The 72,089-nt window shown below is 31.6% G+C and overlaps 1 long non-coding RNA gene across 1 annotated transcript; it reads right to left on the reverse strand.

Moving 5' to 3' along the window:
• Positions 1-7,993: 7,993 nt before the first annotated feature.
• Positions 7,994-49,873, reverse strand: LOC147071517 (uncharacterized). The gene is made up of 4 exons (XR_015070802.1): positions 49,552-49,873; positions 10,316-10,576; positions 9,684-9,972; positions 7,994-8,693 (listed from the first exon to the last, which is right to left on the reverse strand). It is a non-coding gene; the product is annotated as an uncharacterized LOC147071517 (long non-coding RNA).
• Between the last annotated feature and the right edge of the window lie 22,216 nt (positions 49,874-72,089).

Raw genomic sequence — 72,089 nt, forward strand, 5'->3', positions numbered from 1 at the left:
TAATATCATCCATATGAACGATTTTAAAATTAAAATGCGTTTTTGACAAACTATCCTTAATCGGATCGACAGATACACATATTTTATTTATTAATGTTCCCGAGAGTTTTCAAACGCAAATTTATTCATAAGGTCGTCTCAAAAATTGTACCCCTATAACCTAAAAATATCCGTATCGACCAAATATTGAAATCATTAAAATTCTAATGGATTAAAGCTCTGTACTTTTCCATTTTAGTATTAATATTGAAATCATTATTTACGTTAATAACTTAATAATCATTATATTATTTATGTCTCTATAAACGAGTATGACAAATAATCGTCATTTTTAACACTGTTTTTTTATATTAAAAGGAAATGATACGACAATGATGATGACAAATGCTTTTGTATTACTTTTTCTAGGTCAAGAACTCCGATTAAATACAATTATATTATGTCAAAAAAATCTTTAAAACGTCAATCTGAGGCGAAAGATCTTGGGATAATTTTTGATTCTTCATTATCCTTTCACTCGCATATAACTTCCACGGCTCTACGTGCGAGTAAGCTTCTAGGATTCATCATGCGACAATCCAAACCATTCAAGAATCCTAATGTATTACGTACTCTCTACGTCTCATTAGTGCGTAGCATTCTTGAATATGGGTCGATTATCTGGTGTACTTATGAGGTTTCCTTTAAGCTTATTTTAGAACGCGTCCAAAAGAAATTTCTTCGATGTCTTTATTTTAAAACATTTAACTATTTTCCTTTCGATAATTCGTCAGATGATTATTTTCCGACTGCCTTTCTACAAAGCATGCTTACTTTTCACTCTCTTGAATCTCGTCGGTCTCTGAAACACTTTTGCCTGTTATCGCGAGGGATGGTTTCCAATCCTGGTGTCCTAATGAATTTGAATTTCCATGCGCCTGTCAATTCCCTACGTGGTCGCATTCATGATTTATTCTGGATTGGAACCGTTTCCTCGTGTCAAGTCTATCAGGCACCATTAGCGAGGGGTGCAAGACTAGTAAATGCGCTCCCTAAGGACATAGACATTTTCAATGATGTACTTTGCATTTTATTTTTGAAACTGTATTTTTCTGTATAAAATTGTATATTTTTCGTTCTCAAAAATTATATTTTTCTGTATTAAATTGTACTTAAGTATGTTTTGATTATTTATTTTTTTTGTTAATATTATTATTATTATATATATATATATCTTTTTCTATATTTTCTTCTCTCTTGTGAGGGTAATGTTTGACTTATAATGTAAATCTCATGTTGTGTACGTCTTGAATTTAGATTTGTTATGTCCACAATGTTTTGTATTCTTAAATAAATAAATAAATTACATATTATTGGGTAGGATGTCATAATAATAATAATCTATCTACACTTTTATCCGGACCGATACATAACCGGACCGGACCGGACCGAATACATAAATATGATAAACTATCCTTGATTGCCACCGATAGCAGTCTTGTGTATAGAATATATGCGCAGAATATAGAAATATACTGTAATTTGGTGACGGACCTTCGTTAAAAAAATCGCTAAAACAAAAGGAGTAAAAGATGTTCTGGTACAAATTAATTATTTATAGTGTTCGTTTGTTCAGAATGTAACTTTTAGTATCATATAAGTATTTAAGGAAGATGTATTTCGTCCAATGAGTGTCCATTTAAATACTTATAATACTCAAATGAAGCATGAATGAATTAATAATTCAAAAAAATACTTACTATGGGTATTTACGAGAAACTACATTAAAATCGTTATTGATTATAAATTATTCTATAGAGTGTTGATTTCAGTCGCTTGCTTAGACGGAGATGGTAACGTTGGCATTTCTTGAAGCTTTTCTTGTTCATCAACTCGGGAATAAGACATATACGGTTTTGCTTCGTCTAATACTGGAGAATCTTTAACTCTCCCGCCTTGTGCCTCATCAAGAAAATCTAACTTATATATTAAATCGGTATCCTGTCGCTGGTCCATTTTATTTATATAATAATTATGTAAGTGCCTATTACCACTGCTGTCAATACATAAAAAATAATACTTTATTATTTAACTATTTCTTTTATTCAACGAATAATTCACAAGATTTAAGAATATTATATTATTCTAATTATTGAACATACATAATTCGAAGAGCGCTTATTAGCAGGTATTAAAAAGGCCAATAGTTAAAATTTATCGCAATTAAGCATGGCATCCGTAACATAGTGGTTATGCACAGGGAGCGAAATCCAAGAGACGCAGGTTCGATCCTGCCGGGTGTCTTTCTTTCTTCGAAAAATATTTTTTTCTATTGGCCATATTTTCTCATGCGTGTTTTCAGAATTATGTATGTTTAATACTATATTATCAATAAGTATATCATAAGTAAGTCATTGCAAATATTTTACAGAAATTAATAACTTAAATGACTTATCAGAGTTGTTCCGCAGTTGATAAAGCGATGCGCTGTTTTGTATTTTATTCAGTATTGCCAAGAAAATCTATCTGGGTTACTAAAATTTTATCCAAAATTGCACCATTTTCTATGACATGCATACGTGGGCAACCTACACATAATAGGTTGATCAAAAGTTGACATATAGAATTATTTTTTATCCATTTGAGAAAATGAGCTTTAAATTAACTCCCCAAGGACTTAAGTCGTTAGTACATGTTATAATCCAAAGTAATAAACTCGGTGCAGACAAATGGAAATATAATCATTCGGATTGTCTCGGTCGAGAAAACCGATCAATTCTCATACCTGTAGTTCATTATAACCGCTAATAACGATATGGAATCAGAAATCAGAAGAAAAACTAGTATTATTTTGATATCCGTGAAATACGAAATAGAACTAAATATTTTGATATTGACACTATGATATAGGTACATTATTATGTCAACAGATAATATTTTATGATAGATAAATTTTCATCACCATGTCAATAAAAAAAATATCAAACGATGAAGACATAATATAAACACAGTAAAAATTAACATAATTTTTCAGAGACGAGTTAACCTTTTTTAGGTTGGGAACGGCTTTTAATTTGAATTTTCATGTCAATCGACTTCTATTAGGATAAAAGTAGGGAGGTGTTTAGTAATATTTATTTTATGAGATTAAATATAGATAGGTATCTGCAAAAATTATGTTATATTAAAATTAATGATAAGTAACAAATATTGTAGGACGGAAAACGGTATAGACTGCAGGTTTTTATAAAACTTGAGATAACGAAAAAAAACATCTATAAATAGATAAATTCATTGATATTGATATCATAATCGATGTATTGCGAAATAATCACCAGATTAATCAATCTTTCTGTCGGTGGCAGAAATAACTCAACTAAATTTTATTAACAATTATGGTGTCGTGAGATTTTCTTGATTATGTAAAGGCAGACAACTTTTAGACCCGAAATACCCAGTCAGCAAAAATATGAATGTTGTACGCACATAGTCAAAATATCATAACAGTGAAACTACTGAGGGAAGCATTTACAACCTCGACAAAAATAGAGACATTTTCATGAAGTGATTTTTTACGCATGGAATCGGCAACACAATAAACTTCGTCAAAAAGTCCTGATAACTCACGAGCCTCGAATACCGTCGGAAAGTTGGTTACATGTAAGCTGTACGTATGCAGTTTATCGTGGGACACTTCTTCGCACGCCGCAGTACGGGAAAAATTAGTTCGTATAACATTTTATCAAATGAAGAGTTCTTCGTAGAACATTTCACCGTGAAATACATTTGTACGTATCTTACTAAATGCGGCAGTAGTTTGCGAATAGTACTGCTCCAATTAGAATAACCCTAACCTAACCTAGTAAAGACATCTCATAAAATTCGCCACATGTTGTAGCATTCGTATAAATATACTCCACGGTAAAATATTCAACGAAGAACTCGTCATCTGATTAAATGTTACACGAACTCATGGCTCACGTACTGCGGCGTACGAATAAGTGTCCTGCGGTGAACTGTTTACGTACAAATTTCCGGATACGCGGAAATTCTTGACGAGACTCGCATCACTATCCGTGTGTAACGCGTTCATTTACCAGCATAACTACAATTTTAGGTTAAAATGATTTCGTCATAAGTTTGCTAGTTCAATTATGACAAAATCAGCCGCACAACGATTAAAAGTGTATCAAGAACGAAAAGAAAGAATATAATTGTTAAGATTGCTCACCACAAATAATATTTTGTTCTCTTATTTCTTGGTGGAAGGCCATAGAAAACTACAATACAATTATTGTATTATTATCATTAAATTTGTATCAATTGTATTATAAACAATTGCCAGTTTTGTCTGATGACATTTTTAATTGGCAATGTGGTCCATTGAAAGTATCTTAATAAGAAACTGCTCTTAGTTTGAAAATATGCTAAAGTAATATAAATAATGTAATAAAACAAAACATAATAATTGAAGCATATTAAAACATTATAATAAAATTATAATAACATTTTGATAGTGGGGTTCTAAGCTATGATCCTAACGCTTGAATCTCTGCTCTGAAACCCTTCATTTACATTTCGATCTGGAAACCGTCCACGAGAAGCCAAAAACAATGACGGTTTTAGATCGAAATTATGATTATTAACTTACTATTTTTATTTTATATTTTAGAATGTGGTACATACGGAAACCGCATGTTTTGAATACTGCGCCGCTCCTAAATTTTATTAGAATGTATTCTAACCGTATTAGTACGTCATGTGTATCGAATTTTATGTTTCTGTAGGTAGGTATGTAATAATAAAAACGGTGCAGATTTTCACAAATCATTTTTATATTATTATAGGTGTGAAAGTTGACACCATTATTACGACGGCTAAATCTTACAAACGAAATAGCCATCAACTAAAGACAAAAACTGTTGAATATAATGTTATTAATATTATTACGAATGTAAATTAGAATACAAATAAAAACCGTCTCAATTAAAATGCTTTTAACTAGGTTTTGTCTATACATCTAAAATACAAAATATTTGAATTTATTTAAAACAAGCAACACTGGGGTGTCAGATCCCTTCCGCATCAACCTGTGTATTTACCCTTTTATTAAATTCTACATAATTTAATATAAAGAATATTACATTCTCAAATCTTGTGAATTATTCGTTAAATAAAGTTTGAAAATTTAATTGAAAGTTTAAAAATAGTTTGTTTAATAATAAAGAAAAACTTTTACAATTTTGTCATTATTTAGGACAGTTATTTTAAATTTTGATATATGTACATAATATAGTATGCAAAGCAAATAATACGAGTGATTTAAAAGTACTTCTGAAACAAACCAATCATTGTGTTATCAAATTCACAAGTAGATGTCATATAGGATAAATAAACAATCTAATTGACAGAAAAACTACATTTTCTCAAATATAAAAAATGTTTAGAAATCAGTGTTTCAAAATATTGTTTTGAATTGTATATTTTTATAAGAACTATTAAGTTGTTTGCGGTATGAAAATACGTTAGATTTTAACGCCATATGCCAGATACGTATTGAAAAAAAAAATACTAGATCAGGCAAGAAATGCGCAACGTGACTACAATGCCAGATAACAAAAAAAGACAGACATGAAATTTTTATGCTGCGTGAAGAAGAATTAGAAGCCGCATCAGGAGGGTGGGGAATAATACACACAACAAATACTTACAAGTCTCCTTGTACTTTTGTACTACTTGGTACCAAGATTTTTTCTCTTTTTTCCAAGTTTTTCTTTGAGATGTGCTGATATTTTGTTGATCTAAATTAATTATTGTCTGAGGGAATTAGGACTTAAATGTATGTAACAGGTATGTCGCCTACGGCCTTTCACTAGATTCTGATAGGGAACTGACAAAAGCATATCTCAGACAAGCGATATCAGTTGTGATTCGTAGAATTTTTTTCGATTATCTGCGTTTTACATAGCTATGATGGATTTTATGAAAGTTAATATCAGATACCTACTTATTAAATACTGATAACGCATTATTTCGCCCGCGTGAAATATGCAAAAGCAAACAGATACCTAAGCACCTACAAGTTATGACGATTTTTTTTAAATCCATGAGATATAATTAGCATATAAGCACGGTAAGCATATAATGCGGAAGTCAATACCACCTGACCGAAGCATATCTGTTACCCCCACGGTGAAGCTATGCAACCTGGAATACGCCTATGACGCTGTCCTATTCGATAACTCAATCGATGGCATTCAAGGGGCAATCGACAGGTTGCATGACCTTAATTGGTTTGAAAATCAACGCGAAGAAAATCAACGTTTTATGCAACAGCAACTGTCCCGATCCAGATTTCCCTCTGATTAGCGAGGGACAAAGCATCGAGACCATTGACAGCTTCAAATACCTGAGGGTCTACATCACAAGAGATGGCATTTTGAAGAGAGAGCTCACTGTCCGAATGGATATGGCTAGAGCAACATTCAACTCAATGCGGAGTGTCTGGGAATCACGATTGTACTCGGTCAAAACTAAATTCCACCTATTCGACGCTTGAATTCTGACGGTGCTGCTTTACGTTAGCGAATAATGGCACATTACGAAGGCTCAGAGTAACCGTATACTGGGAGATACGAGGAGATAAGAGAGCATACCAAGCAGCCTCTCATCACGCTGAGAGTGAAGAGGCGACGTTGGATCTGTCTCGGTCACGTACTGCGGATGCCAGGAGAGAATTTCAACCTGACTTGCCTGTTCTTCAAGCCAATCGGATTCCGGCGTCCTGGAATGCCGCTAAATACTATCTATAGAGTGTATAAAGCGGAGCTACGGGATGCTGGTTTGATATGGAACGATGCAAGAAGACTGGCAAGCGAGGCGCCTCGTGGTGTCCATATGCTCAAAGTAAGGGGCGGATATGGCCGAAGAAGAAGAAAATAATGCGGAGAGCCTTAAATCATTGGAAAGGTAGAAATACAACAATTGGTGGCCAGAAAATAAATAATTTAAGATTCGCCTAATATGATACTCGTACCTACTACGATAATCGTTTTTAATAAAGTAAAATTAACAGAACCGGTACATCGGGTACGTAGAGGAAGAGAATCGCAAATATGGCCTCCTTATTAATAGCAATAAGATAAAATAATGTTTGGCGATTGGGGTAATCTTTTACCAGCAGCAAGTATACTCTAAAATCTAGAAACAGTGGACGATTTTGTATATCTGGGATCGACCATTAGTGGAAAAGGCTGAAGTGACGCAGAAATAAAAAGACGCACACAGATCGCGAAAAATACGCCACTGTATGAAAAGAATTTAAATTACCACGAAAATAATTTTTGTGCGAACATTAGTGTTTTCCATACTTTTGTACGGTGTCGAATCTGAGGGCAATGGAGTGGAGAGGAAGGCAATTGATAACTTCAAAATGTTGTATTGGCTCTGAATGCTTTTTATTTGTAACATTTTTTTTTTAAATATATGAGTAAGTATATATTGATCAGATAGAGAACGTCGACTTTCCAAAGATGGTACCTACTACCTACCATAAAACTTGCAGTGGTCGAAATAGAAAAAGCTATGTCGTTTCTATCATTATGTAAATCATAACAGTAAGCTTTAAAATTTACGTGCTTACGAAATCGGTTTTGTACTGCTTCGAGACGTTTTATGTATGTAAGATCTTAGAAACTTACGCCCCTAAGTATGGTTGCAATTAAAAATAACATTATTAAATTTATTAAAGGATCCCACCTTTTTATAACATAATATTATTATTTTATGTTTATATTTAACATTACAATTTAATTTTCGTCTGTGGTATAGTAAATATTTTTGATATTTTTTTCATAGTTTCAATGTACTTTTCTATTTACTTAATATTTTTTTTTGTAATGAATAAGTACTGGTTAAAAAGAATTTCACCTATCCTTATACTATAAAATAATAGAAACGTTGTGTAAGAGAACTATACCAACAGAAAGTACATACTGAAATAAAACAATTATTTATCCATTTAATAATATTTTATTTATATAAAATCTACAAAATTGGACATGACAATACAGTGCGATTAAAGTTTATTAAAATAAAATAGCCTTAATATGTACTTTTTCCTTTAAAATATACAAATATGCATTCTGCTAATGTTAAAAATAAATACATGATGTATTTTTGGCTTATATTATAGAAACATAGATATTAAATTATGTTCTGAGGTTCGCTGTTTTGAATTGATAATAATTACAGATTTATTAAAAACTATATCCGTTGTAATTAAAACATAAAGAGCGGTTTTTATTATTCGACTGAACCAGCGAAAACGGAACACGAGTTCGAAAACAGGGCATCCTGCGGTCTAGTGTTGCCAGTCACAACTCGACCGCAGACGACTTTAAATGAACAGCAACGATTTTATCGTTGATTGCATTTCAAATGCGCTGGCTCTAAGGAGTCTAAGGGGTAGCATTTTGGATCCAGACGTTACTACATTTTAGCACAATAATATAATGACTATTATAGCAGAAGAGGTGTTCTTATAAATGCTGATCCTTTGGTGGATTTTAGCTATTTCCATTACTTTGTTAAGTAAATTGCTGTTCCTTTTGTGGTAAAGTTGATCTTCAATATGTGTTGGGTCTTCGTAATTTTGTCCATTCATCACTCTAGGTTTTGTATAATTTATCCAGAGTAAGTAGGTAGCATCTTATCTGAAAGCACACATTAATTTTTCATTTATATAACACAAAACATAATATGTGAAAAATCTATCTAAGGATTTACGAAAAAATAAATGTAAACTATAAGGAACTTTATACCGTCATAATATAATTATTTAAGTTTGGAACGTACTATAACAGATAAAAGTTACAGTCCTTTCCTCCTATAATGTTGATAGATAACAATGTTTTACCACTGCCAAAAATGATAATTAATGGAGTTATCCAAATTAGGGATTGCAATATCGAATGAAAATATCAATACCGGTTTTTCGGTATTTATTATTGAATACCGGTATTTCATAAACATTGAAAACTGAAGTAGGTGCTTATCAATAAATATAGCTATTAAAATCTTTTTAAAATATTATTTTATACCAAAAACCTACATTTATTATGTTGACATTTAAAAATATGTATTGATCATAATTGTAGAACTAGTCATTTTTTACTAATAATTTGAATATATTGATAATTTTAACTAAAGCCCTCAAAAATTGATCAAGTTCAAATAAGTCCGGCTGCAGGAAAAGCTTCTTAAAGTAAACGCTAGTATAGTCATCAATAATAGAATAATTATTGAACATTTTTGTTACCGATGTTTTCTATTTCGAAATAATATTATGATAATTGTTAAAATATATTTGATGAAATTTGTTTTATTATTTTTTCACCTCTGTTGGATTCACTCAGTATATTTACATTTTAGCAGCAAATAACTTATAATTTATTTTCAAAAACATTACGAGTGTGCTTTCTTAATACCGAAAATTCAGGTATTTTAGAATTTAAAAACCGGTATTGCAATCCCTAATCCAAATGGCCAGAATGTCTTTTAAAACCTACCAATAAATCTTTTTTAGGTAACTACAATAATTTGGGAAAAAAACTTACATAATATGGCTATTCATCGTATGAAATTAGTATTATGTGCTACAAAACATAAATATTGTGAATTAATAGATACACAACTTGACTTACATACGAATAATGTTTTTTTTAAAGGGCCTAGCACGCGTTGTTCAAATTAGGTCTTTCTTCTTGGGGATTGCTGGTTATAGGAACTGTTGACGTCGAACCTTCTTCCTTTGGGGTGAGCTGAGACGTTTGAATAGTCGCTGGTTTCATAGGAGGTTCTTCTACATAGACTGGAGCTTTAAAGACATTGGCTTCAACGCGTTCCTGATTCACATTGGGGAAGCGACAATTTCTTCCGTCCCAATCCAGGCTCATTATGATCTGATTGTTTTATGCGCAATATATATTTTTCCTGCAATAAATACGAATATTGTCAGATAAAGCACTACAATGTATATATATATTATAACTAAATATTTTTCACTTGTTGTTGATTTACTAAATAAGTTGTGTTGTTTTTATTAATTTATTAAGTTTATATACAATTATACGAGAGCATTTTAATTAATAAAATGAGTTCGGCATCACTTGTTATTCACCACATGTAAATAGTGTTTCGCTCACATGGTGAGTTTTTTAACTACAATAATTTGGAAAAAAAAACATACATAATATGGCTATTCATCGTATGAATTTAGTATTATGTGCTACAAAACATAAATATTGTGAATTAATAGATACACAACTTGACTTACATATGAATAATGTTTTTTTAAAGGGCCTAGCACGCGATGTTCAAATTAGGTCTTTCTTCTTGGGGATTGCTGGTTATAGGAACTGTTGACGTCGAACCTTCTTCCTTTGGGGTGAGCTGCGACGTTTGAATAGTCGCTGGTTTAGTGGGTGGTTCTTCTACATAGGCTGGAGCTTTGAAGACATTGGCTTCAAAGTGAAAACTTCTGTCCCAATCCGGGTTCATTCTGATCTGATGGTTTTATGCGCAATATTTATTTTTCCTGCAATAAATACGAATATTGTCAGATAAAGCACTACAATTTTATATATATATAATATATTGTGTATATTTTATAACTAAATATTTTTCACTTGTTGATTTAATAAATAAGTTGTGCTGTTTTTATGAATTTATTTAGTTTATATAGAATTATACGAGAGCATTTTAATTTATAAAATGAGTTCGGCATCACTTGTTATTGTAAATGTAAATTGTGTTTAGCTCACATGGTGAGTTTCTTTAAAGGTAGGTAAAGATAAGTTTGAGTACCGAAAATTATATTTGAGTTTAGAGTTATATTAATTGTTAATGCGATTTGGTGAGGATGGAAACAAGAAAATATGGGAAAGGTATTGTTTGTATAACTTCCATTTACAACACAATAGATGGGATAGGGTAGGGGTGGCGAATCTATAGCACGCGAGATGATTTTGCATGGCACGTGTTTGAAGAGAGAAAAAAATACCTATAATATTAATAAACAAACAGATCGCATTGTATAAAAAATTGCAGGCAAATACTCTTCAAGAATAAACATTACGTTTAATGTAAATATATAATTGCATAGGTCTGATCTTTAGAATTAATGCGTCACAAATAATATTATCACGCTAACCTCATCAGGCGGCGGAGGATGCCGCGCCGCGAAACTCTAATTTTGATCGATTTACGATACTTGAGACTGTAGCGAAAAAATGCCTCATCTGATCGGAGTAATTCTCGTGTCAGTTGTGAGATTAGAACCAAACTGAATAATACATTGACAAACGATTTCATTTCTACCCACAAAAAATGATTGCACCAAATAAGAAACAAAAACTTGGTGAAGCTAGTAGTAGTAATTGTTTCAAAATTGGTGTACCGAAATGTATGGCGTAATTGAAAAAAGTTATATATTGGAAAATTTTCCCTGCAATAGGGTATTTAATTAGAAAATCGTTAGAAGTTAGAAGAAATTAGTAGTATATTTTTGGGTTTCCACCGTGTGTCCTTCTTTACTCGACATTTCGGGCTCGTTGCAGACGCTATTATTAAGAGATAATATGTTTTATGATGAAAATGTAGTGTAGGTATGTGAATGTAAACGTTGCTCTAAGAATTTCAAAAGGAATCCGATTAGCTAAGAGCAAACGTTGCTCAGAGTAATCTGTCAATCATTACGACCAGGGATACCGGCTCGAATATTGGATTTTGCTGATAGTCCGGAAGCCATGACGTTTTTAACCGTAATCCATCATCACTATTAATATTTTCAGGGTTTCTATGGATTTCAATGAGCCCGAAACGTCGAGTAAAGAAGGAAGAAAGACACATGGTGGAAACCCAAAAATCTACTACGATAAAAAACAACCGTGAAAGCCTCAAACATTATATAGAAGAAATTAGGATTTAAATTTAAAATGTTATATTTTATCGATGAGTTATTGTTTTAATATTTTGAATAATTTATAAAACTGATCTAAGTATGTATTTATTTTGAAATTTATTTTAGCCGATTTGTAAGCACAAAACACACATGTAATTAAGTGTACCGTCGCACACCACGTAATTGCAATTTTTTTTAGTAGTCAAATACGCTTTTTTTAATCAATGTAGGTATTAATTACCTAAATTACACACGGATCAAAAATCTTGAAGTGACCGTGACGTCGTTTGTAATTAAATTAATTAATACCTACCTTGATTTTTAAATACAAAAGCTGATTGCCAATAGTAACTCAATTTAGAAAGCGATTTAGAGAGTTTTGTAAGAACCATTAGTTAAAATTCGGCGCAATTAGATAAGATTCATATAGCAATGCAGTCAATGCACGTGGGCGCGAATTACGATAATCCGGGTGTCGTATTTTTTTTTAAAAAGGTTTTCTATTTGCTTTATATATTCATCAGAAGTGTTTTGAAATTAAGTATGTTTAATAAAAAGAATGTTACATTCTCAATTATTGTGAATTATATGTTGAATAAATAAATAAGTTCAAGTAGGTACCTAAGTTAAAACAAAAAAATTGGAGTGATCCGTGACGTCGGTTATTAATTAAGGTAATTAATACCTACTTTGATTTAAAAATACAAAAGACGATTGCCGATAGTTACTCAATTAAGAAAGCGCTTTAGAGAGTATTATTGTAAGAACCATTAGTAAAAATTCGGCGCAAATAGATAAGAGCTAATATGATAGATAAGCCTACAGCGCATGGACACGAATCCTGGTAGACACAAGTTCTATTCCTGCTGGGTGTCAAAAATTTTCCAAAAATGATTTTTTCTATTGGTTATATGTATATTTCTCAAAAGTGTTTTCAAATTTGAACGCGAATCCCGAGAGACGCAGGTTTGAATCCTGCTGGGTGTCGTATTTTTTACAAATAAGATTTTTTCTATTGGTTATATATTTCTTAGAAGTGGCTTCAAATTATGTAATTCGATATTATTAATATATTCAATAAATATTATTGTTAGCGTACAATCTGTAATACCTAATAGTATATTATTTTGTATCAGTTGACAATGTCTAATTGAAGCAAACGAAACCTGTGGCCTGATTATCATTAAGACGGTACTTCAGTGAAACGGCAAATAATTTTCAACTATAGGTGCGACGAAATTTTGGACTCCCTGGCAATCGGAGAGCGAAGGTCGAGCTGTGAACATGTCAATTTGTTTCGTAATGGCGACGGGGGTATTAAGATGACTAAAAAACGTTACCCATTTACTTGAAAAAGAAAACATGTCAATGAATATATTATTATTGTTACTAATAGAACAATAAACAGAACATTAAATGGACGCATGTTGGATTTATATGACAAATTATATTTCGTTCGGCACGCGTCATTTGCACAATCCGCGCATCGCCTAGCCACGATCTTTTTAGACCATGCCTAAACTGAAGTATAGCCTTAAACGCTTAAACCATATGAAATATTAAGTACTATGTGCATAATAATATTAAACTGTTTTTAGGACAGACATAAACGTTGAGTATAATATTGGTAATCCACAGTGGCACAATGGGTACTACAAAAGCATCTTGGTTTTGTTTGTCAGCATTGAAATAGGCATTGTAGCAATCAATAACAATACATTTGCAGATAGCCTTTGATGCCACTGTAAAATGATTCGAGTATAAATAATAGGTATACATATTATGATAAAACAATATTACGTGCAATATGGTGAACGAGCCAATATTTTTAGAGCAAATAATGAAGTTTGCAATACTTGTTAAACCATGTCGCAAGTATGAAGAATTGGAAAACCCAATTGGTGGCTTGGTATGATGTAAAGGTATCTTATAGACTGCTAGGATTATAATATAACTAACAGTGTAGAATTGTAGATGTATACTGTACTAAACTTATGGACATTTTTTCTTCAATTTGATGACAAAGTGATACAAACGCTAAGTGACGTCACTTTCCCGGCATGCAGCCCGATTTCCTAACTATCATCTCGTGTGGCACCAGACGACATGACGTAATTGTGACGTCAGCCAATACATGCCGCCCGCTCGAGCGTGTATTGGCTGACGCCACAATTACGTCATGTCGTCTGGTGTCACACGAGATGATAGTTAGGAAATCGAGCCCATGGTCTCACATATACGCGTGGAAGAGCGTCGTAATCAGGGAACTCAGAAATAATGGGAACTGAAATACACAACGGGTAAGGCGATAGCAGGTAACCGACTCGAGTAAGGAAGAATCCGGGTTAAACTTACACTCGTGTTAAGAATACGTTTTACGTCGAATACTAAAAACTCCTCTCGATTTATGCATTTACGCTCATTTAATGTTAGTGTATTACACACACTATTGCACGTGCATAATGCGTGCTTCATTTTCGTAGAATACTCACACATTCAAAACCCTGCTTCACCATGCGGCGTATTGAATATTGCCTATCGGTATTCTATTTATTATCTGTTCTATAGTCGCAATATTTTGATCGGTTATTATTTACGCCAGTCGAGGCAATTTTCTGTGTGCGACTGGGCTAACTATTATTATCATCTTAAAACCTACCGGTTGGACAAAAAAAAAAAAAAAGAAAGGAAATTTTTAAATTTGTTAATTCACTTAGGTATTTATATTTTCAGTATTTTATTTATTTAAAAAAATTACAAGGTTGAGGATAATAATATAATCGAGATACAAGTTTACTAAATTAAATATTTTTTTTTTAATTGAAAATATGTTTTTCGCTGACACTTTAGTTCAACTGTTACACAGAATAAGTAGATCTCTGATAGAGAGTTCATGAACCGCAGGCATAAAATCGTGGCTAGCTGCGGTCGAGTGTATGAAACGCGTTACACTCCAGCCACACTCAACCGCAAGCGATTACAACTAACCACGTTTTCTGTTTGCTTGCGGTTCATATATTATAAAACAACTCCTAGGATGGAATTTTTTGAGATGTCGCTGCCTTGTTCCACAATATGGCGAGTAGATCAGAAGAAAGTATCAGCAGATTGCTGTGTCTCTTGAAGTAGTTGTTCTCCAACATAGTTTGGCTTTTTGAAAACTTTTACATCCTTTAGATCAAGTTTTTTGTGTAGAAATGTAGAAAAACATCAGTTGTTAGAAGTTCATGTATTTAAATTCGGCAGTGTTGTCGATGTTGAAGAGAGCGATTGTGATCATCTGAAATTAAACGTTAATTTTATTTTTATATAAAATTTTGCAATGTTTAATTTGTGGAAAGGGGTTTCAATTTTGCTACTCCTTAATTTGAGTATAAAAATCGGCTATTAAAATTCACTAAACTTTATTACTAAAACTTATAACTCAAAAACATAAACTGGATTTAGACTGTAGTACTCAAAAAGTAATTTCTTTACTCGATGTAATGTGTTTTACTATTCGATCAAAAAAACGGGAATGAAACGACTGGTCTCCGGACAATTGGACGCCGCACTGTCGTAGACACGTATACAGAACGTAGACGAGGTATTTTAATCAGTTTCTTTCTACTACTTAGTAGTTTTAATTCATTTTACCCTTAACATAATGTATTCTTTATTGCGGATTGAGAATTACCATGCCTAAGGCTTTATATAAAATAAAAAACTCTTTTTTCGTTGGAACTTAAACATATGCACGATTAAATCATTATTTATGTCTGCATATTTACATTCTCACCAACTATTAAATCATAATATAATTATTTAAATATAAATAATAATATTAAATATTTTATATAAAAACCTGTAAGTACCTAACGTATATTTATTTTCGAATTCCGTGGCGTCCAGTTGTCCCGGTGCCAAATCTTTCTAGACCCAAAAAAACGTGCAACATTTACAAACATATTCAGTTATACTCAGGGACGGCTCTTGTATAGGAGCAAAGGTGCACTGATCTCCCAAATTATTACGTAACTATGTAATAATAAGTACGTATTCAAATACCTACATATTGTATGAATTAATTATTGTAAAATATCTTTAATTTGTCGCCCGTCTGCACGCATAAAAATATGCGCGTAATTTCTGGCGGCCTGCATGTATGCGTAGGTACGTCCTTCGTAGTATTAATTGTGCAGGAGAGAAATCGAACCGCCGGGCGATGATTTTTTTTTCACGCTGCCGATAATGTGGGCTCAGTTGTGATCTTTTTTTATTTCCGAACGTGCAATATTTACCTCACTTGGGACACTGTGCCTCCCAATCTGAGCTTACGAGCGCAGACGACATTTCACGACAATGCTGTGTTTGACTGGCGCGAATAATAACAACTCACAAACGCTTTTGAATTCGGTACAAGATTCCCGCGTAATATTTCAAATTATTATATTATTATTTCGTACGTTATGAGGTAAATGCTACGTTGTTTGCCATATAATATTGAATCGATCAAAATATCGATTAGAGTGATATTGTGTTCATTAAGTTAGGTGTAGCAATCTCAACATACAAATGCCAATTTTATAATTATTTTACCTTTAAAAATTAAATAATTTTATTATGCCTAGAGCAAAGTAAACTTGTAAGTAAGTAATTGATAAACTATCAATAACCTTTACATAATATAATATACATACTACAATTTTTTACGTACCTACTTATAGATACTACTCTAAGAGAAGTAGTTATTTAACAAAAGCGTTACATTGTAACAATTTCTACAATATTAGGTATTTCAATAGTGTATGTGGAGTATGAGCGTTATTTTGAACGTAAAAGAGGATAAAATATTTTTTAAGAAGATGAACAAAGCAATTTTCCAATGTCAATTATTGAAGAAAAGAAATATAAATTATTCTATCAAATACAATATTCGTGTTACCTACCGAAGTATTTTTCATTTTGAATACGTCTTTCAAATCAGTCCCATTTGGAGTGCAATTCTGGAGTTGAGGTGTACAAAGTATTAGCAATTTTTTAACAGATAGTAACTATATCCCGTTGAAAAATCACCGATCCATAGTATTTATCAAAATGATACAGCGCGTAGGTATATGCGGAGAATGTGGGATGCAAATAACCGAAAGGGGAGTATAAGATATGCCCGAATTTCGTCAGTATGTGAACTTCAACCGACCATAACCCGCGTACTACCTATTGGAGCTACACAAATGTGGAGTTTACGGCTTTGTACCAATGACATATTGTCTAAAATACTTGCATCAGTTATAATTTATGGAAGTTAGGAGTGTCAAACGTGGAAACTACGTTGGCACATATGAAATGTATTACAATAAAAATCAAAAAGAGTTTGTATGCCTTTTGCATCATACCTATCATATCCAGAAGCTTGGACTTTATAACTTTGACAATAAATAAATGCTGTCGGTGAATGTGAGCGTCGTTTCGTTTCTCAACCCCCCCCCCCCCCCCCAAGATGTATTATATATTTAAGCATAAGCCTACCTCCACTCTGAAGGCTATTGCTGATTTTTTTCAATACCACAAAAACGAAAATGCATGTCTTTGCATGCACTCCCTAATTTTATGATCACCGGCCGCCACTGGTTATACTATGGTTTATTTCTGAACATTTGTTATTAAAAAATACGAATTTAACAAAATGTTATACCCATAGAGGTATTAAATATAAATTATACGAGTATCAACACATTTAAAAACAAGGTAGGTATAAGTTCTGTTATTTTTCAGTTATTCCATTATTTATTAGCAGAAATTTAATGACTGGTTATTGCCAATTTTCATACAAGATCTCCGATTTTATTCATAATTAATGAGTAGTTTATTAATGCTATTATAAAAAATTGATTTTGTAACAAGTAAATTTAATTCACAATAAATTCAGTTCAAACTTGATAGAATTCTATCTACAAGGAAATGTAAATTTAATAGCATGATGTGACAAATCTTAAAAAGAATAACGGAAAATATATCTACGATTAAATTGAAAAAGAGACATTTTCTTGAATCATTTTAACATTTGAAAATTATCGCAATTTCATATTAATGAGTGTTTAAAAATCTTGAAAATTACATAATTCTCCAGGCAAACGCATGTCGTTTGTATAAAGTGGTTCTCATTCTCGGATAGCGATTGGGATGGCTGATTGCTCGATCTATACCGCTTGCCGCTAGCTCCGTAGCAAGGCAGCAATTTATACTAGTACTGGGACTATGATGAATATAATCTGCTTGGTTCGGTTATAGGCATTGTGTTTCCTAATATGTACCTACTTTGTGATACATTGATACAATTTGCCCACTTTCACACGTAGCAAATATTATCGCGTGACCATTGTGCGTCTATGTAGAGGTATATAAAAAATGATTGCGCGACTTTTAATCGCACGATAATATTCGCTGCGTGTGAAACGGGGATAAAGCGGAATATTATGCCGGCATGTGAAGCTTTTTTCTCCATTCGTAATACAATCGAACTTGGTTATTACGATCACGGAAATAGCGAGGTCTCGGATGTAATGAGGAAACATTCGTTGACATTTTAGTTTATGATTTATTCCATACATTTATTCACTTTAATAACGAGTTACTTCTCGAGTATACCGAGCAAAACTGTTGATCGTTTAAAAACAACATTTTCAACCCGGCACTTAACTAGACCGATGCCGCCGGGATCGGATTACGTTTATGACACTAGTTAAGTATCTAAGTAGGTAAATAATTGGTGTTTTCAACATTTGACAACATTGAAAAAGTATCCATGCATAATGTTGAAATTGCATGTAAAAAATACAAGCTTTGTGAAGTCAGAAGGTACCTACCTACCAGCACCGGCGGCTCAGCACTGCATTACAATAAACAACTTCTTTTGTAGTTTATGAATGCCATGATTGTTTCGGGGATTTTTACGATGGTCTTCAGATTTTTTATGTTCTATGCTTAAATAGAATGTGGCGCGAATGTTTATAACGAGCAAATTCAGTCGGTCCCATCTTACTCGTAATAACCAAGTTCAACTGTATTTTGATTTCAACATGAGTAAGTATTGTAAAATTATCGAATGGAGAAAAATATGAGTTATAGTTATTTGTTTTATAGGGTAAGTATTAGTAATATTTATTAGTCTAGGAATGAAAAAAATAGCTTACATTTTAAATGATTAGCACATGTTGTTCATAGATGGTCTTTCTCCTTGTGGGGCGCCAGTTGCAGGATTTGTCGCAGTAGGACTTGTTCCTGTCACGGCACCCTGTGTTGTTTGAATAACCGCTGGTATTTTAGGAATTTCTTCTACATATTCTGGATTTCTGAATACATTGGCAGCCGTGCATTTTTTGCCCAAATCAACGGATTTTTGTCCGAAGAACTTGTCAAAGAAACTCATTTTTATTTGATTGTCTTACGACTACCGTCGACTCAATGTATCTTCCTGCAATAAATAAAAATAAAATACATATATATAATTATATAACCTACCTGCATATAACATATCTTACCTATATAGTATTTTGTTTATTAGTTTTTAAATCTTGCATTATAACTGATATAAATTTTGAATTCACAATCTTATTGTGAATACAAAAATATAAATACCATGAAAATTATATTGCTTATCTGTAACCAGTATATCAATGTCTGTAACCGATCTGTAAATAAATTGTTAATAATAGTGCGAAAACTTTGCTAGCATATTTGTTTCTATTACTGACATTCTCATTAAACTTTGTCAGTCATACGTATTTGTTTTCATTGAAATAAGACAACAATTATTTACAGATGGTATTGGTTAGTTTTTAAAGATCAATTAAACCCTTTGAAACCAAACCATAATAGATAATAATAGTCAAAAAATACGCATATATCTATAAAATATCTAAAATTATGTAATTAAATCATACATAACTTTGGAAATTTTATAGATGGAAGAATAGAATAGAATTTGAGAACATCAGAATTTGAGAGATAGGAGAACAGAATTTGATTTAAGTAGGGCTTAATGAATTTAAACGAACAATATTGTGTAATATTATGTATTCATAATCCAACGAAAACCAATAAGTATGAATGAAAAAGTGTGCACAATTTTATCGTATCGCCCAAATATACCAAAACTATTATGGTTTGGTTTGGGCAGGGTTAAATTGATATCTACAAACTATCCAACACCATCTGTAAATTGTAGTCGTAATTCAATAAAAACAAATACGTATGAGTAACTTAATGTGCACTATTTATATTTATGGCGGGTCAACATCCTATCTCCACCCTTCGCTACTGTTAAAAAGTTATATTAGTTGTATGAAGATGCCGAAAGGCGAAACCCGGGTCGTAATAAACGATTCAAATGAAATAAATAGTACAAAACTTAAATACATTAGAATTTAAATTTAAAATTCCATCGAGTATCTTCGATTGATAGTATTAATATTACAAAAAATAATAACTTATTGACTGCTGACTAGATAATTTTTATTTAAAAACCACATTTAAATAGCATGTTAATTATATCGAATGACCACCTGATGATCGTTCCGCGCTAGCGTCCAATGACTTAATATACGAATATCATATATTTATTAAAACTTAATACGAAAAAAACCGGTATCTGTCTCCGGCGACCGTCGATGGACGTGTTTTTTCGGCCGCAGTTTGTGCATCACTGGACTAGAGGGTAATTATTATATTATGATCTTTCTTCTCGTAGAGTAAAGTTCCAGTTACAGATGTGTTAACGTCGAACTTTTTCCGTTCAAGATATCTTGAGGTGTTTGAATAGTCACTGGTATTTTAGGTGGTTGCTCCACATATGCTGGTTTTTTGTACACATTGGCCACCGTGGTTTCCTTACTTGACTTTGAGGATTTTGTTGATTTATTCGATAAAGTTTTTGAATAAGGTTTTATGATCACCTTCAATTCAATATATCCTTCTGCAATAGACACGAATAAAAAAAAAATTATACACATAAAGTGTAACAAGTAGGGAATCCAATCCCGAACCAAAATTCTGATCCCGGGATTTCGGGATTACAATTTGACAATCCCGGGATTGGCATTTTTTTCCATTGTTAATATAAAAATTTTATATTTACAAATAACATTGATAAAATCGGTCGAAAATAAATCTAGTATACTTCATACTATTTAATACATTTATTGTTAATATTGTATACATTCAATCTTGGAAATACACAAGTTTAATGGAGTAAATAATATTGTAATATAAATAATAATGTGAATTTAATATGAGATTGCTGTTTCTGATACTAAAGACTTAATAAGTGGGTTAGCGAGATTTAAAATAGTAAAGCAAATCATGGTGTAGGTACTTATGGCCTTTCCGCTTCATAAATCTAATTAACCAGCCAAATATGAAACTGCCGTAAAACGTATGAGATCATTGTGGACTTACTTTGTTAATAGTGCGAAGCAATGTTCTTTTCCAATATTTCTCATTTTTATTTAATTTATGTGAAAAAATAAAATGAATCGGAAACTTACACATGGGTATAAATCTAACTTTATTCAAACTCAGTTTATTTCTAATGTAGTTATTTGTTATTAAAAGTATTTTTTCTGTTACATTTTCGTTTTTATTTTATTTTCAATAAAAAATAATGAAAAATCAATCCCGAAAGTTTCGGGATTATGTTTATCAATCCCGGGATTCATAGGTATTTGTAAATTATAGTCTTAGTTCAATGAAAACAAATACGTATGATTGACAAAAAAATATGTGCACTATTTATGTCGGATCTTATCAGCCTACCTCCACCCTTCGCCAATGTTTACTATACTATAGTGGAATTAAATGTCACAAGTAACCAAAATAGTAACTACTATACTGATGTTTGTTTTCAGTAGACTCAGAAAATCTCACAAAGCGAGGTTCTAATTTTTAATGCTATGGAAGACAACTCGAATCATAATGATTTTATGGTCATGTTTTTAAAACAAACCTAATAATAATTCTTTTCGATATAATCGCACTATGAGTCAAATTTATGGAGAAACTGTTGGTTGAACTCGAGTAAATGGTAAAAAGGGATGTCCTCTTTTTATATATAATATACAAATTAATATTATATAACTCAAAGACGAGATTTATTCAACTCATATCGACAATATTTAAGGAGTAAAACTTTTCGTAAAAGATCCAGTAGGTGAAACAATGACTATTACTTAATATTAATTTACTCTACATAAAGAAAAAGAACATAATAAAATTATAGAAAACAACGTACCATTTGAGACTGTTACAGGACATAGACAAATTAAGCTGGACAACATAAATTATGTATAGTACCTACCTGACATCAGTAGAGAAGGGTGCCTGTTAAAGGAAGGTAGGCTGTGATAGATAGGTAACTGAAAGAATGTTCCAGGACAGCCATATTTACAGGACTTGTTATGAAAAAATATTACGTTTTACCTTTTTATAATAGATATTTAAAAAAAAAACGATATTTACTAAAATAGTTATAATTATCAAATTTTGTTGTATGGTCCCAATATTGAAGTTCGATTTGATATAAATAAAAAGTTATACATATTTATATTTTTATGAAAATCGATGTTTTTTAAAATAGATATAAAAAATATTAAAACTATGAATTAGTCAAAAATTTCTTAGGCGATTCTTAGAAAACTTAATAAACTAAATATGACCATAAAATATGTAACAAATTCACATTTTTTACCAATAGTAAGTTTATCTTTGACTTAAAAAAAATCTTTTTAATGTTTTCAGATACATATTTACTAATTAATACAGTTGAAATTGTAAATTATCAAAAAAATCTCTCAATTTGCAATCCGAGGTATTTGTAGTAAATATTTTTGATATTTTTTTTCATAGTTTCAATGTACTTTTCTATTCACTTAAGACCTATACCTGAGCTGAGGCATCGTCTAAAAAGATCGTGACTAGGCGATGCTTGGATTGCGGGTCGCGGCTGTAACTAAATGACGCGAGCTGAACGAAATATAATTTGTCATAAAAATTCAACATGCGTCCTTTTTATGTAATGTTTATTATTATATTCGTAATAATAATAGTATATTCATTGATATGTTTTCTTTTTCAAGTACATGCGGAACGTTTTTTAGCCATCTTTACACGATTAAAGAATATATTCATCCGACTCCATCACAAAATAAATTGACGTGCGAACAGGTTGACTATCCTTCTCCGAATGGCAACGCGGCCGAATTTTCGTTACACATAGTGTAAGTAAGTAAGTAGGTACCTACCTACTGAATTAAAACAATTATTCATCCATTTGATGATATTTTATTTATATAAAACCTACAAAATTGGACATGACAATACAGTGAGACTAAATGTTATTAAATTAAAATTAATACCTGTCTAAAAATAATATGAAAATCATACAATAAAATACAAATTTACTCTGCTAATACGGTATGTTATACAGGTGATCAGTATTTTGGTAGTGCATTCGTGTTTGTGGTTTTGATAACTTTTGCTTATCTATTTATACTTTTATAAAACGTACAAATATTTATGCTGCTAATGTTAAAAATAAATTCATGATGTATTTTCGGCTTGCACAGAAACAATGATTTTATCGTTGATTGCGTTCCAAATGCGCTGCCTCTATGGGGTAGCATTTTGAATCAAGACGTCTCTACATTTTCGTACAATAATATGATGACCAAAGCAGATTTTGTGCCTGAGTATGTGCCTGAGGTGTTCTTATAATGCTGATCATTTGGTGGATTTTAGCTATTTCCATAACTTTGTTCAGCAGGTTGCTGTGCCTCTTGTGGCAACGTTCTGCTTCAAATATTTTGTTGGGCCTCGGAAGTTTTGTCCATTCATCAGTCTACCTTTTGGATGATTTATACAGGGTAGGAGAGCAGCATGTTTTCTGAAAGTACACATGAATTTTTCTTTTATATAACACATGTATGTGGAAAACCCATCCAAGGAGTTACGAAAAAATATGTAAACTATTTGGAACTTTATGCCGTCATCTAATTATCTAAGTGTGGAACGTACCATAAAAGTAAAAGGTTACTATTCTGTCCCCTTATAAAGTTGATACCTAGTAAAGTTTTACCACTTGCAAAGTAGTAAATTTCCAAACATAATAAATAATGAAGTTATCCAAATAACCAAATGTCTTTTAAAACCTTCCAATACATCTTTTTGATCCATTGCAAAATGCTCCTCATTATTTTAAGGAACCATCACAAAATATAATTATACACGATAATTTTTTCAGTGCTTGATATGAATGACAGTAAATTCTATTTTCATTAATTGTTTTGATAAACGGTCATCGATGAATCTGTATCAATGTTTTTAAAATTATGACAGAAAATCAGTGCGCTTTCGGGTTTAATTTTTTGGAAAATGTAAAATTATATTATATTGATAAGATTACATTTTTGAGCTATGTACAGTTGTTTTTTTTTTGCATTTACTTTGCAATATTTTTATTAATCTATCTAAATCACATATATCAATTCTATTTTCCACAATTGCCAATTTTGTAAACAACAACAAAGCATCGAACGGAATCCTAATCAGAAATAATTAAACATACATTACTTGAAAACACCTCAGATACCGACTAGAAAAAATCACATTTGAAAAAAAATACGATGCTCGACGGGATTTGAACCGGTATATCTACTGGTATCGCGCCAATATGCTTTAATCAACAAGGCTACGAGCCACATACCTAATTGCAATAATTTAAACTAGCGGGTACTACATAAATAGTTTAATATTATAGAATGTTACATTCTCAAATCTTGTGAATTATTCATTGGATAAAAGAAATGGTTTATGAGAAATAATTATTCTAGAGGATTTTTGTCTCACTTTTACGTGTTTGGGCTCCGTCTCAACATAATTGGGTTTTCTTCAATATATTTTACATTATTTTTATTTAAGTAATCTAAAATATTAATATATTACTTAATTCATATAATTTAATATTGAATATGGTCGGTTGCATCAGAATAGAAATAATAAAACAGGTACATATTTATAAGCATTATTTTTCAATTTGTGTTTGGTGTGAAAGTATGGACGTAATAGGTTGATCAAGTGGCTAACTTCCAATTTTCGTAAAGACAAAAATCTGCTAATATTTATATTTTAGGTAACTATAAAAACCTTTTATTAACTATAAAACAATTATTTGGAAAAAAAACTTGCATATGCTTATTCATTATATGAGATGAGTGTTATGTGCTACAAAACATAAATAATATTGTGAATCATCAGATCACACAACTTGACATACAAATAATTTGTTTTTTTTTTAAAGGGCCTAGCACGCGTCGTTTAAATTAGGTCTTTCTTCTTGGGGATTGCTGGTTACAGGAATTGTTGACGTTGAACTTTCTTCCTTAGGAGCGAGCTGAGACGTTTGAATAGTCGCTGGTTTAGTAGGGGGTTCTTCTACATAGGCTGGGGTTTTGAACACATTTGCATCAACGCTTATCCGAGTCACATTAGAGAATCGCCTATATGATCCTTTTTCTGGATTGGCTTGCCAACCTGATGTGCTCATTTTGATTTGATTATTTTATGACCAATTATCTTCCTGTAAAAAACACGATTCAAAAATAAATATTTTTTGCACATAAGACTAAATATTTTTCAATTGTTGACTAAATGAATACGCTGAATACAATATAAATAAAGATTTTTTCCTGCAATAACCACGAATATTTTCAGATAAGCACTACAATATTATATTTTGTAAGTAAATATATTTCACTTTTTGTTGGTTTAATTAATAAACTGTGCTGTTTTCAATAATTAATTTATTTTATATAAAATTATACGAGAGCATTTAAATTTATAAAATGAGTTCAGTATCACTAGCTAGTATTAGTATAAGTAACTATTCACCACGTGTAGATAGTGTTTCGCTCATATGGTAAGTTTTTTAAATGTACCTAGGTATATTTGAGTTTGTTTATATTAATGTTTGTTGTTAATACTATATTATGGTGACGATGGAAACAGGAAAATATGGGAAAGGTATTGTTTGTATAACTTAAATTTATTACAGAATAGATGGGATAGAATTTTTAAATTGAAAATCTGCATCTGACAATCGCGTACGCTTTTGAGACACAAAATTTCCTGACGTTGCAAAAATTGCGCTCATTTTGCTTAATTGTGTTAAATGCCCCGATCAGTCCTTGAGTTTTGTATTTTCTGTCCACTTTTTTCATATAGAAAATCGTTTTTTCTATTCTATATTTGATAATAAAGAAATCCCGAATCCCGAGAAAAGATTCTCAAGATCCGGGATTCACCGAAATGTTAAAAATTTCTTGAGAACTCCCGTCGGGAAATTCCTGAAACCCAACTCTAGGTACACATTATAAATGTCACTTATATGTAGTCAAAAAATCATCACTACCACACATAGAGTCCATATTATTTTACAGTGCGCGTGTCGCGTTCTACGTTCATTAGTTAGTTTATTAAATGTAATAATATAATTAGGTAGGTACTTATTTTCAGTTTAAAATATTCATTAATATAATTTATTCTCGTGAAACAGATCAAAAATATGATTGACGTGAAATTCTAGAATTATTTTCTGGCAATTATTATATTTTCTTGTCGCGTCTATCGTAATACTCTCTCAACGTCAGTGTTGGCAACACTGCTGTGGATGTGCATTTTTGCCAGATTCAAATGCATAATGAATTATTTATTATTTGTGTTCTGCCAAAACAATGTTTAAAAGATTTTTTGGTTGAAACAAAACCTACGCACTTTCATGACCTTGTTCTTACGAAGAGTACGTGTTATACGGTCAGTGGAGTCACTGTCGCTTCTGAGTAATCATTTTAGAGAAAGATCATTGACACGGCATGACAAAAGGATCACAAAATGGAAACGCTAGCACTACCGGCGATTATCGAACTCACGATAAAACAACCTATTTTTAATACACCCACACAAGACTTGACACAAAATAAATTTGAATATAGGTACTAGGTATACAAATAGAATAATGCTGAATGACTTAGTAAGCGGCCAGATATTTTATATACCTAGATAGGTACGAATTATTACAACATAATGGAATATTTATTTTTTACCATTATTAACAGAATATTATTAAGTCGTTACATATAGGTAAATCAAACCAAAGTAAAGAGTTTTACAAATTTATTTGTAATGGTATTGTTTGCTAGTGAAATTAGTATTGCAGTACACACTGAACAATCGTCTATAATGCCACAGTATACTGATTTACCTGTAAAAACTGGAATGTTTTTTATTTATATGTTGGTGTTTATTTAAAATATCATACTTACATAACAAAGTTATTACTTACAACCGTCAAAACCAAGGAGGTGCAATATTTTTTTACTACTAACATCGAGCTTATGTTGTGTTTTCAGCTATTTTTTGAGTTTAGTAATAATACTATTTTGATATTTCAGTAAAGTAATCGACAATTATTTATAATAATATTTATCGATGATACAACAAATGGAAATTCATTGCAACATGTAGCTACCGACAGACCTTCCTTACTTCTAAAAAATATAATATATAATGCGGTATTAAAAAAAACAAAACAAAATACCATCCTCATACACCAACATACCTTTTCGATATACATACGTTCAAGGTTGTCTGATAGGCCCCAAGTATTTTATCAAATATTTTCCTGGTATTCAAATTAAATATTATCATCCGGCCGCCGGCGTGGCGTCCCAGTTCAGACAAAAAATAAAGAATGGAATAAAAACATTTTATTAAATACTTAGGTAGTATGACTAACTAAATAGGAAGAACCATTGAGTTACTATTATATTATTATAATATATGATTTTAACTAAATTTTGCGTAGGTTTTAAGTGTACATAGTTAATAGGTTGGTGCACTGATATTAGGCGCTATGCAGCCAATGAGGTTGTTTCATGATTTTACTGAGGCTTTGACTGCGACTCGCTGTCATATCGCCTCTTCTCTTCTAAAAAGGGATCCGCCGATCAGGTTCTCACTCCAATTCTGTTAAAGAACTTTACAATTTTGCCAAGCTCTTCTGTCTTACACACCGTCAGGGCACGTTTAATTTCGTCGACATTCTTAAACATATCCGCAATTCGCACTTATACTCTGTGTCGTTCATGTTTAGGGCATTGTACAGCTATATGTACAATTTCCTCAAAACATTACATTCATCGCAGAGCTGCGAATCACTTCTTCCCATGAGGACATCAAATCTTTTACCCATTGTGTGACCTGTCCTTAGCCTCAGTATCAGGTTAAGCTCCAATGAGGCTTTATATCCCTACTTTACAAGTGAGACGAAACTGAATACCTAAGGGTTCTGTACGATTTTTACTCGTGAGAATAGCTTGTGTGGAAAAAAATGAAATCGAAACATATTCATATTTCGCTAATGCAATAATGGGAAAATTCGCAAAAGCTTTCCGATAAAGGTATACCTAACTTGAGACTTTTTTGGTTATACAGTAAAAAAAGGTTTACTGTGATTTATATATTTATATAATAATTTGTTATGAAGAATCAGTTTAGTTGTATATCGTGCAATGGTTATTATTGAAGTAATGAACTTTTTGTAGCAACAAGGAACGAAGGATTAAAGCTTGATGATTGTACTATCCCTTTTGTTTCTGGTAAAGTGTTTAATTTTGCTACCATGAGTCAGAGATCAGAACAATAACAGAAAGTTCATTACCATCTTGATGTGGTAGTAACAAGGTTTAATTGTCGAGTGTGGAAATATCGGATAAACTTAAACACGTGTTAAATAATATAATATATACGGGACCGCACATTCAATATTGGTTATTATTTGAGGACACCATTTTTTTAAAATTGTATAGGTATATAGTAGAAGCGACAAATTTAATGTAATTTTTGTTGTGATTGTTAAAATATTAATTCTTCTAGGATGAGAAAAATAGGTCATTATAATGTCTTTCTCACAAAGACTATATTATTATACTATTCAGCTAATGCTCCCAAAGATACCAGAAATTATCCATTTTTGACCATAGCATGGCGCATAGGCCTTTAATTTATTTTAATATAATATAACAATGAATAACTAATTATCTATCTAAGTAGTTGATTATTCGGTCTCTTTATTTACTTATAAAAACAGGTTTGTTTTACGCATCTTGGGACGTCCCCGTTTCTATTCAAACTCATAAGAAAAAAAAACCTCAAAACACTTCTATTGTAAACAGTGGGTACCTATATTATTAGTGATTCACAATAAAGATTTTAGTTGTTTGGTTGGATTAATCATTCTGGCTACACACCCAATATTTTACGGAAGTTTTTTTTATTCTATACTGTATAGTGAGTGTATAAGATTGGGTATTTCTATTCTCTGGGAAAATCCAACCAAGCTTAAACGTTGTAAAATACAGTCAGAACAATTTTACACCAGACATTTTTATTGTGAGTTTACTTAAGAATAAGAGGTGAGAGTAATTATTAAAATAGACATTCAAACGAAAAATGAACTGTTTTTATTTCGCAATCATTTTAGACAACATCACCACGCATTTTGTTTTTGCCAACAGCTGTTGGTATGTCAATGGAGGTCGCGATATTCATCATTAATGATAATGACGAAGAAGTATTACGATATTAGATGGCCATCATTCATCAATAATTCTTCACTTAGACTTGTAGGGTTATTCTAAATAGTTAACACGGTGATATGTTTCCGGTATTTTCATTCCTCAAAAATAACACGGATATCACTCGGAGAAATTCCATAAATAAGGTGGTATCCACAATAATTATTAACAAACGGTATTACGTCTTATTTGATTCCTAATGCATAATGCTCTTGCTTCTATGTATGCAAAGCATAAATAAAAAGATAGATTTAACTACAGTGAGTTGTTTTATAAAGATTTATTCTGCCAAACTTAGCGAAAGTCTGACATAAAGTATTTGGTAAGTATTTATTATTATATGCTTTAACTTGCTGTAACTTTACTTTATAAAGTTTATAAAGAAAAGTTACTTCCCTACTTTATAATCACCATTACTGTTGAACCGGTGAGGGGTTAGAAAAAATTGCTACTAACAGAGATACAAAAGTGGGCGGTAGGTATAAAAAGGTTGACTGCCCCGTGTGTAGATGAATACTGTACTAGACTTATTGACAATATTTGTTCGATTCGATGACAAAGTGATACAAACGCCAAGAATCGCGCAGAAATTCGGTTTGATTTACTCTGTTATAAAGAAAAATATTCAATGTAACATATTTAATGAAACACACCTCTATGAGTTTTATATTTTTTTTATAAATAATCGACTCCTTACCATTGTTACAAATGTAATCAAATTCAAAAATCATTTAATTAAATCAGTAACTGAGGGAGTAAGTACTGTATAAAAGAATAGATCCAAGTTAAGAGCGGAATGCACAATCTAAGATTTCGATCCTAAGGATAAGTCGCCGAAAAGCATGACTTAACTATAGACAATCCCGAGTATAGAGTTAAGGAATCCTTAACCATAGACTACTTTTGTTATGAACACGCTTCCTTCTGTATTACCATTTACCACTGACAGCTGCTGTCAAAATAAATGCGCATGTCTATACACTCATTCATTTAACAATGTATCTCAATATGGATATTGATAGTGTTAATTCGTTTGGCATGTACTTGGAAAATATTATTTTACTTTTATACGCCAGCCCGCAGAAATACAAAATGCCAGGTGAAGAATGACACTTGACGCTAGTGTTACCATGTTAAAAAAATATCTTGCGGTGCCTGTGGAATCACGTATAATGACTTATAACGGAAACATAAGAGTATTATAATTAAATATTAATATGTATTTATAGTTATTGCATTTATAAAATGCAGTTGTCATATTTGTGTCATCGTTTAACAATTATAAAATAATTTACCTAAACTATAGGAAAGAGAATTTTTAAATATTGTATTATTTTCAATAGAAATGATCTTAACTAAGGACAATGTTTCTACATAGTGTATTCTGCTAAGGAAATTTTAGTTATGACAAATGTTTCTGTATTCCGCTCAAACATCATAATACAGTCATAATATAATACGGCCTAGTATGAATGTGTCGATGAAAATTTCTAAAACAAAAATAACAGTGTGCTATTAATAAAATCGTCGAATGTAAAAATCGGTTATGTTTGCCTTGACTCTTGACTGTTGCCAATAATTCTATAACACGAAATCGTTTTAGCGGAGTTAGCAGATTGAGTTTAAATTTAAAATTAATAAATTTTTGTTTAAACTAGGTACGGCGATAAATACAACCAATAGGAGATATAGGTAGGTAGTAGGTACATACATATAACTGTGTATAATTCGTACGTTATGTTGGAACATTCGGTGCCGGTTTGCGAACCGGTTGTTCAGGTACAGTAAGCAATTATGAAAAAAAAATAATAATATGACCCATATTACATAATACTTAATATTATATTATGACGTATATTAAACAAAACCTATTCGTTTGTAAGACCTATTGTTATTCGTCTGTAATGACTAGGGAGCGGATTTATATGCAACAAAAAACATGATTATATGCATGCACGTATGCACTTAAAATCAATAAAATATTCACTAAAACCGAAACAATATGCAGTTAAAAATTGACATTATTTGTGAAAAAAAATTGTAAATAAGTAGGACCCACTTTTCGCAATATTACTGACAAAAATCGAATAAAAAGTTAATAATTTTTCAACATAATACGATAGCAGAACAAAAAAAACACAAACAATGAATATAAAGTTAATCAATTATTACAATTTTCAAAATAGTTTTTTACAAGTACAAATAATTGAATAATAAATGCAATGTAAACCAAACATAACTTAAAAAACAAAAACGACACACTTAACTATTCCTAAATACCATTTTCTGTTTTTTGCCCGAAAAAAAAACAATATTTTTTTCAATATTCTCTGGCATGTCATATGTCAGTATTTTGTTTATATGCGGAAAACGACCTCTCAACGTTCACAGAGGTGATTGGGCAAACTTTAAATAAAAGTGCCCGAGTTAACTTAGTTTTTTTATGATAAATCCACAGCTCGGAGTTTGGCATCAAAAATGCAAGTGCATCTAAACCATCTACCTTCCTAACTTAAATTAATAATAAATTCAAAAGTTTTAAAATATGCATTTATTTATGAAATACCTATGCACTATTATCTCAAATATGATTTAACATCTCAAATATGCATTTATATGTAATAAAAAAAAAATATATTTTTGGATTCTGTCTTTCAAAACAGATTTCTGTGCTACTCTTATTGCTGTACATACACCCTAACAAAACATGCACTAGCATATAAATCCGGGCCCTAGTAATGACGTTAAGTATATTAAATTATTCTCCATATATTCAATATATAATTTTGACTTTAACATTTTTTTAATAGCTGTAATATTATATTATATATGTGGTTACATGTAAATTGTAGGTTAAACATTTCACCGTGGCACAGTTCGTCGTGAGTTTTCTTATCGGAAAGAAATGCCCGTTTACTATACGGTCTCCAATTTTATTAGATTCAGTTAATTAAATTTTCCCAGCTGATTTAGGCAAAATTCATGAATTCAAGAATGAAAACCTAGCCTAACCTAACAAATAATCCAGCATATCAGCTATTTTCAATTTGCTGCTGGCTTTCTGCAAAGTGTAAACCGACAAGAACCGTGTTTTATTAAGACATGAATTTTATTAGTAGGTGCTATATCGCCCAAAGAGGTTGGACGATCTTTAATATACGGCCATATACCTATTTCATGGCGAACTGCATAAATACAAGTTTCTGGACACAATTTGTGTTAGTTGAAATGGACAAAACCGGTCCTGATTTTTATTAAATCATGAGGAATAAAACGTAGGTATTATGTTATATTTTATTAATTTAATACATAATAAGTTGATTAGTAAGTGACTTACATACAATATACATTTCCCGTGGAAAAATATGTTACGAGTATAATACAAACATCATAGTGAGGCGGCCAAGATCTGCAGCGGACTGTAGAGACAAAGAAAAATATACAATTTAGACTTGTTTATTTACAAGAAGCTAAAAATAATAGGTAGGTGGGTAAAAGTATAATATATTATAATACCTACTTAACTATTTGCATTAATTAGAAATATTATATATTATAATGTATAATAATATATAAGTAGGAAAGGTATCTACTTAATATTATCATAAATAAAATTATAAATATAAATTTTAAATAAAGACACTACAAACTATGGATATTTTTTTAGATGTAAGTACTACGATGGAATTTGTCAGTTTTAGTATTTTAATAAGAGAAGATTCTCTAGATTAATTAAGTATTTGAATTACTTACCTACTTTTTTACTAAAAATGAGCCAAATTATTGTGCTTCTTATCACTTATTAAAACGTATAACTAGATTGTGATTGTATAGGACATAGGTATTTACACATTCGTGTTGATTGCGGTTTCCGGTGATGGTGCTTTATTATTTATGAGCATCTATATAATATTTTTATATTGTAATAAAAATATAAAATGTCAAAAACTGCCATCGGGTCAAATGGCAGAATATTTTATAAGCACTTACAATATTTATATCGGACATTATCCAAGCAGGGAAAGTTTTCGGATGCAGTGACATCCCGTGGGTATAGGCAGGTCGTGCGTTGCATATAAGTTCGACAACTACATAGTTTTAAAATAATTGAAATCCTGACATCATTTTTATTTTATTGTAATTCCATGTGATATAATATTATAATGGCGGTTTATCACAAGGGCGCTTCCAGACCTGTTAGTACCTACGTACCTAAACGTAGGTAGGTGCCACTGTTTGAGAGTAGGTTTCGTGGCAATGCTCTAATTCTCTGTAGACTGTATATATGACTGTTTAAATATTTTTTGTGTATTTATATGTATATAAGATAATAAATAATATTAAAATACGAAGATACTATGGTAGACGAATTTGCAAACAATTTGAAACAAAAAATGCAAGGGCCATGGCATTCTAAGTCTGCTTAAGGGGCAGCACTATAATATACAATTACAGTGTAGGTATATATACATACATTACAAAATAATCACATTATATACTTAGATATTATTTAAAATAAAACATTCATTGAAAACTGACGAAGACATATCTATGTGGTTGTTAAGATGGTGGGAATGAGAAATCTAGGCACTAACCTGTTGTTGTCGGTAGAAGATGAACTCCCTCACCGTTACAACTTAATTGTTGACGGTTTTTAAGAACACTATTTCACTGTGCGGCACTGCTGGAAAAACACTCACTGATTTCGAATCACCCGTTGATATATAATCAAGTCATTAGAAGAGATGTAACTTGGGTTGACTTCTTATTGCAGACTCCTGTCTCACTGACGGCGAATAGAACACTAACTTTACTTATCTACTCCACTTAGCTTGTGTAAAGTGATGGGGAAGAGATTAATCCGTTAATACGCAACTATCTAAATATTACAGGTAGGTACAATTAATACCTGACCCACACATATTGTGTAGGTCAGTTTAACATGTAGTTAGTGCCCAATTTTCCAAAATAACACGCGTTTCTTAAATAGACAGCCAATGACACGGGGTCGATGTAAAAAGTTGGCTCAATCAACTGCAGTCATAATAATTATCTACATATAAAAGATTTTTTTGTGTTACCTGCTATAAATAAAATAAATTACATATTTACTAATCTTGGAATCCAAGTTCGTATATTTATGTCAATGCATACCTGCCATTAATGGTTTCTGGTTGTGTTTTTATCATAGAATGCAGAGGCGAATATTGGTTGTTTTTGTGTATATACATAATTAGGAAAGCGTGCCATTTTTAGATGAATAACTATTTAACCTTCAACATTGAATTTAATATAATTTTCTCTAGTGCATGGAAATTAGACAGGTCTAAGCCTGGTTGCACATAAGCTGGCTCACACACCTAAACTTGTCCGTCCGCAACATGTCGACACTTGTTAGCAAATGGAGTTCTGCACGCTGCTGGAATACGACGTTTTAGTTTGAAAAAAAAATCTGGTGTCTACTATGGTTCTTTTCATAGCACAATTATTATCAAGCCTCAAGTTCATATGGTATGTATTTACCTACTTACCAGATTCTGGTTTTTTTCGACCATTGGGTCTATTCTATGCTTATCGACCGCTAAAGTGATAAAGTGAAAAATATTATCAAACTTAGGGTAGGTTTGTATCAAAATATTAGCACTTATTGTAACAATTACACAAAGCCGGTTTTTATTGTTGCAATAAGTGCTATATTTTAACAGCACCTATCTTGCTGCTGTTAAAATATCGCACTTTTTGCAACAATAAAAACCGGCTTCGTGTAATTGTTACAATAAGTGCTAATATTTTGATACAAACCTACCCTAAGTTTGATACTATTTATCAATTTTGTGTTCGATAAGTATAGAATAGACCCACATGTCCAATTCTAATAAGATCATATGGGGCTCCACAGAGTGGAGGTTTGTATTAACAGATTTTGTTTTTACGAGAAATGGATGTCAGCCAATTGCTCAACCTATTAGGTCCATACTCTGACTCTTACACAAATTGAAAAACAATATGTGTACTTGCCAGATTCAGGATTCAAATCAAATCAAATTTATTTATTTTACATAACGAATTACAAATTCAAAGCCTTCACGACATGACATAAAATTAGGATTCGATTAAAAAAAGGATTCAAACCTGAGACCCACGGTGTTATAAGCCGACGCTAAAGCCGCGCGGCCCACATGGGTATGTTATGGGATTATCTAATACATACTACAAATTTTGAATCAAATCCCAGTTGAGTCTTTGAATATAAAATAGAGAAACAGATAAATGACAATTAAGTTTCAACAATCATAATCATTCACGGTGCAACTACTTGGATATGTCAGTATGGGCATTCACTGTCTTATATAGGTAAAATCCACATTCTTGTATCTTCTCTTCCAATTGAATCAAGAAACTTTGTAGTTTATTTGTCATAGTATTAAACTATCAAGGTATATGCCATACGGGGTTTGCTAGCAACGTGACGTTCTTAGTGATATCCATAATTTTAGGCGGGAAACACACAACACGGGATGCAATATTTACAACGTTGCAGCGAGACTATCCTTATTTTGTGATATGAACCCACTTCAACGCCTATCAAAATTTTATAGTTATTTAACAAATCTGAAAAAAAAAATGAATTGTTTCAAATAAAAAATGCACAAAGGCAATACTATTTTTAATTTAACTTTCGTAAGTAAGTACCTATGTATATTATAATAATATATGTACAGCTCGTAAGACAATTATTGCGATCCTTGTGCTTGACGTGGGCTGCAAAGAGTTTTTATATGAGGTGCTAAATTGGTCAATTTTATTCATAAATCTACACAGTTTGTGATAAAACGATGTCTTTTTTTTAAGTAACAAACCATTCACAGCGCTAAAGCGCCGCATTCAACCAAATATTATTATGATGGGAATGGCAACAGTAATTTTATCGGAAAGGCATGGTTGCAATATCAAAAAAATATTTTCGAAAATGCGTTTTTTAACAAAAAAGAATGTACCAAATATTAAGGCTATACCTCAGCTGAGGCATGGTCTAAAAAGATCGTGACTAGGCGATGCGCGGATTGCGGGTGCAAATTAAGTTCAACATACGTCCTTTTTATGTTATATTTATTATTATATTCGTAAAGTTTTAGTCGTTTTACACGATTTAAGAATATTTTCATCCGACGCCATGACAACACGAATCGACGTGCAGACACCTCGACTATCGCTCTCCGGATGGCAATGCGGCCGTAATTTCGTTCCACATACAGTTGAAAATTATTTGCCGTTTCACTTATGTACGCTCTTAATGATATGCACATTGCCCCCCCTAAAACATTAAAATTGCCACCCGCCGCGGCCTTGCGTCCTACTGACATGTTACAAAAAGGTATCTATATGCTACATATAGTTATTGTTTTGTAATACGTTATACTAATTCAATACGCTACTAATATTAATTGTAGCTCGCCAGTAAGATTCAATGTTCATTGAATTTACAATAAAATTATTATGACATTGGATATCATTGCATCCGGCCGTGTCGAGCGTTTCCCGCCTAAATTTTAAAATTCGATAAGAATGTCACGTGATCAGCGAATTCCATGCAACTTGTAATCGAGGATATACCGGTTTACGGTTATACTGAGACACACAAAAAGAATAAAAATTACGCGATTTCAGGGTGTTTACTCATTTTACCCATTTAATAGTGGGGAATAAAATATTATTTTCTCACAATAAAATACACCGTTTTATTTATGATTGTGCAGAAAGGCACCCATCCGTATTCAAATGAATGGGTTAAACGTTTGGATGAATGTTTAATGGACCTAGCGTGGATTAGTTCTTACATTGTGCAATACTAACGACCTACAATGTATTTTGCAGTGACGATGGACGGTCTTTAATATACAACCATATATTATTATTTCCGATGCAACATTTCACAGTGAAGTGTGATTCGGCGAACTGCATGCGTACAAATTTACGGACACGAATAATTATACACAACAGATAACTTTTATTTTATGTTGCTATAAACAAAATTATTGGGTCAGTAACCCATCTACGAATCTGAGTTCTTTATAATTATAATAATATGTAAATGCGTTCCATGAATAGTTTCTGCTTTTTGATTTTCGTCACAGAATGTAATGACGAATTTTATGACCGTCAGTGTTTTTTTTTTAAAATTAATCATCATCCAAGCTTTTTTCTAGATGCCTCTATGGACACCCTGCGTTTACTATAAGAATTTTGGCACGCAAGCTAGTCTACGTGATGCTAATTTAAAAGAAAGTGCCGTCTGAGAGCAAACGGTGACGAGACTTATGAGTGAATATTTTGTCAAATTCATTGAAAACACTGTTTTCTCCAAACTACGACTTTGACCACTTAGTATCACATAGGGCTTAAACATCTGATCATATAGATGTGTATTCTAGTGTGGTTATTGTTACAGTTGCTTTTATTGATAGTATTTACAGTAAACCTATTGCATTGCAACGTTTTTCGGCAAAACTATCGAGCCTTACGTTAACGTGGTTTATACCAAATAATTCAATACTACCAATAATTATTAAAAGTCAAAATCCAGTTAAGGCTTTGGATATAAAGTTGCAAATATAATAAATGACAATAATCTTCATTATCATTCATGCTTTATTATCAATTCTCTTCCTATAACAATTGCTTACACATTCGTGGTTATGCCATTCAACAATCGCAACTTGGGTCATCCAACATTCTTCCTCATACACTGATATCTATACATTTGTTTAAATATAACTATAAATTGCTCATATTAGACAGAAAATCACACCTAATACTAGGCTAATACTGTGGATAATAATATTACGATTATCAAATTCGTCGTAGATTCTGCACTTACGTTTTGTCATAATATGCTCTATCTCAGCGATGGCAAATACGTGGCACGCGTGCCCAACTTGACACGTTTAAAGGTTTCGACGACACGGCAAAAAATAATTTCTTTTATTTTTTAATATTCAACACGTTTATAGCGGTAAAATATAAAATCGAAGCGAAATCATGTTGATGTATATGCATATTGCGGCAACAGTGGACAGTTGATGTTATAGTAGGCCGGCCACTAGTGTGCTACACTGATTTTTGTAGAAGTTCTTTTTATATCGAAATATGTTGACAAAAGAAGATTCAGCAGCATGTATTAATTTGCAATCATTAACATATTATCAGCCTGATATAAAAAGTCTCGCAAATAACATGAAACAAAAATTAGTGTGTTATTAATGTTTTTATATTTCCTTATTTTCTTTCGTTTTATGTATATCATTTTTGTGTTTATTCAATAATTAATAATATAGTTTCCAATGTACATACCTAATCATTTTTTTAATATATAATAAATGATTCAGATTATATATCAAGTGTAAAATTAAATGGAATGACACGTGCCACGAATTAAAAATATATCGTAATATCGTAGTAATAATCGTCTTTTTTTGGCACGCCGTTCAAATCCTATTTGCTATTCTGCTCTATCAGTCTACCATCATCAAAAGTATCGCTCTCGTAACCTACGTTCTACGAATTCAATTTTCGAATATTAATATTTTTTCGGAAACACTACAGAATTGTTTCTCGGAACAAAACCAAATTAAAAAAATACTATTTTTTACTACATGAATAATTGACAAGACAAACATATTTCATTACATATGTACATATAATTCGATGCTGATGAAAGATATCTGTGTTATACCGGGTATCGCAAATATAGCCTACTAATTTATTAATATGACTAAGTTAATGGTTATCGATTGAACTAACCTTCTACCAGCAGCAATATACCTACTCTAAGTCCAAGACTATGAAACAATGGACGAGTTTGTATATCTGGAATTGATCTTTAGTGGAAAAGGCAAATATGAAGCAGTTAAGAAGACCCATACAGATTGCGAAAAATAAGAAGACACGTACTATTATAGGGTAGGATCGCGGAATTTTATTTGTCACGAAAATGATGCTTGTACAAACATTTTTTTCTTTGCCTTCAAAATGTGGTGTTGGCGCCGAATGCTTCGTACGAGTATTTCTTGGACAGATAGATCACATGACGAACTAGATACTACAGATAAAGGAACATTAGCAGCTCTGCAATTCTGCAGCTTTTTGGACATATTATTTGGCATGAACCGGATAGCCTTACGACACTGGTAGTTTTGGGTAGGTTGCAGGGAATTTAAAGCAGAGGAAGAACATCTAAGAGAAGGACCTTACTGTATGCAGCCTTCACTCTGCCCTGAGAGACGTAGATGATCGAGAGGGGAAAGTCTTGATTGCTCAGATGATGACAGAAATGACCAAGAAGAAAGAGATAATTCGGAAACACCTCATAAACATTCCTAAAAAAATGTTAGTGTCAGACACAATTCAATAAAGATTGCTACATTTTTTAATCTTGTGAACAATTGGTTGAATAAAAAAAGACTTTCATAGAAATTTGTTTAGTTTTGGAAAGATGGATATTATTATATCAAAACATTCGCTTCATCGATGCCTCGATGACCGTACCTACATATAAGGAACAGTGTAAAACAAAAAAAATGGGCACGTATGAGAGTAATGTATGAGAGTAATGTATGAGAGTAATGTATGAAATTCACGCAACTTGAGTAATCGTGTTTGTACCGTCTATTCGTTTGTTAAGTTGTAATTTAAAAACTACTAGACTAATATAATTATTAATCATAATATTGAAGAAACTTGAATCCCATCGCACATAGGTATTGAGGGCAATGAAAGGGCAGATGATCTGGCAAAGTAATCTAGCCATTCAGGGGTGCCATATCAGTGGATACCAGAAAACCTGGACTGGAATGAGGCTATAAAGAAAATGTGCCAAAGCATGTGGGTAGATTTTCACAACAAGGCATCATTAGAAAAGGGGAAATTGAGTAAGTCTATTCTACCACCACGCCCTGGCTTGTATAGTTTCCTTTAATACTGAGGCTAAGAACAGGGCACAAAATGGGTAAAAGATTTGATGTCCTCATGGGAAGAAGCGAATCGCAGCTCTGCGATGAATGTGATGTTTAAGAGGACATTGTATATTTAGCAGTAGGTACAATGCCCTAAATATGAACGTCACAGAGTACAGCTGCGAATTGTGGATATCTATGAGAATATCGACGAATTGAGAGATGCCCTGACGGTGGGTAAGACGGAATTGCTTGGCAAAATTATAAAGTTCTTTAACAGAATTGGAGAGAGGACCTGATCAGCGGATCCCCTTCTAGAAGAGAAGAGGTGTCATATTATGACGCAGTCAAAGCCTCGGTAAAATCACAAAAAAATCGACTACATGTTTTAGTACCGACTTTTAGAATATAAAAGATTCTGATCAAATGGAAGACTGAGTGTAAGAAGGTGGCAAAGGACAGTAAAGTTACTAGTGATCATAGGAGGATACTTTTGGACGAGGACAGATATATTGTCCTAGAATGCAGAACAGACGAAGACAAAATTACAATAATATCAAACAATATTACTATACCATGCAATACGAATAGAAACAGGAAATATTGATAGGTATTGTGTATGTATATTGAACTTATACAACTCACTATGTACTAGATATTTTCATGTTGAGCTTAGTTTAGTGTTGCATCGAAATTTGTTGGCGATGAATATTGATTAGCTATTTACCTATGCAAACATTATTGCGTACAAGGAGAATTTGATTTTAATTTAAATAAGCGACCATTTTTTTTAAATGTTATGAATAACTGAAATTCATAATGTAGTACTTATAGTAACAATGTAGGGCATACACCACTGACCACAGAACAGATTGATAAATATAATTCAGATAGGTTATATCCGAATACACGACATTTTGAAGCAGGGTTTTGAGTCTGTGAGTGTCCTTCAAATACACCAAGATTAAATGAGCGTCAGTGTATAAACAGAGATCAGTTGTCAGAACGAAGGACAAGCTTAGAGTAACGTATACTTGACACGTGTTTAAGTTTAACCCATATTCTTCCACATTCAAGATCGGTTGCCTGTTACTCCACATCTGTTAGGTATTTCAGTTCCCATTAATTCTGTGTTCCCTGGCATATATTATATTGGTATAAGATTTTAACAAAGTCAAATCGTGTATGACAATAATACTTATTGTGCTACTCATTATTTACCTATATTCAGGGGAATTTACCTGATTTTAGAAATACAAACCTAACTACTTACTTCTTGTTTAAATATTATCGTACTAGTAGTAAGCAAATTTGTTGATTGTGGCATTACTTATCAATTATCATTTATCAAGTTGAACGGAATTCGTAAGTCACGTGACATTCTTAGCGGCATTCATATTTTAGGCAGGAATCACACAGCGCGACTAAATAGAGTATCCAAGGTTACAAACATATTGTAATGAATAATGATATTGGCATTTTACAGAGTTACTGATTCTTAAATAGTATTTCATGCATTATGAATTAGCTACCTAGTTATTGTAATAAGTGATTAAAATGATACACTGCATACCAGCAATTTAAGCACTTATTGACCTTTAAAGTAAGGCGGCATTTTATTTACAATATAGCGGCAACGTTGGATTCCTATTGCATCCCGACATGCTGTGCGTTTCCCGCTTAAATTTAAAAATCCGCTAAGAATGTCACGTGACTGGCGAATTTCATGCAACTTGTAACCGAGGCTATTCGCGGTTATATGGAAACTCCAAAGATTTAAATATACATTTTTATTATATTCCTTATACAAGGTGATAGCAAGTCGTTTATTAATTATTTTACTTGTTTATTCACTTTAATTATTGTGGTGTGTCAATTATTATTGGTGAAGAAATAATTTAGTACTGTATTAATAAAAATGAAACACGTCAATATTTAACTAAATCTAATTATTTTATGTAATTAAAGACCTGAGAATGAAAACTGGACAAAGACCAAATAGTGAATTTTACAGGAGAGCCTACAAACTGATTTAAAAAAATATGTGTGATCCTATCATTCAAAAAGTGAATGTAACATGATAGTTAAATTGATTTTGAACATGTTATAATCAAAATAATTAAATATTTGTAGATACATATTTTTTTATCAATTAAATTATTGTGTTTGGTCTTTATCCTGTTTTCAACATCAATTTTATTATTTTATTTTTAAATACCAAGTAAATGAATATTAATTCCGTTGTTTGGCTTATTTATTTTCATAAATGTTTTTTTATTACTTACAAGTAAAAATGTTACAAAATATGAGAGTATCAACAATATTTTTCATTCATTTTGTAGATCAACATCTCAACATCGTATATCTCGTTCTCAAACTCATCGATAGAGTATTTTTTTTCAATATGAAATCACCGAAAAACAGTTTTTAGACTTTTCGGTTTTTATCCTGTTTTCATTCTCAGGTCTTCAATTATTCAATACTTATGTAATTTCTATGAAAATAAAATTATATTAATAATAAATGTAGTATTATTATCGTATTTATTGCTATGTAACAAACCGACAACTTCGGTTATCTGAAGACGATTACAGCTAACTTCTTGTAGATACATCTATAAACATAGAATATTTATTGAATTTATAATTTGTAAAGCTCATTATAAGTATGTAAAATAAATTAAGTTCAATTGAAGTTATATTGAAATAAAAAATGTATTTAGTATTCTATCGTTCACGGAATTACGTACAACTAAATACATATTATTTTAGAATTTTCTTGAATTCTTTGTGTTACTATTATAAATATAGGTATCAGGAAACTCAGAAATAATGAGAACTGAAATATTTAACCGGTAAGAAGATTCAAGCAACCGATCTCGAGTAAAGAAGAATGCGGGATAAATTTAAATATGTGTCAAGAATACATCATACGTCATACTGACAACTTCTCTCGGTTAATGCATTGACGCTCATTTAATGTTGGTGTATTACACACACTATTTCACGTCTATAATGGGTGGTTCATTTTCGTAGGACACTCTCACATTCAAAACCCTGCGTAAACATTTACTGTATTGGTAAATAGCCAATCGGAATTCTATTTATTATCATTCTGTTCTGTGATAGGTATATTTTGCCGATAAGTAGGTAATCCAGTGCCGGGATACCGAATCCTTGACAGTTTTCGATACCTATAGATCGCGGGATTAGTAAACATAATTCCGAAACATTCTGAATTGATTTTTTTTTATCAATCACAATTACATAATTGGTATGTGTATTAGTGACTTGTATGTACCTGCACATGTCACAGACGGAATCGCCAAATTCTCACGGATAATAAATAACAGTTTTTGCTGCAATATGGAATCGTAATAACATCAGAAAAATAATACATCCGATTATACCATTTAGACGCCGCTGACGTGCTAGCACGCATTTGTTTCTGCGCCGAATTTTATTAAAATCCATATAATATCTAGTAATATTAAATATGTTTATTTTAAACGCATCGTTAGAAAATTATATCGAACATCGAAACACTTATGCTTTAAGTACTTATTAACCAACAATCAAATACAATATAAAAAACGTTGATGTCAATACAATATGGATTAATAAATTATTATTTGATGTGTTGGTAAATAGTAATTCTGGGAAACTTGCATCGACTCAAAACCCACGAGCTTTCACTTGATGTTTAATAATAATGTGCCAAAAACATTTTTATTTCAATACATTCAGTAATGTCCAGTGGCGGCTCGTGGATAAGATATTTGGGGGTGCTGCGGTTGATTAAAAATAAAAATAAATGTTTATCTGGATTATATTTTACTATTTACATCAAAATTAAATATAATAATTAAATTATATTAATAATTAAAATAAAGAACTTTGCATAAATTGCTTGCAGAAATAAATTTTAACAATTTGAATAAATCATAATAGCTATATTTCTTTCCTCGCTCTAGCGCGCGTACTCACGCGCGATGCGGAAACGGAGAAATACTGAAAACGGACTGCCTAACCGGCAGTACGAAGCTGCAAGCACCGCTGCCCGCTCCCCTTCGTTGCCCTCTCGAGAATATTCTATTGAAATTGGTCCGGTGCAAAATCAAGTACCTACCGCGCTGTATAATAATATTATTGGACATTGGATGTATCGATGCGCGGGCGAGCTGATTACACGCTTAATAATATTGATATTTTCATATAATATACATAAATTTATATATATTATAATATTACATTTGTCTCAATTTGCTTGGGGGTGCTGCAGTACCGCAGTGCTTATGGACGAGCCGCCACTGGAAATGTCTGTGATAATAATAATACTCATCCACTGGTTAAAAAAAATACCTGTTTAATAATCCGTTTTATAGCCAATTAATGATACTCGTACTATGTGTAGTGAATGAATAATATTCAAAAATTTTAGAAGATAACAAAGATAAGAAATATTTTATTAGTCATTTGTTCACAGTTTTTGATACATAATGTAAAGAACGTCATCGCATATTGTGTAGCTTTTTATTTATTTTAAATTTAAAGTGGAGTTACATATAAGTCATTCGGGGGTTTTTTCCCGATGGAATGCATTATCTATTCTTAATGCATTTTGCGTGAACGGAAAACTGATGCCTCTAACAGCCTAACGCGACGTACGACAATTTGTATTATTTAACATTAGTACATTTTGCGTGTAAGCATTATTTATTTTCAAGAAGTGTCTAAATGTAAAAAGGTTACTAGAATATTATGCGATTATCGATGATGATAGATAAGAACTCGATTCAGAAATATTTCGAAATCAAAATTGTCGATAATTTTCCAAAAATATCAAAGCGTTTCCGATATTATTTTTTTGTAATATATCTTAAGCGTACTATGTCTTAAAGCCTATGACGTGTATTATAACTATGAATATTATGTAATGCAAAGCTAGCACCGCAGGCGAAATAAAATCTCCTATCCGCTAAATCTACCCTGGAAAGTTGTATTATTTTATTTAGGGGGAGGCGGGGCTAGTTGTTACGGGGGCATGTTGTTACATCCTAGATAACTCTCTCGTTATAAGGTCCTGTGGCGTAGGTGTCACACATGAGACGTAAACATCCTGTCCGCAGTTGCTGACGAAAGGTCGCCTGCATTAATTGTATGCAGTTGAAATGAAACCATTTTGAGTGAATTTCGTGTCCAAAGCAACTTTTGTTGGCCGAACTTGAAGTTTGATTGTTACCAAACTATAAAAGGTAAGTTTTTTTAAAGTATGCTATTAAAAATCTATATATTTATGCTCGTATTTTGTATATTTACCGAAGTAAATATAATTCCCGTGTTAATATTAAAACAATTTCAATTTTCTTTGGGTCAAAGGGGCTAGTTGTTACAGTGAGGTGGGGGCAGGTTGTTACTGTATGAATTAACTCCACTCACTACCACTTTACTACAAATTCTTTGTTATCTTCTTTATTTGCAATAAGTAGGTACTTATACCATCTATTTTTATCCTTCCAGATTACAATATTACAATGGTGAGGACAAAAAAAAAACAAAACCAATAGAGGTAAAATTTCCCAGGAAACCGACAAGAGAGCGGCTAAATATCTCTTAGAAAAAAAGCTGCCCAAGCATACAAAGTAAACTATATGACCTTACAATGTTATATTGAACATAAAGAAAACCATCAGACCACTTCCAAGTTAGTGGGGTTACGCAAAACTTCGCCAGATATTTTCTGTCAATCAAGAAAACGAGCTTGCAACATACATAAGAAAATGTAGCAACATATTTCATGGCCCAAGGAACTAAGAAACTGAAAAAGAAAGTGGTGTTTTCTTTTTCGGACGCAGAGAATGAAGAATGCTTCTGTTTGGAGAATTATACTTTCTTTAAACCTGGGCAAGAGTGAATCCAATGCACAACATGCAAAAATTGGGCTCACATTTCCTGTATTCGTGGGGATAAAGTTAAGTTCATGTGTCAGAATTATGATTGTAGTGACTAAATATAAATGCAAAGAAAATCACAAGCAAAAAACTTACTTTTACATACATTTTCAATTATTGTTTTAGTTGGTAACAACGTGCCCCTACCCTGTAACAACTTGCCCCCGGCTGGGGCACATTGTTACACTTTTCATTTTTTGTTTTTAATGCTATTGTAATTTTTGTAAGGTATGTATGGATACAAATAAACAGTATTGTAATAGCTAAATGTATGTAGAATTAGTAATAATTAATATGATGTGTCTTAAGATAAACGGATTTCAGATATTTAACTTTTTCTTTTTTTGTAACAACTAGCCCCGCCTCCCCCTACTTATATTTGCAAGCCATATTACATTACTGTCGCCATCACCCATCGGGCCGTTTGACCTGGTCGCAATAAAGGCCAATTATCTTGCATTTTAAAAATTTGCGGCGTCTTACTGCGGCCGTGAAGTACTATTTACATAATTTTGCTGTCCGTAGTATTAGCTTCGTTTTATATTACGTATATTTATATTAACTTTCTTTTTTGTTTTTGTCGTTCCCCAGCACTTTGCATTAGAATAAAATCAGTAAACTCAGTCAGAGCTCACTTAGAGCGTGGCGACCTCAGTCTTGGATATCTGCTCCTGAGACATTATCAGGCGTAAACAACTTTACAGATACTTCACATCGAACGTAGTGCCTCGTGATATGCTCGGTTAAGACCGAGTGTGGTGCGGGGCGGGTTTGGCTTGGAGGGCGTGTTTGTGTTGTCGGCAATATTTTGCACCTGTTTTAACAAATGAAATTAAGAATTTTTTTCTATTAGGTATAGGTGCATAATATTATCCAATGATAATAGTTTCATGAAAAAATATCAATACTTGCTATCAGTAGGTATCATATCGGAAGAAAGTTCTTATCAATACACTTGCAAGTTCCCCTCCCCGCCGCATGACGTTTTTAGTTCACCTAACAAAGTGAGCGAAAAAATGTATATGTATAGTACTTTTTTACATCCGTAGTTCCATATATTATACCGTCGATAATAACGTATTAACTTTTTTGGTAAGGTTAGATCCCAGTTATTATCATAATTAATATACAAACACCTAAGTTTTAATAAATTTATAATGTATGGCAGTGGCGTGTGGTGACTTTTGCTTGTAGAGATTCTTTTGAAAAAAACATATACTTATCGGTACCTACTTTACCTATTAATTATAACATAAATGTATATCTATGTAGTAGTATTTTATAGTAATTTTGTCGATTAATAATTATGTGAATGATCCATATCTACATCATCGTCAGCACCCCACTGATAGTTATCTACATCTATAATACAAATATGTAGAATACACTCGGTTACAAGTTGTATAATAAGTTAAGACAGGTATTCATTATTAAGAAATAATTAAGTAACATTTATTATATAATGTTCAAAGAGGGAAAAAAATTCAATGTTAATTCAACATTGTAAAATATGTATCCACGTAATATAAATTCCAATGATTAATAATATCTATTATAAGCTGTCTGCAAGACCTAACGAGATAGGTGGCTGTTGCCTGTTGGCTCTACTATAGATAAACCATCATAAATTGTCAGGTGTTCGAATTAAGGACTAAGCCTATCACAATATAACAAGTATGAAATAATGATTTATGTCAAATGTTAGCATGTGGCGCCCTCAATCAGCCGACAACTTATACTGGTAGGTATATATATAGTATTAATTACAAAAAAAGTTCTGTATGCATTAAAGTTACCTCCACGCTGATTGATACGGGAAGCGCATTCAAAATGGCGATAAAATCACGAAATTCTAAAAATAGCATTGGTATTATCCGCCGGTTAAGGTAAAAAGGTAAACAGTTGATCAAAGCTATATTTAGTAAACCTACTTAGTGATAATTGTCATTAAAATTCGTTAGGTAATTAAATAACTACCTACCTACTCACGTGAAAATATTTCAGTTCCTTGATTCTATATACCTAGGTAGGTACAATTTCAACATAATTTAATTTTGGCAATTCTGAAAAGGAAACATAAGAAGCAATAGAAGTTTTTAGAAAGAAAAAAACCTATCAATATAGATATTATCTGTATCTTATTTTTGATTAAAAATATTTTTAACCAGGAAACTGACCTAACGGGCAAGGAGAAGCAGGCAACCGATCTCGAGTAAGGAAGAATACGGCATAAAGTTTAACACGTGTCAAGAATACGTCATACCTTGAACACTGATAACTGCTCTCGGTTAATGCATTGACGCTTATTTAATATTGGTATATTACACACATTATTGCACGTCTATAATACATTGGTTAATTTTCGTAAGACACTCACATATTCAAAACCCTGCGTCAAAGTATATAGCCTATCCGCTATTGGAATTATATTTATTATGTTTATTATTATGTTCTGTGTATTTAACCAATGTGCGTAAAATTTAGAAATCTACAACATGTTAATTTATAGTATGCAGTAATATTATGTAAATTAGCTACCGATATACCTACCTACGTTATTAGAATCGCTTCGGGTCATTGTTGAATAATTATAATCGTTAGATATTATTTAGGCCAGTTGATATAAATAAATACCTAGATGTTTAGTACATAATACAAACTTTGTTAATCGATTGAACAAGATGAAAGTTTCTGTCTCAGCGAACAAAGGAAAAAGCAGTGCAGTGTAAGTAATAGTAGGTACCTATAATATTATCAAACATTGCACGAGCCATGTTATTGCAAACGAATAATATTGTGGTAAGTACGATAAAGCACAAAAAACATACATAGTGGATATCCACTGACTATACCGTTATCATCAGATCAAATCAAAATAATAAATGAACCAAATGAACAATTTTGTCACACAATAATGTAAAAATGTGCAGTCCATTGACCTCTCCGTCGAATTTGCAGAACGATAAATATTATTGCATACAAAACGTATAAGAAAAACATGAGAAGCCGTCCCACAGTGTTAATAATAACGTGAAAAATACTCACAGATTCGCCGGCTTCTTTTCTTGAAATACTTTTGATTCACACACAATGTTTCACTGTTTATCACTTTCTTGTATTTGGGTTATCACAGTAAATAAATTGGTATGTTGAAAGCCGTTTGTATTGCAGATAAATAGTTTGTCTTTTATTAATTAATATAGATGCTGTAAAGTTGTCTGAGGCAGGCGACTGTCTTTTTATATGCCGCGAACGTCCGATCACTGCTTTTGAGTATTCAAACTAACAGCTGTCTGATCAGTGTTGCCATCTTTTACAGTCAAAATTACAAGTAGGTATTGCCATTGCCATTGTTTTAAAAAGTATTGAATATAGTCAGCGCCATCTTTAGATTTTCAAATTCAAAAAATTCATAAATATTAAAATAATAACACATAACTAATGATTTTTAAAATTCATATAAGTAATATTAAGTAAGTCATAAAAACGTTCCAAATTGTAACCATAAAATATAGCAATCACCGTATGCATAATAATATATTAAATAAAAGACTGTATTATAATTTTATCATTCTTGTATGTTGCAGATATTTTTAAATAATATTTTTTTTATTAGAATATAGGGCAGTTCACAGAGCTACAATATGTAGTCATTAATAAATTAGTCTGCACATCTTAAGTTGGACACAACCAAAGAGATTGAGGAGTCCAATCTCTTTGGACACAACATAACTTTTGGCTTGTCTATTGTTTATTTTAAATGTAGAAATTTGATTATTGTAAATAAACAGTTACATATTAATATATTACATTGAGAATAATAATTATATTGACAATTTAAAAAATATATAGGTAATTTAGAAACAAAAATGATAAAACAGTAAAACAAAATAAGGTGTAAAATTGTTTATTCTTTATTTATTACACGAAAAGTTCCTAAAAGCATTAATTATATTTTGTTGAACTGATTACAGAATTAACAAAAAATATTACAGTGACGTCATCACAATAAATTTTCCAATTTGGCAATTTATTATTGAAAAATATGTACACAATTAAGAATAATAAATAATTTATTATTATTTTATAATTAATGTAACATTGTACTACTGCTGGCAACACTAAAAAGAGAAAAGTTTTATGGTAGATTGCCAGGGATTCTCAAACATATTAAATATTTAATTTTTAGTCATGTATTATTAATATTATTATTATTTGAGTATAACACCCGCAATCACAGGAGTATATTATATTTGGCGTGTAGGTATATCTTTCTACAGTATCACCATGTGATAACCACAGTGACGTCCCGTGGGGGTAGGTAGATTGAACGTCGCTTGGGGGCGGCAGTTACTCGATGGGCGGCAAATCGTGAACCATTTTTGGTATTGTTTACATGTAGGTATACAAAAATAGTGTGAAAATAATAAATATGTTTATTGTTGATTGGTACAAACCAAATGTGTCAGAAATATCAACCAAATATAACCTCAGACTCTGATGATTTGGTGAAGAATTTTGATGAAGTGTCTAACATAATTAATTACATATATTATATTTATTTTATTCTCTTTTTATATCTAAATTTAATTTGTATGTTTTAGTGATACATATTTTGTTAGTAATGTATGCATACAACACATTTCTTAGATATTGGAGTCATAAAAGGATGATAAAAAATACTGTATAAAAAATGGAGCGGCATTGTCACGCTGTCTACGGGCGGCATTTTGTCTAGGGACGTCACTGGATTACCAGCAAATTAATGTTTCAATCAGCGCTTGAAATGGAAAATTTTACAAACCGGAGTGCTTGATAATTTAACGAAAATATTAATTAACAAAGTTATTTAATTAATTTTATGTGTATTTTATAAAAATAAGTATTTTACATTTTTTGTTATAATTTAATTATGGTCTAAAAATTGTTTCACGAGATGGAACGATAGTTTTGGAGATTTTATGAATCGGAATGGCGTTGCGGTCTATTTTGAGCCCTGGTTTCAATGCTATCCAGAAGCTATCTATAATAATTATCAATACAAAGTATCGATTTTGCCATACCCATCACATGGTGTCACCTAACCTGACAAGTCGTATTGACATAATATTTTATTATTACCAATAGTCTCAGATTTTCCATTTATATTATTTATTGCAACACATAATATCACATAATATTATATTGCAATATTTTATTTTATTTGGAGAAAAAATTGGCATACCTACCTATTTAAAAATAATATACAAAATCTTAACTAATCATTATAATATACCGGTTATTGTGTTTTATTTTAAGGGGGATGCTTATACTATCAGAGGCGAAAAGAGGCACCTAACGGAAAAATACGAAGCTTGCGATTTGAGATTTTTTTTGATAATTTACAATTTCAACTGTAGTAATTAATAAATATGTATCTGAAAACACTAAAAAAAATTTTTTTTTTCTTTTTTAATTTAAAGATAAACTGGCAATTGTAAAAAAATGTAATAAAATGTGAATTCGTTGCAGGGTCAAATCTTATTATTACATTATATTTTATGGCCATATTTATTATTAAAATTTAGTTTATTAAGTTTTAGATTTTATGTGGTGTAGATTTTTGACTAATTCGTCGTTTTAATATTTTTATATATATTTTAAAAAACATCGATTTAAAAAAATATATAAATGTGTATAACTTGAAATCCTTTTTATTTATATCAAATTTTATTTTAGGCATGGTCACAATATTGAAGCTCGAGTTGATATAAATAAAAAGGATTTCAAGTTATACACATTTGTATTTTTATAAAAATCGATGTTTTTTAAAATATATATAAAAATATTAAAACGACGAATTAGTCAAAAATCTATACCACGTAAAATCTAAAACTTAATAAACTAAATTTTAATGATAATTATGACCATAAAATATAATGTAATAATAAGATTTGACCCTGCAACGAATTCACATTTTATTACATTTTTTTACAATTGTAAGTTTATCTTTAAGTTTAAAAAAAAATAAAAAATCTTTTTAATGTTTTCGGATACATATTTATTAAATAATACAGTTGAAATTGTAAATTATCAAAAAAAAAATCTCAAATTGCAAGCTTCGTATATTTCCGCTAGGTTCTCTGCTGGCATGCGTCTCCCCCTTAATACTACAGTGTATTTCCACCAAAAATTATTGACAGTGAACACAATAAACGAAAAAAAAATACTATTATGTTGTATTGTATTCATGTCCTCCATATCCCGAAGTGGGCCCCCAGGCTAAGATCTTTAGCCCCCCCTACCTATCGCTAAAGATAAAGTCAGTGTGACAGAATAGCGTTTTCCAAATGGTGTACGCGGTAAAATTAATGTGTACCTATATATAGTGTTTTTTGTATAGGTATACATCAACTTACTTATTTTTGAATAATAATAATAATAATAAATAATAATTATAGTATCGATAAACAATTAAAAATTGTATTATACAACCACATATGTACTTAATTTAAAATAATAACCTCATTGAAGGAAAATAGCGCCGCAAGCGACTTTTTTTTACTATTAGAGAGAATTTGTGATGTGAGTTTATATCACTTATCTGGTCGACTCACCAAGCCGGGCTCTTCCTGAACCCGGGCCCTCAGGCTAGAGCCCTGTCAGCCCCCCGCCCCTTTGTGGGGACCATGATTGTATTGCTCAACTTCGCACGAAACACCGGTGCTTCGTGAAACATATTTTGAGAAACGTTGTTCCATGACGTGTTTTCTAATGTTACCTACCGGGGGACTTTTACACGATGTTTATGTATTTTTCCTTGTTGATAGAATTTATCTTGTCATCAAAAAAAATAACTATGAAAATAATATAAATATGTACGAGTACCTATGAAAGTACGTAATTAATATAACAATTATAATCTGTACCCCAAAGTCAATGAAACAATCAAGTACAGATTTTGTTACTAAACTAATAATTATTATTCACCTTTTAAGTCTATATACCGGGTAGTCCCATAAGTACCCGACCTGATGTATAGATAGCAGTTGTTGTTTGAAAATAATAACCATGATAAAAAGTACCAACCTTATAAAGTCTTAAAATGAGGTGACCACGGTAGAAATGGTGACGAAAATCCACAAAATGGTATTGGATGAACGTCGACTGAAATTGCGCGAGCTAGTAGACATGGTAGGCATTTCAAAAAGTGCTGTACATCACATATTCACTGAAAATTTAAACATGGGAAAGGTGTGCGCAAGGTGGGTGCCGCGATTACTCACAATGGAACAAAAACAGCATCGTGAAGATGTTTCAATCGAGTATTTGGCGAAGTTTCACAGCAATAAGGCAGAGTTTTTGCATCTATTCATAACCATGGATGGACATGGGTCCATCACTTTATATCTGATACGAAAAAACAGTCAAAACAATCGACTGAAAGGGGAGAATCGGCTCCAAAGAAGGCGAAGACAGTTCCATCTGCAGGCAAGGTCATGGCGTCAGTTTTTTGGGATGCGCGTGGGGTAATTTTCCTTGATTATCTTCAGAAAGGAAAATAAATCAACAGCGTGCATTATGAAAACTTATTACAGCGTTTGAGTGACAACCGCATTTGGCGAAAAAAAAAATTTCATTTCATCAGGACAATTCATCAGTTCACACATCCGTTATCGCGATGGCCAAAATCAATGAATTAAAGTTCGAATTGCTTCCTCACGCACCCTTTTCGCCAGATTTAGCCCCCTTAGATTATTTTCTGTTTCCAAACATGAAAAAATGGCTTGGTGGTAAAAGATTTGCCAACAATGACGAGGTGGAGTGTGCGGTTGAAGGCTATTTTGAGGAGCTCGACGATTCTCACCATAAACAGGGTATCGACACCATTGAACGTCGCTGGAAAAAGTGTATCGACCTAAAAGGAGACTACGTAGAGAAATAAAAATATTTTTTCCCATATTTTTTTTGTGTTTTCTTTGTTTGGTCGGGTACTTCTGGGACTACCCTCGTACATAAGTGGCTAAATATCTTAAATTCCCTTTTCCTGAAAGTGTTCCTGTTGGACATACGATGAATTGACTCTTGAAGTCTTGCTTTACCTACTTTAATAATATTATAAATTCAATCAAAAAATGTTTCCTTAATAATATTATGGTGATATCACTGTAAATAATGGGACCACACACGTAAAGAAACCCCACACGATTAAATATAGACACAGTAATTCAAATAGTGCGTACCTGCTTAAGGGGGTACATGCTCAGCGTAGGTCAAAATGGAGCTTCTGTTCTATTTTCAAAGCATGATCCTGGACATACCTTAAACGTTGTAGATAATCTATTTAAATAATTTTGAAGCCTTATTATCTTTTATATTTATTTTAAACATTTGATGACTGCATAAAGTATTTTTATTACATAAAATAGTATTCTTTTAAACCTCTCGCTCTAATGTTTTAGAATATAGTCATATTTAAGTACATGCATTTGCAGTGGTGTTAAGATTTTTTACATTAATAATTTTTAAACGCATTTATAAAACCATCAGTATAATTTATATCGACATTATTATAGTGAAATATTTACGATAAAAATTATATTGATAATCTCTGTGATCCCAAATTTGACAAGAAATAGGCATTTTATTATTCAAAAAATGGGCTAGATTAACACATTTGAAGATAATTCTAAAGATACTAATTATAAGCTATGTCTTTGACCATTGAAGTGTGATAAACATCTGACGAATAATGATTGTTTTATAATAATTGTTAAACTAAGAATAAGGTAATATTTTTTTGAAATGCGCCATTTATTTTGGCATTTCCCAGTGGTTAAGCTACAACATACGGCCGTAGCCATAAATTGACAAACTATAATTGAAGTAGGGAGTCAAATGATGTTAACTCGCGTGTTTGAACATGTACGGCTTTAAAAAAATCGGTTAAGTTAAGGATAAGATCATGCTTTGAAAATAGAAAAAAAAGCTCCATTTTGACCCACGCTGAGCACGTCCGCCCTTAATCCACATAGTTTTGTAAAAGTTGTGAACAGTGTTATCCGCTTAGAATGAAATTGTCAACCCACAATGTACAGGTCTATAATATTTTCCGTCTTGGGGATGATACTATACTTACCTTACCTAGTGATTAATGTCTGATTGATTATATTGCTAGTTAATTTGGTAACATAATCAATAACTATTTCTGATTTATTAGGTATTGATGTCTCCTTTTTTGTCGGTCATTTGGCCTTTTTTTTCCACGTACTTCTACTAAACAATATTATATTATTGAACTATCTGGTCTTCGAAGCTAGTTAGGTATATGAATATCTCTTTGTTACCGTTGGATAACACCTGCACTTCGAATAATGAGGTCTTTTATTATTATTTAATGTTTTTCCAAGAATGTGTCTAATAAACGAGTGTGAAACATGATTAATTAACTTAAATAATAATAATTCAAAAGTGGTTATCTGTCTTTAAACGAAATATAATAACTATAAAAATTACTGTTTAAAAGTTATGTCAAAATTGTTTAATATTTTTAGCATATTTTGTAGGTATACACATTTTTAGAATGGACAACAGGTGCGAATGTACTGACAAAAGTGATAAACAAGCAAGTCAGACATAATATTGCGAGCAAAACTGTACACTTTTCAGCGGAAGTAGGGCGACGTTTGGTATCAAAGTGTTTTTTTTTTTTTTTTTTTTTTAATAAAGTTCACAAATTATTACAATGCTTACTGTCAAAACTGCTTATTTTATATGAATATTTTCACTCTATGCATATAGAATTTACGAATATATTTCAATTTTAGAGGCCATATTTATGGCCTCATTGTACCTACCTATACCCAAACAATTCTATGATTTTGTTTGATTTATTGATTTGATGTGATCATATTATGTATTGATACATAGTATACTTACTTACTTACTGATCTGCAGCGCGTAGATTGCTTTTGCAGCACAACTGTAGGGTGAGGAAGGCTCGTTTCAGACGGGACACCGGTGTCGCGCTCGATATAATATAGAAAGCCTTTGTATTCAAATACACGGGCCATTGTATTATGTTTATGAACGCCCCAGAGCTAATGAGTCAACGCATAATTTTGCGTTATTAATTAGAACATAAAACTAGCTGCGGTAATAAAAACAAGTGTACCGGCGGCTTGAGAATGTAGCGGCCGACGGAAAAGTGTACCGGACACGCTTTGACACATTAGCTCTGGGGAGTTTATAAACATAATACAATGCCCCTTAATTCGAATACAAAGGCGTCCTTATTATATACGAGCGCGACACCGGTGTCCCGTCTGAAACGGGCTGAAGGGTCAGCCATGGGACGGAAGCCTTGTGGTTGTGCCACAAAGGTACAGCGTGTTGCACTCTCTGGCGGCATCCGGAACACAATATGTGATGTGATCATGTACTCTTGTCTGCTTCCTTATGGATTGGTTTATTTGTGATCTTTTTGCGTTATGCCCATCATGCACATTTCCATACCACATTGCGCTACTCATAATTTTTGGATTTCTCTTACTTACATTATGCACGAAAATAATACATACTAATTAACATATTACCATATTTATGATGAAGAGATACGATTTATATTGTAAATATTTTTACAACTGACAGTTTTCAAACTTAAAATCTAAGTATATAATAATAAAACATATTTAACTCTTTCGTCAATGTAATGCTAATGATAACCGCAAGATGACGTATTAGTGTAGGTATGTACCTACCAACATAAATTCGAATGATATTTTTTGATTTCTTTGTGTGGGTCCGCGTAGTGAAATTCCAATGGTCTCGATTTTTTTCGGCGTAATTCGTCTGTGATCGTTTTTTTAATTTCGTCAAGTACATTAATATATTTTTGTATTCACGATTCGCGACTAGGCCCACGGCTATGTTTACGCGGAATATTTTTTGTAGTGTGATTCATAGAATATGACGATGAGATAAGTTCGAATAAATAAATTGTTTCTTTATAATGTATGATAGGTCTGATAAAAATATAATTCAAATATAGGTGGAACAATTCTGTATCCGGTAAATTTCTTCAACTCAGCGATTTTATTGTAACAATTTTATCGAAAGGAAACAAAACTCTTTATTGGCGAAGCAGCATTGTCCGCAATCACAGTTGTTGTCATTTTTAAAAATTCGATAAAATCGGGCCGATATTAATAATTAAAATATGTTTTGATTACTATACCTACAATACAATTAGGTATTAAAAGTACATTATAATATGAAAGCTGCACAAAAAAAAAATAGAAAAAAATAAGAGGTATAGACCAGTGATCGTGAACCTATGTCACGCGAAATGATTTTGCATGGCACACGAATGTTTTATTTTAAAGAGAAAAAAATACAAATAAATATACTTAAGTAAGTATGTATTTATATATAACATTAAAAATAATAACGATACAGCCATGCATATTTTCTTAAATTTTTAATATTATTTTTACCAATAATATTTACCAAGCGATTCGGAAACGGAAACGACGAAATGCATGCATAAATGTAATGATAATTGTATAAAATAGCAGGTAAAAACGCTTCAAGAATAAGCTTTACGTTTCATATTATGTAAGTATATATTTTTGAATTATTGATGTTTTTTATTTTATTTCTTTTCTATAAATTTTGTTTTTTCTCTAGTTGATTTTTTATTCTAAATGTCATGTTGTGAACGTCTTGAATTAATAATTTGTTATGCGCTCAATGTGTCTTTTTAAATAAATAAATAGTTGTGTAGGTGGGTCATTAGGATTTATGCGTCACACATATTATTATCGAATTGACCTCATCAGGCGGCGGGAGAAGTCTTACAATTTACAAACAAGATTTACAATGTTTGAGCCCAATCGGGCAATTAAAAATAAAAATGTTCAATCAACGAATCTGTTGAAATTTATCATCATTCAAGCTGCTTGTTATTTTGCTTCAAACGTCATGATCACTAAAAATGGAAAACCGTCAAGTGATGAGAAATATATTATTATGAAAGAAACGTGGTTAAAATGCTTCCGCGATATCCTTGAAAATTTTGAAACACGGAAAAAATTATTCAAAGAATAACTTGTTGAATACAATTCGAAAACTATTTTTAAGCATACTGGCTCGAATCTAGCAGATACAGGTTTAAGTCCAGTCGGGTGTCGTATTTTATTATTACAATGTTTTTATATTAGCTCGTACTCTTGTTTGTCCAGTACAAATCTTGCAATCGATTTTTAACTAACTTCCCGACTAGCTAGACATTTGAAACTTTTAGAATATATCAGAACACGATGCCAATGTATTCTTTTAATACTTTTAGCCATCTTTAAGCAGAATTGAATTCATTTTCAGTAAATTCTGTTTTGTATGGAAAGTTATTTCAGAAAAATCCGTAAAAAGTAAAAGACTATTCTTGGTTGCTAAGGGGGTGGTCCTTGCAACTAAATTGTTAATATTATATACGTGCGTTACTATGGAAATCAAAATGAAATGTCAAAATGACATTTCAGTATTCTATATTTGTTTGTTTGTTTTTTATTTACTTCATATCAAGTACAAGTTTGAGCATATTGAGCATAATAATTCAACAGAAAATTTTTAAAACGTTGTATATAGAAAGTTCTTTTTATCTTGTAATGTATATTTTGCTACAAAAATGATTTTTTCTATTGTGTATATTATGCATGAGCTGTTTTCAAATTGTGTTTAAAATTTTTAAAATTAAAAATGTTTAAAATTATTAAAATATAATAATAATAAAAATAAAATAAAACAAAAATGTTTAAAATTAAAAAAAATATACAAGTTTAATCCATCAAATTATTAATGAATAAAGATGTAAAACATAAATTATAATATACTTAATAATATTAAAATTGTATGGGGTATTGTAACCTTTTTTTAATATAGAATATTTCGATACCCACTTACTCGTCTTATACAAGATTTTAGAATCCAAAAAAACATTGTCTTTACTCTCATTCACAATATTAAGCACTGGCGTAGGGTTGAGAAGGTAAATAGAATGAGCTTTATACACTGGCGTGGAATGGGCAATATAAAGTTTGATATTTTTTTTACAAATTAGTTATTAACACTTTTATGCAATATTAAAATATATGTGTAAAACTTCCACTATCTACACTAATTTTATATTCCACTATCGAACAGTGAGTATCACACCACACAATATTTTCTCACATAAGAAGCAGAACCGTATTACATAATATTATAATGATGGTTTTTTTTATTGTTGATCGGTGCTATCTCCTTGATGTGATGGTATGATATTATCTTCAGTCGACGAGAGATGAAGATCTTCACTGGAAGCTGGTATATTGGGTGTGGTTGTAATATTATTAATTGGTGTACTATCATTTACAGTACTTTCTCTTGTAAGTTGTGAAGGCGCTGAGTTTACTAAGATCGCTGCATTTTGGGGATGAAAATTTCCAACATAGTTTGGAGGTCCATACATATTTGCTTGATAAACCCCATCGTCAGGAAATAAAGAATGTCCCAAAACTGTATTTGAATCGTTATTTTCATGGTTTTCACTAGAAACTTGTCTCATAAGGAGTGTTTCCAACTGAGATAAATTATTAATTAGTGTACTATCATTTACAGTACTTTCTCTTATAAGTAGTGAAGGTGCTGAGTTTACTAATATCGGTACATTTTGGGCATGAAAATCTCCAATATAGTTTGGAGGTTCATACATATTTGCTTGAAATTCCCACCTACCATTTAATAAAGAAGATTCCAAAACCGTATTTGAATAGTTATTTTCATTGTTTTCACCAGAAAGTTGTCTTGTCAATGTAGGCGTTTCCGAGTGAGATAAATTTGACTCTGGGATATTTATATTTTCAACAGGTGAGTCTTCAAAAACCGCTTCGTAAGCCGTTTCTTGATGAGAAAATTCCCCAGTATCGTTGACCAATACAATATGTGTGTTATCGTCTTCACTAAAAATAGTGCGAGGTTCTGCAGGATTCTCTAACTTTAAAACTGGTAAATGTTCAATATAGTAAGGATTTATATAAGACTTTGCTTGCTCCTCACATACATCTCCTTGACATGGATTACATTCTACTTGGATACTAGACATTATCGTATCTCTTATTTCACTTTTGTTCATCAACTGTTGTTCAGATATTACTCTGCTTGAAACTGGTAGAGCTTCGTTATGTACTATATTATTTGAGGCTAGAATATTTTCTGCAGCATTGAATAAACTACTTTGTTGAATATCTATTTTCTCTGGTACTTCCGATGCATACACATTTTCTGGTTCATTAAACATATTTATATCACTGTTTAAAATATGATTTAATTTTTTAAACTCGTTTTCATTGAATATCGTGTGTGTGTTTATAGAAAAGTTTTCATTTTGACTGGAAGATGGTCGTTCTGAAATATCTTCGAGTGGAGTTGAAAGACTTTTTGTATAGTCTGGCATTACATAAGTTTTTCCTTTAGAAGAACGAATCATATATTGTGGCACAGAATTTGAAGAATGACTTCCGAAAACCGAAGGTTCAATGTACAAGGATTGAACGTGGTCTTCACAAGATAATATTATCTGTGCTGAGTCTAATGTTACATCGTTGTTGATGTTCGGTAAGAATTCTTCTATTTGCAGTTGAGCCAAATTTGAAGATATTTCATCGTTCTCCGGCATGAAATTTCTTTCTCTAAATTCTTCTTCCTCTTCTATCGTCGTTGTTTCTTCTGGTATTGTAACAACTGTAGAAGCAGTTGCTTGAATTGAAACATCTCTTACTACCAATGATACATCATCTAATGGAAAATCATTTGATTCAAGCGCTGGTTGATCAGGATGTATATATTCAAATTCATTAAACGACCCAGCTGATAAATGATCTATTTCATCTGGGTTATTTTCATCGAGTTGTTCAATGAAATCTTCAGTTGATTCTTCCATTGATTCAATATAATCTGGAAGTGCGTATACTTTTGCAGTGTTGTATTCAGCAGCAACATATCTATCGTCCACAACAACAATAACTTCGTATGGATCTGATTGATCATCAGAATTGTCTGTGCTCTTATTATCAGGCTGCGACATATTTTTGAAAACAAAACCTGGAAGAAAACAAAGTATATTAATGATTAATATCAATAGGTATTTGAATATTAATAATATATACTACTAACACATAAATCTAGCCCCAATGAATTGCTCTACACTTTTTTATTACACTCCTTCCTGTATTTAAATATTACTTAGAATTATATAAGTAGATCATATTTTCACTCAACAGGCAGTATTTATAATACTCGTAATTTTAACATAAACCCAAAATGTAAATAATAATTATTAACTTATCGTTTTGAAAAATAATATTGAAAGCATTTTTAAGGCGATGTTTATTCATGTTCTAGTGTTTAAATATGCCACTGTCTACGTTAAACGCTTTGTTTAAACTATTTCCAAACAGATCATGATGGTAGTTTTGTGCCAGCTTTTGTTAAATCTCGCGAAACCCATCTGGGAACCAATCTTATAGAGTAGAATCTAGACTATTATAGAATCTAGAGCATTGACAGATGTAATGAATAATGATGCATACCTACCTAATTGATTAATTTAATGCATCACTTAAGGCTATAACTCAGTTAAGGCATGGTCTAAAAAGATCGTGGATAGGCGATGCGCGGATTGCGGGTCGCGGGTGCAAATGACGCATGCCGAATGAAATATAATTTGTCATATAAATCCAACATGCGTCCATTTAATGTTCTGTTTATTGTTCTATTAGTAACAATAATAATATATTCATTGACATGTTTTCTTTTTAAAGTAAATGGGTAACGTTTTTAGTCATCTTTACACGATTTAAGAATTAATACTCCCGTTGCCATCACGAAACAAATTGACGTATTCACACCTCGACGTTCGCTCTCAGACTGCCAGCGAGTCCAAAATTTCGTCGCGCCTATAGTTGAAAATTATTTGCCGTTTCACTGAAGTATCGCCTTAATAAACACTACACTTATTTTATAGGTCGAATACTGGATAGATATTTTATCGTACTTGCGATAATAATAAAATATGTTCCCACGGATAAGGGTCTAACAAGAAGAGAATATTTAGGAATATAATAATCTGTATAGAGGAACAGAAGATGTTCCACAAAAACATTATAAACTATCGATTTAATGATGTAAATAATTACCTACAATATTCATGTTACTACACCCTATATTATAATATTGTGGGAATATAGGGAGTTTTTAAAATTACACAATACATCTAATCTAATAAATGTATATTTTATTTATTTATAATATCAGAACATCCCTTGCAATATTTAACAATATAACATAATACTGTGGCAATTCGGTCAGTCATTTACTTATTGATTTTTGTCTTATAACTAATAATATTTTATCACAATTATTATGATGATGATGAAATTGATTGAAATTTGATTAGAAAAAAGAGTGTAAATTACGTGTTGACGTTTATAAGTTATATATGGATTGTTTTGAATGTAATTTTTAGTCTCTTAAAAGTGTGTCAGCACCATAGCCCCCACATCCTGAAGCGGGCCCCCAGGCTAGGATCTTCGGCGGGTCCCCCTACCTATTGCTAAGGATAAAGGCAGTTTGACGCTTTACAGAAGCGTTTTTCAAATGTGTATATATTTTTTTTTGTATATTCAAATACATCCATTTGAATGAAGATGTTATCGAGTATCTATTGATACACTGATTAAAAAATTTACAACCACTTTTTTTTTTTTGATAAAGAAAATTTGTGATGCGTGTTTATCTCACTTATCTGGTCAACTCGCCTCGCCGGGCCCCTCCTGAGCCCAGGCCCCCAGGCTAGAGCCCTGTCAGTCCCCCCCTTGGGGGGGGCAGGGTCAGCACACACATAAGTTTAAAAAGTGAATAATATAACATGACGAAAATAATTAAATACTTTTTTAATTTCTCTCCCATTAAATTACTAAATGTCACTTATGCCTTCAAATTTACAAACTGCGAGTTCGATATAAACTGACTAACTAAATAAATAAAATAATAATTACCACAAAGTGTTTTATTAGAAACGTTGAAAGGAGCTCAATTTAGGAGTATAATTATTTATTATAAATAATATTATCCGATAGGTACGGAGTACAGAGTAGTAGCACAAAGTCGGACGCGAAAGATATGCGGTATAATAACATACTGAAGATCGCCAAGCAAAAAAGTCGTTATTATATTTGCAGCAGTCTGACATGTAGTGCAGAGTGCAGTAGCGCCGATGTCTGTTTTATAAAAATAAGTATAATATTATAGGTATTGTATTTAAAAAAAAATGTTTACAAGTTGAGTCGTCGTCTAGTTCAAGTAATGTGGTCTATTATGGATAATATTATATTATACAACGTTCAATCTTATTGTGCGAAGCATTTATTGTGTACACAGCTGTGCGTAATGTGTCATTGCATATGTTAAAAAAACAAAACTCATATTAGATATAACCATGGCTCGAAATGGACCGAAGCGCCGTTCCGGTTCATGAAATCCCCAAAAATATAGTTTTGTCTCGTGAAAAAAATAATTTGACCATCTGAGCTAGATAGGCCATATAACAAAAATCTAACACATTCATTTTTCTAAAATATAGATAAAACTAGAAATATAGAAAACCTACACAATATGTTAATATTTTCTGAAAATTATTTAGCGAACCGGTGCGTAAAATTTTCAATTTCGAGCGCTGGATTTAACATATAACATAAGCACATAACCTTGGATATAATAATAATACACCTACCTATATCACTAAACAGATCCTACTACTGACAGTTTTGCCAACTATCGTAGACTATAATATAATATCGCACGGGGTCAAAAATTAAGATAACAGGATTTACGAAAAACATAGTTTTCACAAGATCAACGATTGAAGAATATTTTGTGATTTTTGTAATATGCTTACTCTTATATCTTTCTGATAGTGAAAACTGTATATTTTATAATTTGCGGTGTAAAAAATGATAGATATTATAAGTAAATCACTCTCAGTGGCACCATTGGCGATTCGCGGGTGTATTGGTTTTGTTTGCGGTAATACCTGTTTTAATGCTAGAAAAAATTACGAGTACAACAACAAGCCGCTTTTACCATACCCATATGATGTCACTGTTTACTGATATAACTTACATGCCCGGAGGCCAATAATATTATACTCTAGATGAGTCTTTGTCAAGATAGAAATGCCTATTCAAAAATGATAATTTTGGAAATAAATTCGATCAACTTGCAAACAGGGAACTCAGAAAAAATGGGAACTGAAATACCTAACGGGTAAAGAGTATCTGGTGACCGATCTCGAGTAAAGAATAATCCTAAAACTTAAACACGTGTCAAAAATATGCCATACGTCGAATACTGACAACGGCTCTCGGTTTATGGATTGACACTCATTTAATATTACTTTGTGTATTACACACACTATTGCACGTGCATAGTGTGTATTTCATTTTCGTAGGACACTCACACATTCAAAACCCTGCATCAAAACGTGGTGTATTGAATATTGCCTATCGGAATTCTATTTAGTATATTTTCTGTGCTTGCAACGGTAACTGCTGTCGTTTTTGTTAAAAAAAGAGTTAACATTGGAAAATTGTTTGCATTATATAGTAATACATAAATTATTGCTTACATTGTTTTCAAACACTTAAAATTTTCTTCATCAGTAGAAGAAATCTGCCTTGCTGAGAAGTCAAACCACGGGAAATAAGTACTTACTTCTTTATTTGTTTTATTATAACCTAAAATACAGTAAAAGATTTTTATGACTGCAGGTTAAATTGAATTATTATTAATAATATTAATACTATCGACTGAAGGTACTTGACGGAATTGGCATTTTAATAGATCTAAGTTTTGTACTATTCCATTTGAGTCGGTTTTTGTGACCCGGTTTTCGCTTTTCGGCATCTTGAGGCACTATATACACTCACCATAAAGGCAAATATACACTCACAACGAATACAATAATTGACTCTATCTTATAAATACAATAAAGTAGATAAAAACTTTATCACCTACTTAAGTCTAGGATCAAAATAAATAATATATAACAAATTATGAATAATTCAAGTGAAGATGCCGAAAGGCGAAACCAGGGTCGCAAAAAACGATTCAAATGGAATAGTACAAAACTTATATCCATTAGAATTTGAATTATTATTAGGATCAGAGAAGAGTTAATTTCGCTGATTTCTATTTTTTTACGAAGTCAGTGTTTTCTAGTGTTTAAATGCGCCAAAGTGTTATCTACAATCTACATCTACATGACATTTCATTTGAGTGGTAGGTACCTATGGATTTTATACCTGAAAACGTACCAATCTACATAAGATTTATTTCTGAACAAAAATGGCTTTTGCTTTCCTTTTAAAAATATGTTATTATTTTACCATCTAAGTCTAAGTGAATCCATTTTTAGAAATCAATTGTTAACATTCCATTGCAAAAAATTATAAAAAAAAATTGAATAATAATGAATTTAAATTCAAATTCCATCAAGTGCCCTCGGTCGATAGTATTAATATTAAAAAACATAGTTTACAAATATTATAATATAATTATTTCGAGACAGTATTTAATACTTAATTATATTAAAATGAAACGCCACTTCATTCAAGTAAAAAAACAAATTTAAAATAGCCAGTTCGGTATCACTTCGGATTCGTTCGCGTAGTCAGTCGTGCTTAACTGCATTTAAAATACAATTTTTGGCGAAACGACAGACAACGTCATATCAGTGAAACGGCAAATAATTTTCAACTATAGGCGCGATGAAATTTTGGACTCGCTGGAAATCGGAGACCGAACGTGGAGGTGTGAATACGTCAATTTGTTTCGTGATGGCGACGGGGGTATTAATTCTTAAATCGTGTAAAGATGACTAAAACGTTACCATTTACTTGAAAAAGAAAACATGTCAATGAATATATTATTATTATTACTAATAGAACAATAAACAGTACATTAAATGGACGCATGTTGGATTTATATGACAAATTATATTTCGTTCAGCATGCGTCATTTGCACAATCCGCGCATCGCCTAGCCACGATCTTATTAGACCATGCCTAATATTACATATTATATATATAATTTTGGTAAACTTGCTTCAGGGGTAGATGTCCGGTAAGCTTTAGATTTAGAAGCATACTACAAACATTATTTTAATTTCAATTACTTAATTTTTTTCCACATGTTGTGGATATTACAAATTATAAGTTTAAGACGTTCACAATATGAAATGAAACATTTTTATAAAGAAGAAAATTAATAAAGGCGATAAAAATGAAAATATAAAAAGACAACATAAGATAAACATACAAAAGTAATGTCAATACAAATTATACATCAATAGAAGTTAAAAGAAGTACACCGAGTTTGCTAAAGAGATCCTATTTTAAGAATTTATAAAATAGCATCCACTAAAACTCAACTTGGTTGAACATAGTGTTATCGCCCTCCCAATAATTGGCATTACCAGTGGCAGGTTGGTACTGCACCTTGGGAGAATAAACAACTGATGCTCTCTATTTCTAAGATAGTTATCAGAGACACACAGGTCATCACTGCCCAGAATGCCAGAGTTCTCATCTATACCTCGTATAATTCGAAAAAAATACGTAGCTAAATAAAGATCTCTTCTAAAGTGGAGACTGTAGTATGTAAGCATACCTAAGAGAAAGTCAGTTGCATAAAGACACGGAAAGGAGTAGGTATCTCTATGTATTATTTTAAAATAGGTACCAACGTATTTCCCTCACATTGTAAGTTTTGACGGATTAAAATAAATTAAAAAGATACTTACTAAATTAGTAGTGTAAACGATCAATTTGTTAATTAAATAATATCTTAATAACATTACATTATATTATGACAATGATATTTATGTATGATCTTTTAAGAAAATTGAAATTGCTGATTTGAAAGAACGTAAGGACGTTTTGACGAAAACGAGTTATTTATTAATCGTTTAGGTTTAGAATGTTATCTTGTATTGATTGCAGTGATCTGAACAGTTTAGTAGCACCGATGTCTATTGGTGAGTTTGTGTTTTATTTAACATTACACACTACAATTTATTTTGTTGACAAGAGACGATACCAAGTCGCGCTCAATTGGTTCATGTATGTGGTCCATTATGGCTTATAGAATTATTTATAAAATTAAATTGTGTGAAGCGTATTGTATACACAGCTGCATGTAATGTGTCATTGCCCTAACTGCCTAACTAAAAACAAAACTGATATAAGATAACATAACCTTGAATATAGATTATACTTTATGGCATAATGTCGTGGAAAAAGATATATTATATTATATTATAACTTATAACATTCATGTTAGTGGCGAAGGGTGACTTTTGAAAAGATATAGGCTGTGGAGATCAGATAAAAATAACATAACTGTCAGGTATAGGTACTTACGGGAAATAGGAAGCTTATACGATATTTACTGATAAATATGTACTCACTAATGATTACGACACACTAATTACGATGAAATTTCAAAAACTCACAGACGACATAAAATTGAGTGATGAGTTTAAAATACGTATTTTTCAAAACATTTACACACATCAAAGATCATTACATAAAATATCTTTTTATTTAAAAAAAAAAAACAGAACAGAAGCCGATCGCCAATAGTAACTCATTTTGGAAAACGTTTAAGAGAGGAGTATTATTAAGGTCATTAGTTAAAATTTGTCGCAATTAAGTATGGTACCTATAGCATAGTGGTTTATGTGCATGGGCGCGAGACCCGAGAGATGCTAGTTCAATTCCAGCTGGGTGTCGTATTTTTTTTCAAAACAGGTTTTTTCTGTTGATTATATAATATTTTCTCAGAAGTATTTTCAAAATTATGTATATTAACAGCTCTAATACAATAATTAATATTGTACTAGGATTCAGTTACTACAAAAAAAACAGACATGTAGGAAATTAATACAATTTGCAAAGACTTGATAATTGTATTTTATTTAATATTCTGCAATATAATCATATTACATATTATATATATATATATATATATATATATATATGAAATTTCAACTCGATTTATTAAATTAACGAAGAACTGTCAGTCGCGACCGTGACACTATGAACTTTACTGATAAATCTTTAAGTACCTACAGATAAATGTGATTGAATTGCATTGTCAATAAAATAGTTAATAATATTATATCGTAGCTACAGGATTATAATATTATAATATATTGAGTAATTTTAATAATTAAGAAAAGATATTCTATCTTGTATTATAAGCTAGTAAAATAGATTCAGAAAAAGGGTCCAAAAACGAATCCAGAGAATAATTATGTCATAATCAATGTACATATTATCAACATGTTTAAAAGTCCCCTTTGAAAACTATAAATACGAAATAAACCTTAGACTATAGATACATCACGAACATGTATCAACTTACCTATGAAACGTAATACCATCTTCTTGCTTATTAGTACGGCTACCACATTTTAATACACAGAACCATCTTTTATACTTAGTTAACTAAAAATATTTACCACTGACTTTATGTTTAACACAAAAATATCAATTTTAGCAACACGCGCTCGCAGGTTATCGACGCATAGTTAAGCAAGAAACTAAGATTTGGCGGCGACACCACAGCAAATCATCTCACACATCTGTAAACCTTTTATCTTACTCTAGCGCGTGTCGCAGAGATTATAAGGGTGCCGAATACTTTCTCACTCGCACTTATACATCGTTTTTGTTCAGGCATTGAAATAAACCCTTTAGTAAGTAAATATGTACCTACTCTCATGTTTCTTCCCTCCACCCATTAATTTCAATCTTCAAGTTGACCACAGTCAGTGTGATTTTTGCTTTATCATCATAACGTGCTACCTGGAATTGGTCTGTGAAGCTGCACTGTTCTTGGTCGACGAATTGCGATGACTTCCTCTGCTAGGCTTAGCGTTGTTTTTTCCTAGGATAATGAATGTTCTTTTAATTTCTCGTAATTTGGGCGAAGTACTATAGTTTTCTAGTTTTGATACGACTTCGATGTTTTTGGTCCTTTTTAAATAATTGAGTAAGTACATCAACATTTTGTCACTCTGCCAGTCCAATAAATTTTAAGCCAATATACAGCCACATCTCGAAAGTCTCGATTCTTGGTTGTTTAGCGTCCATATCTTCATGGAATATGTAGGTATATAAAATGATTGATCGGACAACACTTGAATCATTATGCAGATATCTAGGTTGGAGTCTCATTTATTAGGTACCTTGTCTCATTTTGAGAAACGCATTAATTAAGTAAAACAAATCTCAATAAAAATAGCCTTACTACTCCAGTATCGTGTGCAAAGAAGAAATATTTTAGATAATAAACCGTTTCTATTATTATAATGATCTCAGATTTTTAAACAGGCATTTTTTTCCATTACATATATCACTACTTAACTCTTGAAAGAGAAGTACTATTTTTCTATTTATAAAATGAACACAATTAAAATTATTATTGGCAGTAGGTATACATATGTGTTATGCCGAATGTGCGAAATTGACTATTACATGAAATGGGCAAAATGTTGCCTAAATCATGAAAAATGCAAGCCCGTTGCCATATTCATGAATTATTAAACAAAATATCTGCCGTGTGCGTGAATTCGGCAGTAATTTTTCTGCCTAGTTCACGCATTGAACAAATTAGATAGTAACGCTACGGTGGTGTTTTTTGCAACTAAACTAAATGTGTCAAATGCTCATTCATTGGTCAAAATTTACGTGTATTATCTATGGTCAAAATAGATAGTCGCGCTCCGGTGGTATTTTTTGCAACTAATCAAACTAACCAAATGTGTCAAATGTCATTGATTATAATGTAAAAATATACCAATCAATAACTACAATGACGTTAATATCCATTTAATATGCGCAAAAAATCTAGAACTATAATATGATAACGGAAGAATTTTATTAAACGGTATTTTCGCGATTTGATTCGTGCTTGGATATCAATCGTGCAATGGTCGATTGTATGTTTGTAATAGTTTGTTGATACTTGTTAGCTAACCTCAAAATGGACATTCAGTTGAATTCAGAATTACAAAACCTTATCTAACCTAATCTTACCTAACCTAACCTAACCTAACCCAACCTAACCTAAAAATAATAATATTATATTATGTCCAATTATAACTAATAAAACCATCCGTATTAAATTTACTTTTTCTAATGTCATGTTGACTGTTGGCGAATTCACGTACTCGGCAGATAATTTACCTAATTCATGAATAAGGCAACGGGTTTGACTATTACATGAATTACCCAAAATTTTGTCCATTTCATGTAATAGTCAATTTTGCACATTCGGCGTAACATATTATGTATACAGATCAGTTTCCTAATTTTTCAGACAATTCTATCCAGACCTTCTATAAAGTACCTAAGTCAAAAATAATACATTAGAATGGAACGATAATGAAAAAATATATATTAATGTTTGTTCATCTACTTATATACAAGGTTTGACTATGTAAATAATTATTGTAAACCATTGACGACAGATTTGATTTCGCAGGAACCCTAACAAAGGTATAATATGTACTCATTTAGGTAGGTGCTAACAATAATATTTACTCATGTATTATTCATTTATTTCTAACATTCTGTACCTAGGTATTGAATATTTATTTTTATTATTTAAAAATAATGAAGCACTATAAAATGATTGCTACATCGTATATTCATTAATTTTTGTTTTTAAATATTTATATAGGATTATAAAATGCTTAGTTAATTTTAATTATTAACTACTGTGATCAGATAATAAGAGAAAACACATAATCTAACGAATAATGATATTTCGGTGTGTATTTTGTAACATGAATAAGATTTCAAAATACATAGGATGATTCATACGAGTTCAGGAATCTTTTTATATTATTTTTTGTCTATTTGAAGTAGACTATCTCCCCCTATCGTAAATAAAATGCACTATATTTCTATAATAATATTAATTTGTTTTTCTTTTTTTTTCAGGTAAGTATTCTGACGGATGAAAACACAGTAACTTGACATATCCGGTTAAATGGTTCGTTTTCAATTTTTTGTCTATCTAGGATAGGTGTCTTAATTTTTTGTTCACGTATTGTAAAGATTATATCGATTTTCAACGTTTAATAGACAACATCATCACCACTGTGACCTTGATTGTACAATATTGTCGGTGTTTTGGAAAAAGGGCGAATTATTCGAAATGGTATTTTACTGGATGAGGATTTTTAACTTTTGAAATTTATTTGTTAATTACCTGTGGATAAAAAGTTTATAATAAAATTAAGCTTACAAAGAATACTGTCCTTATAAAATGCATTATAATATAATATTAAAAGGCCTCATATATCACATTCGCTTTTTATTCGTAATACTAAGTGGATATTTGCCCTTACAATTATCGTTTTTAAGGACTTTCCTGTGAACATACAAATTCGCCGTTTTTACACAACATAGCTTCTTCTTCTTACTTTCTTCTTCGGC

The sequence above is a fragment of the Rhyacophila brunnea genome, unplaced genomic scaffold, assembly GCF_057557595.1.
Source record: "Rhyacophila brunnea isolate RB1 unplaced genomic scaffold, BYU_Rbru_1.0 scaffold_20, whole genome shotgun sequence".
In the NCBI taxonomy this organism is placed as follows: domain Eukaryota; kingdom Metazoa; phylum Arthropoda; class Insecta; order Trichoptera; family Rhyacophilidae; genus Rhyacophila; species Rhyacophila brunnea.